The following is a 60,955-nucleotide window of genomic DNA, read 5'->3' on the forward strand; positions in this document are numbered from 1 at the left end:
AAAAAAAAGAAAAAAAGAAAAAAAATCACACAAAAGAAATAAATAAAACAAAAGTAATGCAAACTCACAACCAACTAAGAAATGAGAGAAAATAGATAAATGCGTTAATAAATAAATAAATCAGTCAATAAGTATATATATGAAATGAAATAAATGATGATAGCTGCAGTAGTGACATTGACTATGGTTGGAATGCAATTAAGTATGAGAGTAATACAAATGATAGTAAAGGTAGCAGTGACTATTATAATAATAATGAAATATAATTTAATATCAATAAACAAAAGTAATAATAATAATAATGTAACTAATAATTCTGTTGGAAGAAAGAAAAAAGGAAAATAAGCATAAATACACATGATAATGATAGCTAAAACAGTGAAATTGACAATGGTTAGAGTGCTAGTAAGTAAGTCGTATAGTAGTATATGTGGGTAAAGGTGATGATAGCAATGGTAGCCGTGAACAGTAGTACCATAAGGTCAGTGACAATAACGATAATAATAAAAAAGAGAAAAGAAAAATACAAAAAGATAAAGAATGAAAAAATGAAAAATAATACTGCCAATTAATGATATTATAAACCCAATAATAACAATGATAGCAATAACAAAAGACAAAAATAACGAGTAGTGGTGTGTATGTGTGTGTGTGCGCCAGTGAGTGAGTGTATTATATAGTATGACTCATCATTCTGCGGGAGAGAGGAAAGGGAAAGAAAAAAACACACACACACTGAAAAAGATAATAATAAGGTAACAGCCTAAGTACAAAATTCACAGCAAAAAAAAAACCCATAACATAATGCCATGAATGGTCGGAGTAATAAGTAAGTAGTGTATGTAGGTAATAATAATGAAAGCAATGGTAGCAGTGAACAGTAGTACAATACAGATAATAACAATAATGACAATAATGATAATGATATTGAAAATGGTAGTAAAGAAAACATAACAATATAAAAGAATAAGAAAAAATAATAATATTAATAATGATATGAATAATTAGTCATTATAATAAAAGTAATGATAACAATAATAATAATAATCATAGTAATAAAATGAAAAAATTGACAAAAATACAAAGATGAAAGATAATACTGACATCGTAATGTTATTATAGAAATAATTATAATTATAATTATAATTGTAATTATAATTATAGTAGTAGTAACAAAGAGCAGAAATAACAGGAATAGTGGTGTGTGAATGTGTGTATTATAACAATAATAATAATAATAACAATAACAATAAAATAATAATAGTGATAATAGTAAAAAAAAAATAATAGTAAGAAGAGAGAAGGAGTAAGCAAAAAAAAAGAAACATCAATGGGTAGAAACCAGAGGTGTAGGTGTGTGTTGTGCAGTGTATGTCATTAGGAAAGTAATGCAGTGAGGATTGGCTCCCATGCTTTCTGGAACTGATGTATTTTATGGTTAATAGGTGCAGTTAGTTTTTCCATGGTTATGTGCTCTATGAAGACGTCTATCCATACTGAGATATTTAGTTTTTTTCTGCTTTTCCAGTTAAGGAGGATGGTCTTCTTGGCGACAGTGAGGGCAATGAGTATTGTTTTTATGCTGTGGTTGGGGAGAGTAGCTGAAGATACATCACCTAATAACAGTGATGGGGAGAGTGGAATCCAGCAGTTCAATATAAGGGACAGTTTGTCTGTGTTTTCTTTCCAGAAGTGTTGTACGGGTGGACAGTGCCATATTGTGTGGATGTAGTTGTGTAGGGAAAAAATACTGGTTTCTGATGTCTACTGGTGTCTTTTAAATAATCTTTAACTTGACTGCTGGCAATTCTCAAATCTGATCGGCTGTCAGACTAAACAGTTGTCTAGTTGTATGAAATTAATGGACGGTTCAACTAGACAACTGTGTTAACTGTTTTGAATTTGCCAAAAAAAAAGCACAGACACACTACTGTAATCTTTCAAAATGTCCTAATTTTTCCAAAATATCCACTTTACTGTACAGACATGTCCTCACATCCCTTCAGTTACTGATTCTGGACATACAGCCAAACTTGGCAAAAACAACACAGTCACTCCAATAAATCAGCCTGAAGTTTATCAGCAAATGAAACTTTTGAACAAGATGAAAGAAACTAAATGTTATCACTGACTTTAAGCTATAAAACAAACATGTATAATGCACCTTTATTGTTGTCAAAGTAAATGAAAGTAAAAACTGCACACAGGTAACAACAGCTCACCTGGGAAAACCTTTTGCTTCTGTTTTAATCTGACAGGAATTCAGTCAATGATATTAAACATTAACTCTGACCAGGATGTTGGTTGATCTGCACTGATTATCATTAACCAATAAACCAAACATCTGACCTGCAGTTTGACTTTGTGAATCTGGGCAGCCATTTCTCCTCAGTGAGCAGCTCTCTTGGCTGCTGTAGTAACTGAATTTATCCAGATATTAATATTTATCATTAAACCAAAGACATGAAGAACATTTATAATCCATGTTTCTTGATTTCAACATATGTAAGATAACAAACAATTGAATTTGAATTGAATTTCTCTTTGGTTGGCAAAATATCAAGTTTCCACACAGTAACTTTAGTGAAACAGCAGATCAAAGGTCTGATTTATTGAAGTGTGACTGTGCGTTGCTGCCAAGTTTGGGTGGATCATCATCTGAAGGGAAAACTGGCTCAAGATTTACCTGCATGTTAGTTTTCATATTAATTTGACTACTATTACTTTTTACTACATTTTCTGATTCTCATTAGGATCAGACCTTTAGACAGTTTACATTATTTCCAACCATTTTTCTATGCCAGGCAGTCACTTCCTTCCTTCTCTTCTACTTGAAACTAGCTGCTAATTTATATTATATAACAATCAACAGTCAACTTTTTTCTTTTGTTTAAATTATACTATTGTTAATGCAGATAGAATAAAAATGTGTTAAAAATGTGTTTCAATTTCATTGCTCAAATTCTGCAAAAATGACAACAGTCAACATTACTGACAGTTGTCTCCTTCACTCAGACATCAACATGAACTCTTCATAAACCTGATTGGACAAACCAACCACATGTTGTTACTGTCTTACAAAATGACCCTTATATCCATTATAAAAACTACAATTATGAGAATAAAGAAAATAATGATCAGACTAACAGATACAGTGTAAAACAGTTTGATTCAACAGTCCTGCACCTAAATGTTCATCTTTTGTTGAGATGACTCCTTTACTTGTTTGTGTGTTGACTTAATTTCTATAACTGAACTTTATGGTTCTGGTCAGTTATCAGAAACACAGATTACATTACAGTTCTGTCTCATAGGACAAAGACACAAACTACAGAGTGAGAAATGACGAAAATTTTTAATCATCACTTCAAGTTTTACATGTTCAACTTTTCATTTTACAGACTATTGAATCACTTTACAGTGTACGTGAATTTCTAGTTTTTCTTCTCCCTGTATTTCTTTTTTTAAAATGGTATATTTACATTATCATTGTTAACTGAGAACAACTGATTATAACTGTCACAGTGACTCCAACAGCTGAAAACTATCTGCTGTAAAAAGCACAAGTTCAGGTAGGTGAAGCATTCCCAGCAGGTGCTTGAAGAGGACATATATATATGTACATAGTTAGTTTGACGTGTAAAATTTGATCCATTTCTGACTTTGTGTCAACCATGTTTATTCTGTGGTTTTCTGGCTTTGTGGCTTCTACTTACTCATCACATCTGTTTTATTCTGTTATTTGTTTTAATACTGTTCATATAAGTCCAAAATACACATTTAAATTACATTAAATCCAGTATGTCAGTGTAAACAGACAAACTGGATTGAAGGCACAGCTGGGAGGTCTGATTCATTTAAAGTCACTTTGTGAATAACTTGATTTCTCCTTTTACTTTGGCGCCATCTGGTGGTACTTTTAGCTCAAGAAATAGTTTAATGATTATTTTGTTTTTTACTGAACAGTGACTGTTGATTGATTGTAAATGTTATTAAAGCTTAATATGTAAAATAATTTGAATGTTTATTTCTTGCCACAAAATAATTCTGTTTTCAGGTGCAGAAAGCTCAACAGTGAAAACTTCAAACAGGGATAATAATCAACATGGAAAGTTTTAGTTTTACAGCTGTGGATCACATTCCTGTTAACTGTTGCAGTGAGATGCTGTTGAGGTTTCATGAGTTAAAGCATCATGTGAAGATCTACAGCTGAAAAAAGAGCAAATTAATTATTCAGTGTAAAAATATACTAGTGTTGTTTTGCTGACTGTCCAATAAGAGTGAGCAGAATTTCCATCAACTAACTAATTCCAAGAAGAAGAGTACAATAATACATTAGGCTCATTCCCTGCCCAGGACTGATTTCTACTTTCATTCAGTTTTACATTTTATTTCTAACACGAGTTTTCCCTGGTTTACACACACACACACACACACACACACACACACACACACACACACACACACACACACACACACAATTCAGTTATGAGCTTCTGTTGTACTGAGTCCTAAAAAAACTAAAAAGAAAGAGAGAGAGAGAAAGAGAGAGAAAGAGAGAGAGAGAGAGAGAGAGAGAGCGAGCTCTTCTCAAACTCAATTTAACTCGGAGATTAGCCCACTGCTGCTGCTGCTGCTCTATGTGGAAGTTACCTTAACATTGTTATTTTCATGTTTCACTATATTCTGCCATTATGCTATCAACTACTCTCTCTTCTTTATGCTGTAATATTTATTAATAATAAATGGCTTGTTCTCATCAGATGTCCATTTTGTGCCACCGGCGCCATCTTGTGGAACCCCTGCGAACTTGAGTGGTGCACCCCAAAAAGCCGTTGGCACATGCATGTAGTATAAGAGCTCTTTTAATACATCCATGGTGCCCTGCTGTAATCTGAACACAGGTGGTAGCCTTTATGTTAATTCGTAATCCCCCCCAACCCCCACATTAACTCTGGATCATTTAATTTACAACTTAAATGTAAGGGAACCATAGTTTATATTCTAGACGAGGTAAACTAATGTGCATGATGAATGACTATATATACACTGTACAAGCGTGCACCCTTGTTTTGGCTGTCAGACCCCTGCTATGCCTTTTATGGTGTGGATGGCACCACCTGCCCCATCTTACCTCAGCTAGATAGAAGACTTTTGTCCCCATCCTCTTGGAAGTAGCCACCCTACACCGCCATGGCACCAGAGCAGTCTGATACAGAGAAGGTATCTTTACAACAGGTCTATAGTTTTGTGTATTATTGTTGTATGGAGGCAGAATAATTAAATTAACAATTGTCAAATGCTACTTTTTATAATGATTGATATATGATCATATCTCTAGCAAAATTATTTCTATCAGGTTTACATACTTACACTGTGTTTCATACTATGAGTGTACACAGGCTGAGATATATACAGCTCTGAGCCCCCTGTATGAGGTCATCAGCAACAACAGCAGTCCTGCAATAAGATTCATAACCAGCAGGTAAACTCTACCAAGCGTCATTTAGTTTATTTTCTGGATTTTCAGGGCACTGGCTAAAATGGCATATTCACAAAAACACATTTTTACAAACATGATGACTGTTAAGGTGTTTTTTGTTGCTTTTGGGTGATACTATGTAAATACTAAACTCTAATATTTTAGTATTAAAATGTTCAGGGTCTCTCCAGATTTATTTTTCGGAACTTTAAAGAATATAGTTTATTATATTGTACTTTTAAGAACTTTCTATCATAGTGTACAGGATCTTGAATTTAAGAAAGCAAAGACAGTTCAGGAATGGCAATCTGCTCCTCTTTAGACCTGCTGTGTTTAACTGGCTACATCCTAAAAAGATGGATTTAGGACTTTTAAAATCTCCAACCTCTAGGTGCTGCTTTATCCCGGTGCCCTGACTGGGATTGCTGGCCAGTGTTTTGAAGCCATGGTAGAGAGAGGAGGGTCCTCAAGGGGAGCTGGTCCAATGGACGGACCTCAGTGCGTAGCTGACCATCCTGGGCAACAACCTGACTCGCAGCACCACTTCCACATGTTAGCACCTGTTGTGTCAGATTGATGGAAGATAGTTGAAGGAAAAAAATACCAGATCAAAAACTACCTTTTGAAGATAAAAAATCAGGAGTCAGAGGTCCAAGCAGCAAAGCGTTCTTTAATGCCAGCAATAAAGGAGAGCAAATTAGCGTATATATGATGAACCAAATTGCTCCAAAGGTTTTTTCCTTCAGGGCGTAGTTTTTATACCCTTGGGTCTGCATAGGTCACACCTATCGTCCACCCTCCTTAATTTTTGGCCAATTATTCTGTTATCTTTATCTCCGTCACTCTTTGTTGGTCAAAACTCTTCAAGACAGGTTTTGAGCTGTTGTGGATATGTACTGGCATATTCAATTCTACCTGGTTATGTCCAATTTTTTAATATAAGTATTGGGGATCATTTTACACCATTATTGCCAAGTTGTCTTCTGGCTTTTATTTTTTTATAAGTTATTCTAGTCATTTTACACCCTTATTTCTTGATCTCCTCCAGAGAGTATTTTTTTAAAAAGGTGAAGACTTTAATGCAGACCCAAGCAAAGTGACATGTAATACAAACACACTCAAATTTCTCCAGTGTATGATTATGATTCTTTTACCGTGCCTCTATACATACATTGTGATTAAATGTGGTTCATGAGATTACAAATACATCAATATAAATTTTATCACACTAGCCCTTATTGCTTGTAAACTTATAAAATCAATCTGCATAGCTTAATATTGTCTTTAAGCACACCAATGACATTTAATGAAAATACACCACACACCACTGTTGAATACCACTAGTGTATTTCATTGAATTAAAAATGTATATGTTTGTTTTGGAAAGTAATGTCTTTGTACAGAAGCAAAAGTATTTGGATAACTTGGTTTGGATCATTTCATGTGTATCAGCCTGGCTTGTCTGTGATCACTTTATATTAAAGGGACAAGAAGGGTTAAAAGAACAATACTGGAAGATGCTCAACAATTACTAGTGTCCTTTCTTGAACCTGACATGTTGTCAGGTTCCAGCTTGATATGTGTTGCTCCAGGCCGACGTAGATGTCTGATCCAGAGGCTCCTGACCTTTGATAAATAAAAATAAAGTTAAGTAAATAAAGTAAAAAAGAATAGAAAACCTATTTCATGATAAAACTTTTACTCATGTCTAAAACATGTTTTGTTTTCATCTATTTCAGATCCACATAGGGTGTCGTGTGTGGCCTCTTTGTCAAGGAGTTAGTTGTGGCCATTTGGGGACAGCTATCCTGAAAACAAGGAGCCCAACTACCAAGGGGGAGGCCAAACACCCCCTGACCTCGACAGAATTGAAGTCACTGAGAGGTATTTGAAAAAATTTGGATTATCCTTTTGTATATTATAGGAATTATGTTCCGTCAGTGGACCAATCACATTATGAGTGATAGAGATAATTATTCATTGATCCCACATGTCTAAACTTCATACTGATTTTTTTTTTAATTTAAACTGAGATTACACATTATGTACAGTAAACATTTCAGTGCAAGAGCTGCTCTAACAAACTGACAGCTGTTTTACATGTGCACAGAGTCACACTGTTATAACAGAAGGACATGCAGAGGTGTTATTGTGAGCTGAGGCTGAATTCACGCTGTGTAATATTTGAATGTGAGAGAAAAAAATGCTGTTCAGAGAAATGATTGATGTGGATGAAAGTAGTAACTCTAGAAAGTCCTGAGTAACAAACTGTTATCCAACCAGGTTTTAGATTCTGACTTTACAGTAAACCTCCACTAATGAATGAGCTTTGATATGGACTGAATGAATGAAGGAAACAGAGAGAAACTCAGGGTTTGTTGAAGAAAATCTGCCAGTGTTCGCTTCACAGTCAGTGTTACCATGGTAACTGATCCAGAGTTTAAGTTAGCTCTCTTGTTGAACAGATATCATCATCAATTGAGATGTTTCACTGTGGACATTGCTATATGCCAATTTTGTAGACATCGCCCGACCCTATTCTCCATAATCAACCTGATCTAAAAATATAATCTGGTCTCGTGTGTTAAACTAAATTATTATTATTATCGTTAGTGGCTTGTTGTTGCTGTTACAGTTTTTACTGATATTGTTTCATATTGTGGTACAGTAATTGTAGTTATTGTTTTAACTAAATAAAATATATGAATGGTCAAACTCAAATTACTTATTCTTTAATGGATTCAGTTCACTTTAATATAGTTAGCTTCATTGTAGTTAATTGTTTATCTTGGCTGAAATTCACCATGATCATCCTCTCCAGGCAACCTGGTCCCTGAATAAATACCAGCATACACCAGCCAAAAACAGCAAAATCAGCAAGTTGACCAGCAAAGCTGGTCTGTGCTGGTCACCAGCAAAACCAGCTTTGCTGGCCTATGCTGTTTTTTTCAGCAGGGATATTCCCTGTCTTGGCTGTAACTTCAAGTATACTGTCACAAAAGGGTAACGTGACTAGTCAGTAATGTAAATGTTTACTGTAAACGTCACTTGTCATGTAATCCCTTTATGTTGTTATCGGTGTCTATATACAACAGTGTGTTGTAAATCCCTGGATGCAGTCAAGAGAGACTCCTTGTGGACATTTGAAGTACTGCATATACTATGGTTAAGCTGACTGTTTCCAACAGAATTAGCTATCATGGTAGTTACTTCTTGATTATTCAGAACAGTTAGACTCAATTCTTTATTTGTTGTTGCTTGTGCTCCTTCAGATAATCAATGTTTTGGAAATTTTCTCTCGAGAAAGAGGCACATGGAGACATAAAAAAAGCATTCAAAATTGTTACTTGTTGAAGCAGTTGTAAACACTGTACAATCCATCACATCATCAATAACAATTATACAAATGTCCACACACAAACAAAAATACAATCATCTTGTATTTTTGGAGAGAAAGCATGTTGTTCAGCTGGCCCTTTCCCTAAAGCCAGCCCTTTCTCTAAAGATTGTGAACCCAAACTAGACAGCTTTATACCTCTCCAGGAGCAAAGCTAAAAATAGTCTGGTCCCTAAATGGACAGTTCCACAAACCGTTACACCTTCTTACAAACAAGTATGGTCTCTAAAACAGTAGGCTTAAGACAAAGATATCTCTAGCTAACCCCAGAGGTCAGCAAGCAACTCTCAGATAGAAACAGGTTCAAGAGTTCAACTAGCCTAGGAGTAGGATTTCTTCACCAACATGTGTCCCCAAAATGACAATGACATTACATCACATTCAGTTGATAACAAACATTGACTCCTTAGTTTGAAAAGATTTGAAACATATATACTATAAAATGATAACCTACTATTCAATTTTCTTCACAACTTCACAACTTGATGATTGGCTGTTTATCCTTATTGGATACAGGACTGAATGTACACATCTACCTTTACTCCTGTGGGACATTATTAAAGATTGTTGACTGAACTCCTGGATTGCTGCAGTTTTTCTGACAGAAGACTTAGGCCAGACTTGTATATGCCAGCATTCAATCTACAAATATAATTAACACTGTTCTTTTTTAATTCACCATAGGCCCCGTCCTCTAGCAACCACCTGCTCCCACTTGTTGAGTCTTCTGCCTTATTATTGCGCAATTTGCACATAGGAGAGGTAACTATTGATATGTTAGCCTAAGTTATGCATTTGTTTGGCAGTGTGTTAATTAATTTAACCCGTTTTCTTTTGTAGATACTGACTGCCACTGCTGTTTTGTTTTGCTTCATTTTTGTTGTTTTGATTAGTTTGGTTTGGTTTAGCTTAGTCTTTTTTCTACATTTTGTTTTCATGGTTGCTTTGATAATACAATTGGTTAGTTTGCTATTGTTTGGTATTAGCCTTTAGTTTCATTAGGTGTTCTCTGTTATTATTAGGTTCTTTTGTTACATTTTTCCCACCCCTCGTGGCATTGATATTTTTCCCCCAAAAACTAGTAACGTAGTGTGCTGTCACATGGCTCTACTATTGCAAATTTAACCTGTGTTTCTTTGTGTTTGCGCCATAGGACCTATGGCAAGCATGGCCACCTGGGTGGTGGAGGGTTTGGTGATAGAGTTGCTCACCGTTGCTGCTCACCCCCATTAAAGCGTGTTTGGTAGTCATTTTTGCACTTCCTTCACAATTTAGTTGTTTTTTCCTTTTTGTTTTGCCTTGCTGTGTGTGTGGGTGTGTAGGGCACAACGGCATGGTGGGCGCTCTGTGCCAGCGTAACTTGCCCTCCTCTCACTGTCAGCGACTACAGCTGACCACACCTTAGCGCTCCTATTTTCTTATAGTTTATTGCTATTGCAATATCTTTTGTACTTTTTGCAACATTTTAAAGTAGTTAGTATTAGTTAGTTACTAGTATTAGTTAGCTAATTAGTTAGTACATTTCCTGTTTTAACCTCTTAAACTATTACTGTTATTATATTAAAAAAAATTGTAATCTTGGGGGAACTCCCTATCTCAGTCCATCATTTACCATCATCTGTATCATTATAAGGGATCTGTGGCCTTTTATCTGGTGGTGAGTTGAATATTAAAGGGTCAGTGCAACCTAAAATTCTAACAGAACCAAATTTGGGCCTTGCCTGTCTGGGCCCGGCCACATGTTTCTGACCAAGCTGTCAGAAACACACTCCATGAGGGTAGCATGAGGGCCTGATGTCCTCTAGTGGAACCTGTGCTCACAGCCCAGCACCATGCAGCTTGATTGGCATTCACTAGAGAACACCAGAATTGGCAGGTCCACCACTGGCACCCCGTTCTCTCCACAGATGAGAGCAGGTTCACACTGAGCACGTAACAGGCGTGAAAGAGTCTGGAGAGGCCACAGTGAACGTTATGCTGCCTGTATTATCATTCAGCATGACTGGTTTGGCGGTGGGTCATTGATGTTCTGGGGAGGCATATCCTTAGAGGGTAGCACAGACCTCCACAGTGCTGGGCAGTGAGCACAGGTCCCACTAGAGGACATCGGGCCCTCATGCCGCCCTCATGGAGTCTGTTTCTGACAGGTTGGGCAGAAACATGCACACCAGTAGCCTGCTTGATTTTTACTCCTCAAGGACAGACAGTTAAGGTGAGCACAGACTTTAAGTCTTTCTCATCAGCCCCAAAAACAATGACTTCAGTTTTGTTCTCATTTAACTGGAGCAAATTTTGGATCATCCAGCTATTAATTTGTTGAATGCACTGTCCCATTGACTCTATTGAACTGTATTCGTCAGGTGGCAAAGGTACATATATTTGTGTCATCTGCGTATGTGTAGTAAGAAACCTTAAAGTTATGAATAATTTCAACTAACGAGAGCATGTAAAGATTAAATAACAGAGGTCTGAGAATCAACCCTTGTGGCACTCCACACATTGGGGAAACACTCTGCTGTACAGCTACCAATAGACACAAAATAGTCTCTGTCTTGAAGGCAGGACTTGAACCAATTCAGAACTGTTAGAGAGACCAACTAGTGTTCGGTCTGTCTATTAATATATTTTCATCAACCATATCTCACATGGAATAGTGCATTGTGATGGACAATTGGTGGGATAAACTCTGGGATTATTGGTACTTTTGTAAACAGTGAATGAAAACAAAGGTTGAATTCTTTCAAACAGGAACCTCAGAGTCAGGAGATTTTATTTGATTGTATAGTAATGTTCATGGAAAGCAGAGAAGACCTGTAATTTGAGTGAAGGTGGTCACATTAAAAAAGCTCAGTTCTACTATGAAAAGAAATAAAACTGGCCACATAAATAACATTTTTGGTATTGTATTAAGCTTACAGCCAGATATGGAGCTGGCGTAAATGGCTGAACTTAACATCACCAAAGCCTGGGGGAGAGAGGGCCAGAGATGACGTATTGTTTACCTGTCACTTGTAGTACAGATAGTAGTAGTTTACAGTGAAACAGCAGATCAAAGGTCTGATTTATTGGAGTGTGACTGTGTGTTGCTGCCAAGTTTGGTTGGATCATCATCTGAAGGGGAATCTTTAGTTTAAGATTATCCTGCATGTTAGTATTAATATTAATTTGACATCTTCACATTCTGATTTAGATCAGACTTTAAATCAGTTCACATTATTTTCCTTTTTTCCTTTTTTTGAAACTTTTTTTCTCTTCCAGGTGATCACTTCCTTCCTTTTCTTTTATTTGAAACTAGCTTCAACTTTATACATTATAACAATCAACAGTCAACTTTTTTCTTTTGTCTAAATGATGTTATTTGTAATGCAAAGCAGAATTAAAAAATGTGTTTGACATGTGTTCAGATTTTGTGCTTAAATTATGCAAAAGTGATTCAAATTTAGGCAAAAACAAAAGCAGAAATTAAAGTTACTATACTGATAGTTCTCTCCTTCACTCAGACGTCAACATGAACTCTCCCTAAACCTAGAGAGTGGCAACCTCAGTGTTTATCATAGGTGGGACTTTTAGTTCATTGTTACTGTTGTGACAATCGAAAAAAAAGGCCACTTGAGGGAATTTGAAGGCATCTCCAATGCAAAGTAGTGCAAAAAATGAGGTCTGCCATATATATGTGTGACACTTAATTTTTACATAGATTTAAAAACACCTAACCAGGTGCACTGAATGAATGATATAAAAATGAGCTCATAAGTATGAAACAAAACAAAAAAGCACACTAACAACATGACACGACTAAAAACACCCACACACAGTTGAAAAATTGTGTGGTTTCCTCAGTTCCTAATTCCCTCCAGCTCTTCATCTGTGACTCCCCTATGTAGGCTAAGTAACTGGTGTGATTACCTATCTATGCCCTCGGGTGCGCAGGGGAAGTAGCAAAAGCAATATTTACTACTTAACACACATAGACACACACACAACATATAGCACACATCAAAATTGGCTACAACAGTTAATATCAGTCATAGTTGATTGTTAGTAACCAGAATTTCTGGTGCCAAAAACAGAAAAGTCAGAGATTTCATTCATCCAACCATCCACCCTGAACTATCCACTAAATTCAGTTTCATCTAAACTTTCTCTGATAGTTTCAGCAGATCTGTGACTTGTTTAGATTTAACCAGATTTGTCATTCATGGACAGATCTGTTTATCATTATGTCGCCTGATGATGTCAGAACTGAATGTTAAATTAACTCTGTCCTTCCTGTTGTGTTAACATGTCCACGGGGACGGCCATCTTGAAATACGAGGATGTTTGATTCAAGTATGGTTAGAGTTCAGATCAAAGTCCAGTTTTTCTGTCCAATCAGGTTCCTCGTTTGCTCCTGACACACCTTTTGTTCACTCTCAGTGAGTCAGTTATCACTGTGAAGTCTGTACTTTTCTTTATGAGCTTGAAGGTGAAATGTTGCAGTAACAACTTCAGGTGAGTAGATTTAACCAAAGAAATATGAGAATAAAGACAATATGAACTTAATGACCAGAATAATAGACACAGTGTAATGCAGGTTGATTCAACAGTCCTGCATCTTACCTAAATGTTCAGTTTCTGTTGAGATGACTACTTTTATAAAACGGATAGTTCCGGTCATTGATTATGATTGGCTGAGCTGCATTCGAAACCGCTGTAAAATACTATATAAACACACCTGTGACTGCATTATAATTTCAGTATGACTGTGCCAATTAGTTCCTATAAAAATTGTTTCAAAATGTAAGATTTTGTTGTGAATTTTGATTTACTGGCTGGGCGAAGCGATGAGCGGTAGAAAGAGATGGACAAGATAGAGGAGGAAGATAAAAAAGAAAGGAGAAATTAATGAAAGTTCACTAACTGAGACCACACCGAGAACATTAGATTTCAAAAGTTTAATTGAGATAATGAAAGAGAGCTGCTATGTTGATGGATGGGTTGGAGAACCTGATGAAGGATTAGGGATGGAGGGATGAAGTGATGGGGGGAGGAAAGGGGTGAGGTGTGAGAGTTGAGGAACATAGAATGGAGGGTTGAGGGACGATGATGGATGTATGGTATGTCGACTGGACGATGACTGCCGACAGTAGGGAGGTAGGAGGGAACCGGGGGGAGAGGTTGAGACTCTGAGTGGAGGAACTGTCTCTCCAGTCCATCGCCTGGATAGAGCCCCCAAAAGAACTTCATGCGGAGATGTTCAAGAACGTGGCTGGAGTACGGTTCTGGAGAAATTGCAGACTTGTGCAAAACTTGCGGGTTTGCGACCAGGAACATGTAGCAACTCGCCTGGTTTGGCGGTGGAGAGCGGGTCTAGCCTCTGGTTTATGTAGGTTTGAATTGTTCTGAAGGCTCGAATAAGAATTTACGTGAAAAGAAAAGTGGGGCAAGAGAAGCCAAGCTGGTTGGTTTGCTTGCTTAAGGTTAAATACGAGGGTGTCTGGGAGTGGCGTCTTTGTCTCCGACGAATGAATGGGAGTATCAGACGTCGTTGCATGCTGTAGAACATCTGTAGAGACATGGATTCTCCAACTTTGTCAGGGTAGGGAGACAGGTGGCCTGTACAGGGAATTCTGGCGTAGCAGGCCAGATGATGATGATGATGATGATGATGATGATGAAGTCGGGGGCAAGCGCTTCGGCTTAAGGCTGGATTCGGCCTTACTGACCTTTGGATAACATGCCGAAGTGCTGTATGTGGGTATCAACAGGCATGATGCACCTGGATGGGGTACGATGGCCGTCGGAAGCGAGAAGAGAAGTGCATGGCCTGCGATGAGCTTTAGCTGTCAAGACTTTAGTAGCCTGTGATGGGGCTTGAGACTGTCAGGACCTGCTGCATGAAGGGAGTCGAAGAAAGGGGGAACAAAGGGGGAGATGGTTGACGGTGGGGGCTGAGTGTGAACTGTGGGATGACCATTTACGGGAAAACTGATGGTCTGAATGGCTCTTTGGAGTTGACCAAATGGAGTGGGTCGGAAGAAGGAAGCTCCGTGGCCCACTGATGTCATGAACTACTGGTGAGGGAATAGGATTGGAGCACTGAATTGATGATGAATGGTTGTATTGAAGATGATTCGTTGTGTTGAAGCATTTTATATAGTCGGTTGATGGCAATGAAAGAGTGAGGGCGCACCCTCCATGATGCCTTGAGATTCAGATGAAGGTAGAATGGATGAAAGAAAATGGACAGATTTGAGTGAGCCATGTCAGCTGTGGCTAGAAAGCGAAGAACGAAAAGATGCTGTTTTATGGATAATATGGGAGGATGAAATCCAAGATGATATAGGAGGAAAAGATAGAAAGTCTGGAGGGAGGCATGGGGGATGAAGGGGTGAGGGTTGGAGGGATGAAGGATGGGGAGCTCAATTCAATTCTATAATATAGCACCGAATGACGACGAGGTTGTCACATGGCACTTTAACGTAAAGCAGGTCTAGACCATTCTCTTTAATTAACAGAGACCCAACAATTCCCCCGTGAGCAAGCACTTGGCGATGGCCCCTTTAACGGAAAGAAACCTCAAGCAGAACCTGGCTCTAGGTGGGCTGCCATCTGCTTTGACCGGTTGGGTTAGAAAAAAAACAAAAACAAAACAAAAAACAAGGGGGGGGGGGGGTGAAGGAGGTAAGGATGAAAAATGAAAGGGTGAGGGTAAATGTAGGGTCGAAAAGGAGGAAGGATAGAGTTAGAGGGATGAGGGGAGGGGGAAGGGAGAGGGTTGGGAGGTGTGAGGATGGGGGGGGTCGAGGTCATGGGATGCGGGATGAGGGTCGAGGGATGAAGGGATGGGGGAAGAAGGAAATATTTAGCATACTGGTTGAGAGAGAAAGGGAGGAAAAGAAGAGAGAGAAAGGGAGGAAAGGAAGGGAAAGGAGAGAGAGATGATAGTGATGGGGGTTGAAGGATGAAGGGTCGAGGGATGAAGGATGAGGGGATGTATGTATGGCTGTGGGCATGAGGTCGCTTGACCTAGCCCTCTACCGTGGGCTAGGTCACGGTAGAGGGTGTGGTGTGGTGCCGTGGGTGTGCCCCGTATCAGAGACGTTGGGCAGGAAACCCGGAGGTGAGCAGCTGGATACATCGGTGATGAGCTGGCGGCTGTGTGGAGCGGGAAAAGCACAGCTTTTGAGACGAGGAAGTGGCGTCTGAGTCGGGTAGAATGCATGTATGATACGCTGGGGATGATCGATGGTCCGTTGTTTGGAGAGAAGAGGACGAGAGTTCCTGAAGAGGAGTAGAAGCGTTAACGAAGAAACATAACAGAAAAGTGAGTTAGTATGAACCATGGAATTACACGAGCACTTAATAAATAAGCAGGAAAATGGGATGAAGGGTTAATTCGGAAAATAAAATTTTAAAAAGGGGGGAAGAAAAGAAAGTGGAGTGTGCCCTGGCCGGGGCTGGAGAGTCAGGGCTCCGTTGTAGCGGGCAGCGTGGTGACGACATCGGTGTGCGTCGGGTTAGCGTTAGGCGGTGAACCCGGAAGAGCGGGACGATTTGAGCTGCCGGCCGGAGAGGTGAGGAAAAAGTTTCCGTAGAGTTGGAAAAGTTTGGCAACGCTATTGTTTCACTGGAATGGTATGTTCGTCTGTCTGAGAGCACTCTGTAGGTGAGTGAGTGTCCGGTTGAAGATGTCGATTGAAGGAAAACGATCCGCGTCGGAATCGGCTATAGCGTGGGTGTGTATGGGTCCCAGCTGATCAGCAGTGTGGCGTCTGAGGGAGTGGCTTTTCCTCCAAGGAGCAGCAGTGTAAACGGCCTCTGCGTGGATGTGGTGGTGAAGGAGGTATCTTGTTGGTACTGCGGGATTGAGTCATGGATGGTATTGCTGGGGAACGTGGTCCATGGAGCACGGGCGAGAGGTAAGCGTTTATGATGCGACCCTGTCACGGATCACTTGCAACTGAGACGAGGGGAGAAGAACGGATGGGGTGTGCCTAAATACTTTGTAGTGTGGAAGTGGGATGTGTACTCGGCGTGGTCTCTGTTCCCGAACCTTGTTCATAAATCTGTAAACTTCATAAACTGTAGAGCCGGAAAAGTCAAGAAACGAAGCAGAGGCCGTTAAACAGACAGTGTGGTCTGTTTTCTATTTTCAGATCTGAGGCACTGATTGTGTGACTTTTTTTTGCATTTACTCAGTGATTTTTAAAATGCCAATCAAAGGCACATAGGGGAGACCAGGGATGGTTGTAACACTTTCAATTTCTCATCTCATGGATTTTAGAAAGAAGGAAACTTTTTTTTTTACTTAATTTATTTTTGTGATAGCGTTACCTGCTTTGTAGATAAACTCATTAAACTTAAATCATGTTAATTATGTGTCTGTGTAGACATCTTAAGAGTCTGGGTTAGTTGTAACAACATGTGAAAACATGTTACAATCTACCCCAAGCAAAGATGTCATTGTATTTATATGTTTACTGTCCTGGAAGGTCCTGGAAGAGTAAGACTGACAGGGGGATGTCTCTCAACATTTTAAAGAGAGCATCAAATGATGTCAAAGAGCAGAGAAAGAAGATTGGGTTTGGTGTATGACTTATAGTCTGTTGGCCCACGAAGCCTGCACTCCAGGAGTGCAATACATCTGTCACCACTGTGATTCTAACAGTGACTAACATACTTGGCACACACACACACGCACACATGCAAACGCATCCCAATTATGTTAAAAAAGTAATTTAAGTGTTGAATAAAAAGTTTTCAGTATCTTATTTGTCATAATCCTTATTTCATAATGTTACATTTCACCCCAGGGTATGTTATTATACAACTAATCTGGACTATGGGGTCAATTGTAACATTTCACTCCTTATGTTTGAGACTAAACCATGCATTTCCTGTTTGTGTTGCAGAGATAACAGCTGCACCATTGAACAGCAGACACATGTCACTAGTTTGCATCACATTTTGAAAAATGTTACGACCATCCCCGGTCTCCCCTAAATGTAACATTGAATAATTACTTTTGTGTGATTAATTTTTTTATCATTCTTTTAATTAACACAGGAGTCAACATTTATTTTGCTGTTAAGAGTCTTATTTTATCCTCACTTGTGTCACACCTTGTAAAGTTGGTTTAGATATGAACGCTACAATCTAATCATTGATTACATTTCTGAGATATCGCTGCCGACATTGGTTTATAGGTCCATGTGATGAATGATAAGGACGGTATGAAGAGCCACACAGCCGTGCGTAGGTCTGTTGGAGACCCTCACCGGTGCAACACAATCAGTGAAACAGCACTTCATCTTTCCCATTTGTTTCATTGACAGGTGTACAGACTGGTGGAGCAGGCAGTGAATTGATATGAAAACAGCTGATTAAGGATGTGTCTCAATTTATGGCAAGTTTTGGGAATGGAAATGAGGCTCATGCATGTGAGCCCAGTTCCCCAATGACTGAGATTTATTATTATTAACAGAACTATGCGTACGCACAGCTTTATAAATCTGATGGAAAGAATTCATCTGCATATTTCTGTCTAACTAGGCTCTCCATCAACATTTCTATTTAGCCTGATTAGCATACTTTCCACTGCATCTGTGTGTTGCTTGGCTACCATTCTACTAAATGTCGCTGAAGAACTACAAGAATGATTATTTGTTGCTCAAATCAAGCTGTTGAACCAGTTTGTACAATTAAATATGGAATTACAGGTTAATAGATGAAACGAACCTCAAAGAATACAGATAAGAGTGAATAAAGTCCAATAAATAAACATATGAAAACTAATCAGGTACAGAATCAATTATTGTAAATTAGCCACTTAAAGAACGAGGCATCACAAAACATGTCTGCCTAAGAGACACAGGATTAGTGAACAATGTCACCTGAATGTTTGTGAAACTGAGCAGCAGCAGTATGTGTCAAATATGAGAGAAAACTTTTTGTAAATTTTAAAGCACTTAAAGTTTCCTCAATAAACTTCAGACACTTGCTAATTAAATTAATCTGAATTCAAAAATGGGTCTGTTTTGTTCTAATTTAGTGTTTTTCATCATGTTTTTATCAGTCAGCAGCACCAGTTGAATTTCTGTCTTGTGGGTTTCCAGCAGAGTGACAGTATGGCTGCAGATTCTGGTGAGTCCAGTCAGACTTTACCTCACAGATATGTACTGATTAAAGAATGTTTTTATAATTAATATATTTGATTTTTATTATAGTTTGACAGAAAAGCAAAGTTTCAGGGAACAAGAATTTCTTCTATGAGATTAAACCTGTAATGTCTGTACTTTATGCCTAAATGTGAACACTGTGTTTCCTGTATTTCAGCTTCTCTTTACTGGCTGCAGTAATACAATGTCAGGATTTATGTTTTTACCTGCCAAGAAAGTTTTGTTTTCACTCCTGCATGTTTGTTTATTTGCCTTTTTGTTTGTTAGTCGGATGAAAAAGAATTTAGTGAAATAAGGGAGAAACTTAGAATATGTGATAACTGAATACAGTGATAGTTGTTAATGCAGCAAAGAAGCAGAACACTAAAATGATGCAACATTATAATGATACCACTGTTACTGTCATCAGCATATTTATTACAGAATACATGAAAAAGAATAAAGTGTTGAATAAATGAATGAGTTTGTATATTACAGATGATCTGTGAGTCAAACTGACCTCAGTCAGAAATATTCTTTTACACCAGTACTGTCTCAAAAAAAAAAATAATATGAACACATAAATATCTAGTCCTCAAATATATACATATACAAATATAATTTCCAGAATAAAATATCTGTAATAGCCATTTGTCAGAAAGATTTTTCTTCAAAAAATAAAAACTTACAAACAAGGCCACTGATGCAACATTTCAGTTGGGTTGTACTCAGGCAATTAAGAAGTCTGTTGTCCATGTTTTAAGTTTATTTTCCAGTTCAAAAGCAAACATACATGTTCAACATGCCGCCTCTCTCTCACTCTGGTGAAAAATCACGTTCCCTCCCAGTGCAATACCTTTATTCTTGATCCTGCCATTCAACTACGTGCATGATCTGGTCCTTAGTGCCTCTAGTCTCAACTAAATAAAATACAAACCAATAACAAATGAAATAATCCAACTACTGACATAGCTCCTACAATATTGTCTTATTATATTTGTGCACACTCCACCACTGATAATATAGGCAACCAGCCACTTACATAAACTGAGAATTCCATCTTGCTGACACAGCAGATTTTTAATTACTCAAAGAGACAGGGGTTGTAGATTTGCACGAACATCTACTGCTTTACAAATAATCAGACTGTATAAACTTGAAATATGTGTGAAACACCTCGTAACTGTGAAGGTCAATTACTGTTAGATTCTGGTACCATGACATGAGATTTAAATAACTGTGCCATCTGTGTGTAAAAATACACACAAATCTTGGTGGGGAAAGTGAAAATCATTGCTTCCCTCAATACCACCACCGAGGTGCCTTTGAGCAAGGTCCTTAATCCCAACAGCTCCAGTGGAGCTGCTCAGTGGCAGCAGGTCAGACTGTGGTTGGACTGGGCAGCTTCCAGGTGTGAATGTGATCAGGGTTCCTCTCAGTGAAACTTCCCTGAATAAATAAAGGTTAAAAAATAGTAAAAAGGCAGCAAAACACCACTGACAGGGCGGTTTTCAGATTCAGAGAGGTCTGTGTGAGTCTCAACCAACAACCTTTGAAAATTACTCAGTAGGTGGTTGTAGTAAATGAAAACACAAGTAAACATAATCTATTGACAACATGATGGATAATTTCACTCTACCTATGCCTGCATCCAGTTCTGAGATTGGCTCTAAAGTTTGTCTGTTAAACTCAGGCAAGTGTTGACTCTGGTACAGGTATTACTAAACCACAGATTATCAGTGTAGCTCATGTTCCAATGATAGAAAAAAAACAATCAAAATAGATACAAAACAAGTGCCAAACTGAACACGAACGAATGTACTTCAAATCAAATAACTACAGCACGCTATCTTAAAATACAAGCAAAGTAAAGAATGACAGGCAATAAACACACAAATATAATTCAAAAATTACTGTCAGAAGTATGACATCCCCCAGCATTTTAGAATTGGCAGTACCTAAATTAGTCCTTGTAAGGTGCGCACACAAGGGAGGGGGACATATTCAACATGGTCTGATTGAATCAGTTTCCACAAATGTTACATGCTGGCGTTGTGTGAAGTTGAAGAGGTGCAAAATGTTTATCATTCTCCTTGAGGAAGGTTTTCTTTCTTTGAGCTTTTGCTTTGCACTTTAGGTGGGTGTGGCTGGTTTTGAAATTCTGTAATTCATACAGTTAGCAGGGATAATTGCCCAGAGCTAATCTTAACACTAGAGTATAATGTGGGATCTCATAAGTCTAAAAGAAGGAATTTCATGTCATATAAATGATTCATATCTATTTAGATAGTAGATAAAGAGGCAGAGAAGTTTTAGAGCTGCAGGAAAAAGAGAGCTAGATGAAGTAAAGAGTAAACAACCTCGTTCTCGGAGTTACTAACAACCACAAAACATTGAGCCTCATGCAAGAACATTTTCGTAATTTTATCCTAAAATCTTTGAGGTTTGCTCGTATGAGTGTTAAAAGTCAGATTCAACAAACTCTCTTAACTGCCTGAACTTATTGTAAATGGTTTGTTTCAGCCTGATGAATGCCAGCTGTACATGAGGAGGTGTATGTTTGTGATATGTGATCATTAGCAAAAACCTCCCTCCTAACATTACTATATAATGCCACATGTTTCATTCCATTTGTACACAAGTTTCACTCACAAAAAGTTCTCAAAGATTAAATGGCATGCTGACAATTTGGCTGATAAAGGGAACTACAGAGATAAAAGGCCAGACCATGTGGTGTCTTGAACCACATGTGCTGCCTGAACCAAAGTTTGCCAAACTAGGTTTTAACCTCTTAACTGTGTGGTTCTCTGTTCAAGGCCAATTGGTGTAGGCTAAAGGTGCTAGGTTAAAATGAGGTTAGTTGCGTGCAAGGCCTAGTTACTGGATGTAACATGTGTTAAGCATGCTTACATTAACCTAGCGGTGTGGCTATGCAGTAACCTGACTATAGGCAACAAGGACATCACAACAACAGTTCAATGTATAACCTTAACCAAATCAATACACGTACAGTACATTGATTAAGTTAAACATTCTTGCTTAGCCATACTATGCTTCACTGTGTTGCTAGGCTATGCCCAGTTGTTACCACTTCATGAAGGAAGAGATGCTTTGTGGTGTGCTGCCTCTTAGCTGGTGAATCCATGGATGTGTCAGGCTGAGAAGGGTTTGGCTCCAAAGCTGAAAGGATGCAGGATTTGCTGTGTAGGTCTGGTGCCCCAGTCATGCAGGTCAGAGGGCCCAGGTCCAGTTCTTTGTGTAGAGTTAGCGGCAAGCTAACTCTGTTTCGCAACTCCTGTACTTGTTAAACTGGCCAGCAGACTTGTGTGTTAGCTGCTGGCACAAGGAAACTTAGTTTCTGAGTCTTAGGCAGGCCCTCACATCTTCTGCCGTAAAGAAGACTGTGTGCGTCTGCTGTGAGCAGGCCACACAAGAGAGCAGAGAGCTGCTCTAGCAGCTGCAGGAGGTGTGAAAGACCAAGCAGCTGCTCCTGCAGCTGAAGGAGAAAGAGAGCAAGGAGCTGCTCCTGCTGCAGCTCGGGGAGAAAAGAGAAAGATAAGAGAGGAATCTCTAGTTTTGATAACCTGGATCCATGGGTGGAGCTTCACACTTTGGGGGCGAACCCCCAGGGCTCAGGTTTCTTGGAGTCTTGAAACATGTGGTAAACTGTGGTCCACATGTAGTCCCAACATTACATATTACTCATTGTAAACATAATTACATTACTTTATTACCATGTTACAGTACTTTTGTTACTCAGCTGTCAGTTCTGTCAAAGTTTCCATTTAAACTACACACACACTGCATCTTCTGTATTGATCAAATATAGAAACAGGAAATGAGACGTTTGTGGTTTAACAATCAGGCAGGAAACAGTTTGGAAGGATTTACTGACCATCCAACAGCTAGCATTAGCGTAGCCTCAGTGATGCAGAACTGCAGAAGACTCAACCTCAGCTGCAAGGTTTAAAAACACACACCTGAACTCTGAACTAAACCAGCATCAGGTGACTCCTGAATGTAGACGTACCTGTGGCTAACGTTAGCAAGCATGCTAAATACACATGTGAATAAGAGAACTTTGAAATTACTGCAAGTCGCATTTCTGTCTGTCAGCTGATTGCAGAAACCAAACTGATATCAACCCTCCATTAATCCCAGTAAGACAGCGAACCTCCGAGTGTAAAAGTGTTACTGGGATTAGTGACTGATATATAATTACTCAATTTCATATTGTAATCCCTACACAACTGTTACTGAAAGAAGTAATAATATTACTATAACATGTTACAAAGTAATGTGTTTCTACCCAACGCTGGTCATAAAACATGTTGTATACAAGACTCTTGAGCTTTAGCAACTGTCACCATTTAACTCCTTCTTCTTATTTCACAGGTGATGATGAGAATCAGAGCTCAGAGAGTCTCAGGATTGTGCTGATGGGGAAGACTGGCTGTGGAAAGAGCTCTTCAGGAAACACCATTCTGGGAAAAGAAAAGTTTAAAGCTGAAGCAAGTCAAATATCAGTCACCAAGCTTTGTCAGAAAGCAAAGAGTGACATAGACGGTCGTCCTGTCGTTGTGGTCGACACTCCTGGTCTGTTTGACTCCACTTTGTCCCATGAAGAGGTTAATGAGGAGATGTTGAAATGCATCAGTCTTCTGGCTCCAGGACCACATGTCTTCCTGTTGGTGTTACAGATTGGCAGATTCACGTCAGAAGAGAAGGAGACATTAGAACTCATCAAGGAAGGTTTTGGAAAAAATTCTGAAAAATACACCATCATTCTTTTGACTGGAGGAGATTCACTGGAACAAGATGAGATGTCCATTGAGGATTACATAGAGGAGGAATGTGATGATTCCTTTAAGAAGCTGATTGATGACTGTGGAGGAAGATACCATGTGTTTAATAACTATGATGAAGGGAACCGCACACAAGTCAGTGAACTGATAAACAAGATTGACTCCATGGTGAAGAAAAATGACGGCAGCTGCTACACCAATGAGATGCTGCAAGAGGCCGAGGCAGCAATAAAGAAGGAAGTGGAGAAGATCCTGAAGGAGAAGGAAGAAGAGATAAAGAGAGAGAGAGAATCAGATGTTCAAAACACAACAAAACAGGAGGAAGAGGGAAGAAAGGCGGATATCAATAAGAAACATAAAGAGGAGGCGAGAAAACAAGCAGAAGAATCCAATGAATTCATATATAAATACAATAATCTATATAAGCGTGGAAAGTATTCTTTACAAAAGAAAGACACAAAAACATGTATCATCCTCTCAAAATGCTCCCCCCTCCATAAACCATAATTATAATGAATTACAGCAAAACCCAAATACACACTGACACACAAATGAAATATTTTTAAATGTTATCATCAGGTACAATATTATCTCATTCTAATGATCTACTGTATATGCAGCTTTGACACACCAGGAATGTGTGTTTGTGTTTGTGGGCTGAACTCATTTATATCTGTGTAATTTGAGCTTAAATACTGACTGCTGTGGTTTCAGTCTGTCTTCACACATCATAAAAGCTGCATGTTTTATGTTTCTGAAGTACTGATATTTTATTTGAAAGAGATGAAAAGAAGAATAAAAGAACAGCAGAAATTGAGCAGGAGAGAAAACAGTCAAACAACTTATGGAAAAGGAAGAAAACTAAAGAGAGTAAACAGAGAAAGAAAGAACAAGAAGAGGATCGAATCAGAAAACAACAAGAGGAAAAAGAGAGAAAAGTAAAATTATAAGAAAAAATTTGGATTATAATGAAGATAAACTATGAAGAGGAAACCAGAAAGAAGCTGAATGTTGAGTTCAGACATAAATACAGCAAAGACTTTGAAGCTGTGATGGAGACAAAAGCAACAGACAGAAGAGAAGCTTCAGAGTTTCAACTATGACATCATCTGTCGAACAAAGAAAAACAACTAATGGAAGAAGTTGAGAGAAAAGAAATAAAACTTGATAAATGCATCATTACCTGAGAATGTGAAGCACTGCCTACATTCTTCATCATCATCATCATCATCATCATCATCACACACCTGTATATCCTCACTGACATAATCCATTCTGCCCACAACCTCAACCTAAACATAATTATTACTTTAACCCTAAAATCAAACATTGTTGATGAGGCAAAGACTTGACTAAATACACACACACACACACACACACACACACACACACACACACACACATACACTGTAAATATGAAGGAATGAAGCCTGACAGATGATCTGTGAACTTGTTTTAGAGAAGAAATGTGAAGTGATGACATCACATGTTCCAGCTGTGAGGAACATCATAACAGGCGAAACAACCAGAGACTGAATGAAGACCAGAAACAGACATCAGCTGTCTGGGAACATCACACCAAACCCACTCACAGCATCCACTGGGCAGAGGTCAAAGGTCATCCAGCAGGAGAGAAAGGTGAAGGACATTTACATCTGACATCAGAGACCTTTTTTGAACAGATGTAATGACATGATGACACTGAACAAATCTAACAAGTTGACCTTTAAGTTTTTTTCAATTTATTGGAGCCATTTGCAGTTTTATGTATAAATACTTTGTATTTACACATCAAACAACCAGATGAAGCTTTATTGCTTTGAGGTGAAACTAAAACTCTTTAAGTGAAGCAAATAGTCACTTTTTTTCTGCCTGTTTCATACCTGAAATTTAACATGATCATCCTAGAAAGAGATATATTCTTATTTTGTAAATTACGGTGTGACTGTGATGTTTTGTGTTTAAATCTCAAATATGGGAATGGATAACTGTACATATGAAATAATTATAAATACATAATTGTGTTTCCAGGTGATCTCTATGTAAAACAGTAGTATTGATGTATCTGTGTCTCCAGAGGGAGCTGATGATGTCACTGATGATGTCACTGATGATGTCACTACAAGTTTGAAAAGTAAAGATGTGATGATGTGAAGTTAGAAAGCAGTGATGTTATCAGACCTCTGTAGCTCCTCTTCTCTGCTGGAGGCTAACAGCTGCAGGCTACATTAGCTGCTACTAGCATCACAACACACCACAATCTGTACAGTCAAGTGAATAGAGTCGAGTTGCATTGTGGGTAATGTAGGCACCAGGTTTTGACAAACAAGAGTGTTTAATATAAAGGATGATATCTCTGGTTCTGCTGCATCACTTTTGATCCTTTTATATGTTCAGAAGTACTGAACAGTTCTGCATGTTTTATATCTTTATATGTTTTATTGACCAAAGACTGATAAACAGTTTGAATATCAACAATAAGTTATGTTAATAACTTACTTTAGTGTGTTTACAGGGTCAGAGTCTCTGTTTAAAGTCTCTGGTCATTTTTCTTGTTAGGAAGAAAGAAACCAAATCCGATATTTGTCTGTTGTCTCCTGATCTGTTCATCAGCAGGTCTGTGAAGGAGATTATTGTTTATGAACTCTGGAACAGCTGATTATGACATCATGGTTGAACAGCTGATTTTATTGATATTCTTAAAGACTTAAAGATTCTGTTAAAGACTCACTTGTAACTTGTGCTTTCACACTGTAATTTTTATTTACTGCCTCCATCTTTTTTAATGGTTTTAACTGATGTTATTGTCTACTTGCTCTGTTTTTTGTTCATTTTTTACTAAACAATCTCAAACTAAGATCCATTTACTAGTTTTGGGGCTTTGGACCACCACCACTCATCAACAGATGGAGTTCAGCTCAGTTGTCATGGAGATGAATCTGTTGACATGTGAGCTCAGTAGCTGTTATTATCTTTTTAAATTTGTCCATGTTAACAGATCCATCATGACCACTGAGCAAACTGCATCCAAAACAAAAAGGTAATAAATGGTATATATTAAATCTGTGTTTTCTATGGTTTACTCATTAAAAAGTTAAAAGTTGACAAGTTAGACAGACTTATTGCTGATCATTTTACTAAACATATTACACATGTTTTACATTTCTGAATGGATTGTTCTGTCAGTTTATTAAATGTCCGTGTCTGAATTTCATTTGATCATTTGATCATCATCTTGGCAGCAGGACAGAAGAAAACATGCAAACGATATGAAGGTTATTTATGTATTTATTGAAAAGCTTCTGTACATGTTAATAATATTATGTGGAAATAAACTACTATAACACTACAGTCACAAGAATCATGCTTCTCAGTTCTTATTGATAAAATAGTTTTAAATAAAAATAGATTTTTTTATGACTTTTGAAATGCTTTATTTTCTATGTAATTATAAAATGATCACTAGCTGTAATCGTGTTATAAATAACCAGGCCTGTAAAGATCTGAGATCAATCAATAAACAATAGATCTATGCAGAAGTTCAGTCAGAAAGACTGAAGATCTTTGTTGCATTTATCTTCTTTTTGTATTTCAGTAAAGCAGTAATGTGACCAGTGATGGAAAATAACTAAATACATTTACTCAAGTTTGTTATTGTGTGATTGAGATTATTCAGATTCTGTTTCCTTTAGATTCAAACTCAACATTCACAGTTTAGTCTCTGAAAGTGAAGACGTTTTAGGCAAATTCACTGTTTTACCAGAGTGACTTGTTGATGTTTTTCTCCTCTCAGATTGAATAAACTGCAACAAGATCTGAAACTGAATCAACTAAATTCTTTTGTTGGTCTGACTTCATGTGTACCTGCTGTGTTCAGATCAGTGAAGTGCAGATCTCACAGTTTGGTTTTTATCCCTTATTGTTGGATTCAAATGTATTAACTATTGAATTACTCTTGTTCTTATCATTTATCACTGTATCACCGTCTCTTACTTGCCTTCTATATTTTAATGTTTGTTATTGTTTTTATATTCCTGTTTTTGTGCTAAAGACAGTGTTTCTGCTCTCATTGGACCTTTCTGTAGAAATACAATTTCAACAAATACATGAAGAAATCATTATATAGTATATTTTACCAAAACAAATATTGATATTCATATAGGTTATCATTATTATTTGTATTTTTTAATATTGATGTGAAACATTAAGTTTGATTAAATGTCCTTGTGGTTTTAATAAATGTTGTTATACAATGTAAAAGAGTAAATTCTGGTTTCTCATGTCTACTGGTGTCTTTTAAAATAATCTTTAACTTGACTGCTGACAATCTCAAATCTGATTGGCTGGCAGACTAAACAGTTGTATGAAATTAATGGACGGTTCAACTAGACGACTGTATTAACTGTTTGCCAAAAAGGCACACAAACACTACTGTCATTTTTCCAAAATATCCACTTTACTGTACAGACGTGTCCTCACATCCCTTCAGTTAATGATTCTGGACATGCAGCCAAACTTGGCAAAAACAACACAGTCACTCCAATAATTCAGACCTTTGGCCTGAAGTTAATCAGTAAATTAAACCTTTGAACAGGATGAAAGAAACTCATCACACATCATCATCATCATCACACTGACTTTAAGCTATAAAACAAACACTCTGACACTGAGATACAGGCTTAAATGTTGTTCAGATCTGAAATGTTTTTTCTAAATTTGTTTTTGCACCTTCTCTGTCATTCAAGTACATGAAAGTAAAAACTTCACACAGGTAACAACAGCTCACCTGAGAAAACCTTTTGCTTCTGTTTTAATCTGACAGGAATTCAGTCAATGATATTAAACATTAACTCTGACCAGGTTGTTGGTTGATCTGCAGCGATTATCATTAACCAATAAAACAAACATCTGACCTGCAGTTTAATTTAGACAGACAGACGAGTGGAGCAGGTGGACCCAAATGCAGAGACGGCAGGCAGGCAACATCCGATGCAGAAATATTTAATGAAAATGCAAAAGTCACAGGAACATACCAGAAACACAGGAGACACAGGAACACTAAACAGGAACATGGAATAAACATGAAACAAAAGCAGTACGAAAGCAGACGACTCGACAAAGACTGAACTGAAAACTGGACTATAAACACACAGGGTGTGATTGCAAACTAAACACAGATAGATAAACTATAGATAGATAGATAGATAGATAGATAGATAGATAGATTCTTTAAATTTGTTGCCACAGTCTATACGGAGCCTCATATAAATACATAAATACAGCACATATCCACAACATAACTATATGAAAGATATCCATGTGGGATACATCCCAATTCATACACACATACATAGCACATAAACAAAAGTAACAGTCATCGGGGTATTTTGTTAAGCAATGCTGTGGCAGAGGGGACAAAACTCCTGCCATAGCAGCATATTTCCAGGCCAGAGATCTGTATCTTTGACCAGATGGAAGCAGTGTGAAGAATGGGTAGAGGGGGTGTCTGGGGTCATGTACTATGTTGTGTACTCTGCGTGTAAAAGCTTTGCTGTTGAGGTCTGATAGGCTGGGGGTGGAGAGGCCAGTAATTTTGGAGCCATTCTGTGTGATGCGCTTGAGTTTGTTCCTATTAGAGGCAGTTTACTATGGAATCAAATAATGGTCATAAATATTTTGAGCTTGTGAAATGGTTTGTGAATGTGTAATAAAGTTTTATGTAAGTGTAATTAAAATTTGTGCAGGATTGTTTTCAACAGTGAGGTTTCACAGAGTCTCAGAGACAGACACACACATTTCCCCCCTGTGTGCAACACTGAAGTTACAAAATACAAGTTCAATAGTATGAATTTTGACCCTGTTTTGATGTGTGAATCCCTATTGGTCAAACCTTGATTCGATCTGTCCAATCAGAGGGAACATGGTTCCGTTGCTTTCATCCCCCTGCAGGTCTTGAAGATGGATGATGGTGCGGCTCTCCTGCAACCCAGGTGGGTTTAACTGTACTTGAAGATGCTGTAGATATTAATGGTAAACATTTAATGTGTTGTGTATTTAGCTTGTAGTTAGTTATTGTGAGGCAACACAGTTGTCCAAGTGCATGTTTTCAAGTTCAAGAAGGCTGCTTTATGTACTCAGAATAGAACAGTAATGTAGCTTTCTGTTAGCAGATGTCCACTAACGTTACTGAAGTAGCAGCATCAACGCTGGCAGGAACTTCAAGTTGAAAGCAAACCAATTACACAGCTGTATAGGCTCTGTGCACAAGATGGCATCTATCAACTTCCGGGATGTGAGGGTGCGTATGAATACTTCCAGTTTGAGCATTTTCACACTGCTGCTAACAAAAGAGTTTTGACATCAACACCAAGAGCTAGCTAGTAAGTAAGGATGAGTAGTTTTAAAATTAAAGAAAGGCGATTAGCCTTCCAACAGGTGAGAAAGGATGTTGTGTGCCCCTTTGTGCCAATTTGTTGTGGTATAACTCAGAGATAAGTTTTTATTTATTTCCCATAGATACTGTAGTATGAGCTCAGTGGCTAATCAAGATCTGTAGGGACAATTTCAGCCCTACGAAAAACACTTGAGTGTGTAGCAAGCATTTTCAGACAGGAGACTTAGTAGTGACTGCTGGGGGACTGAGGAAATTACAGAAAGAAGCTATACCGGTTTTCTTTGCCTGTAATCAATTTGTGCTGCCCACACCAAGACCTAATGTTTGGCAGCATCAGCCGAGGGCAGAGATCCCTAGGTATCCAGAATGCAGCTGCACGTGTTCTGACTAAAACTAGAAAAAGAGACCACATTTCTCCCATTTTAGCTTCGCTACATTGGCTTCCTGTAAAATCTAGAATAGAATTTAAAATCCCTCTCCTAACTTACAAAGCCCTTTATGGTCAGGCACCATCATATCTTGAAGAGCTCATAGTACCGTATTATCCCACTAGAACACTGCGCTCCCAGTATGCAGGCTTACTGGTGGTTCCTACAGTCTTTAAAAGTAGAATGGGAGGCAGAGCCTTCAGCTATCAGGCTCCTCTTCTATGGAACCATCTACCAGATTGGGTCCGGGGTGCAGACACCCTCTCTATGTTTAAGAGTAGGCTTAAAACTTTCCTTTTTGATAAAGCTTATAGTTAGGGCCGACCAGGCTCGCCTTGGATCAGCCCTTAGTTATGCTGCTATAGGCCTAGACTGCTGGGGGACTTCCCATGATGCACTGAGCTCCTCTCTCCTCCTCCTCCTCTCCATCTGTATGCATTCATGTAACATCAATGCATGTCAATAACTTTGCTTCTTCTCCGGAGTTTTTTGTGCTTTCTCATCTCGCAGGAATCTTCAGGATCCGAGCTGCAGTCCTGTTGGTATTGGGCCCTGAAGTCTTCTATTACTAGAAGCTATTACTATTATTATTATTACTAATCATATCTCTAAATTTATTATTGTTGTTATGCTTCTCTGTGTCTCCCTCCCTCTTTGTTTCTCTCTCAACCCAACCTGTCAAAGCAGATGGCTGCTCACCTAGAGTCCAGTTCTGCTTGAGGTTTCTTCCCGTTAAAGGGAAGTTTTTCCTTATCGCTGTCACCAAGTGCTGCTCATGGAGGAATTCTTGGGTCCCTCTGAATCTAAGTATACGGTCTAGACCTGCTCTATGTGAAAAGTGCCCTGAGATAACTTCTCTTGTGATTTTGCACAGACAATGATTAACTTATGGAACACAGAACTAAACCAATAAACAATCACTAGACTTAACAATACTTGTCTGTGTTTTACTTTAACTAAACATGTTGCTGGTATGTAAACTGTAACCAAACATAAAACCCGGGACAGTATGTGTCTGCAAGTTACAGATTAATGATGAAACAACAATTCATATGAATGGTTGAATTAGTAAATGTAACGGGGGACTATATTAGCCTCACAGTTTATAATGCCCCTGTTAAGTTTCCTTGATATCACTGATAATAAAGACAGCCTGCAGTCTCTGCGTTGTGTTGTGATGATGATGATGATGGTGGACTAACGGCTGACAATTAGTAACATCAGTTGACTCCAACGAAGACACCCAGACAGCTCCGATGTCGATTCAATGATGTCTGTTTATTGCTTACAAGCACTTCGGGATCTGAGGGATACAAGCCCGGTCTCAGTAAAACTATTTAATATAAATAAAATCATAATCAAAGGAAACTTACAAAACTAATAAATGATTTCTGTGACGAAGCTTAATAACCGTTAAATAACAAATTACAGGGCCAACGGTCTAACCTTGACCAGGATCAAAAACTCACTATATCACAGATTATTGATACAGATGAATCAGTTCACATAGATAATCACTCTGAATGTCAATATAATTATAATTAGTAATAAAGTCTATCTCAGGTCAGCTATACATTATTATTTACAGGTTTCCATTTAACAGTCACACATTCACCTGGTCTGACTTGTTCCCCCAGTAATGGGCTTTATAGCTGCATCGTTACCTTGGATACTATGTAGCCAAGTATCACAGTCACATATGCCAAACAGTTAAATATATATGTTCACAGTAGATCCAACACAGACTGAAAGACAATTAATGTCAGAAGTATTGACCTGACAACACCTCTGACAGGGAGCTCCACAAAACAAACACCTTGTTCAGGTGAATGATTTCCACCCTTAATGAACTGGTAGAGAAACTAGTTTATTTATTGTGCTTTAATCAAACGCACTTTACAGTTTGCTTGTCAGTCACACACTGATGGCAGCAAGCAACCATGCAGGGTGCTGACCAGTTCAGCGTATTGCTCAAGGACACTTATAAACAGGACTTGGGAATCGAACCACCCACCTCTATGATTAATGGATGACATGCTCTGCCTGCTGAGCAGCTAGATGTATATGATATATGTATATGTATATGCTATATGTTGCCTCCCTCCTGTAATGATTTTGGTCTTTTGTTCTGTGCACATATTTTATACATCTTGTCCAACTAGTCCTACACTGCTGCATATTTTGTAAAACAAAACTAATCCATTAATTGTACTTTCTAGGCTCAATGATGAGTAGTAAGAAAGCTAGTGCCCAGACCAGATGAACTTATAAGACACCAAAATACAGTTAAAGTGGTGAAATATTGTCAAATATAGACAAGAACAAACTTACATTACTATTTCAAAATCATCTGTGATGTCACAATCTTGGTCAACAGCTCACAGTCTTGTGTGCAGTTTGTCTGATTGTTATTGAAGACATCGTATCTCCCTCCATACTCTTCAATTGTTCAATTGTATGACAAAACTATCACAGTCTTCTACTATGCAACTTTAGTAACTCTTTATTTGTACAGGAGATTTTTTTTAAATACTAATTTCCTGGAAATTTCGGAGTAATTTGCAGGTGTTCAACGGTTTCAGACGAAACTCCCCAGCCTTAACTAATCACACTAATTCATCTGAACCTTGGTCTTTGTACCGATTCATATGTGCTTATTCAACTGGAACCAAAAGACAACCAGAAATTGGCAACCCTCTGGGAAACAGGGAAATGCCTCATCCTCATTCTCCATCACACTAACGGGAAAACAATTAACTGGTTGTCTCCTGTTGAGATCAAATACTTCAGCCTGGAAAGCATAAAATATAACACGTGGCTGTAATGACTGATTGAAATGCAGTAGTACTTACCTCAAATCTTAGAATTAGACAAAACTGAAATGGGTCTGAAAACCAAACAAATTAAGGACTAATGCTGCTCCCTTCCAACATCCACTTAAACTCAACAAAAGTAACCAGTCTAAACAGAACAAATATCTTAAGTGATACTCCCAAAAATCTTTGGGAGTATCAGGCAAGGCAAAGCAAGGCAAATTTGTTTATAGCACATTTCATACCCAAAATGCTTTACAGAGTACACAAGCAAAAGCACAAAAAACAAAAAAACCCAAATGATAAAAACAACAAAACAAACAAGCAATTAAATTTGATTTAAAAGAAAATTAATTAAAAACAATGGTAAACAGGTAGGTCTTTGGCTTGGATTTCAAAGTAATCAGCATTGTCTCAAGTCTTAGTTCTTCTGGGAAATTTGTTCCATGTTTGAGCAGCATAGAAGCTAAAAGTGGTTTCATTATATTTAGTTTTGATGCTGGGAACAGCCAGTTGTCCAGAACCAGCCAACCTGAGAGGTCTGCAGGGTTCGTACTGGGTCAGAAGATCTGATATGTATCTTGGACCTAAATCGTTCAGAGATTTATGGATAAGCAGTAGTATTTTGATGTCAATTTTCTGAGAACTGGTGTAGGGTTCTGAGAACTGGAGGTATATGCAGAGCTTTTTGGTCCATGTTACAACCCTGGCTTCAGCATTCTGGATCAGCTGAATCTGTCTGATGGTTGTCTTAGACAGACCTGTGAACAGTCCAGTACTCCAGCCTGCTAGAGATAAAAGCATGTGCACGTTTCTCTAAATCTTGTTTTGACATCAAGTCTCTCATCCTTGTGATATTTTTAAGGTGGTAGAAGGCTGATTTTGTAATTGATTTGATGTGACTACTGAAATTTAGGCCTGAATCCAGGATAACACCAAGGCTTCTAGCTTGATTTTTACTCCTCAAGGACAGACTGTTAAGGTGAGCACAGACTTTAAGTCTTTCTTCATCAGCCCCAAAAACAATGACTTCAGTTTTGTTCTCATTTAACTGGAGAAAATTTTGGATCATCCAGCTATTATTTGTTTAAATGCACTGTCCCATTGAGTCTATTGAACTGTACTCATCTGATGACAAAGGTATATATATTTGCGTGTCATCTGCGTATGTGTGATAAGAAACATTAAAGTTTGAAATAATTTCAGCTAATGAGAGCATGTAAAGATTAAATAACAAAGGTCTGAGAATCGACCTTGCGGCACTCTGCACGTTGTTGGGAAACGCTCTGATGTACAGCTACTGATGGACACAAAATAGTCTCTGTCTTGAAGGTAGGACTTGAACCAATTCAGAACTGTTAGAGAGACCAACCAGTGTTCAAGTCTGTCTGTTAATATATTGTGATCAACTGATTGTAGCAGGGTTAACCTCTCGTTCACCTCACTTTTACCTGGCTGGTCACGGTCACCTATGTCACTTCCTTTTTTAGTTAGCGTGTCACTTTCCATATAAGGAAAACGCCGACATCACAAACACATACCATTCAATTGTCATCCGAGCACACCATAAATGACTCACAAGACGCACACACGAAGAGAAGTTGTTTTCCAATAGCGTAAGGCAGATCGCTATAGAGTTTCCAACACGGTGGTCAGCTGGCAGACGGGGAGTTTTGACTTCAGGCTTTCTTCATTGTATTAATGGCAGCAATTGTAAATACCAGGTGCAGGCAACCACAGCTTGAGCATCCAGATCTATGGGAGACGGTAAATCTCACCTGTAGAGGTAGGCGCTACTAGTTGTGTTATTGTCCGTTAGTATTGAATTGAGCCTTATCAAAAAAGACGAGTTTCTTTGTGATATAGGGGTCCAGTGATGAGGGGCATTTGAGCTGCACCATAATTGGCAGGTGTTACTATAGTGGAGGTATGATGAAACAATTAAACATATATCATATTGAGGGCCACGTCTGGATATTTGGGATTTTTCTTTTAATTTTCCTCTTTCTTTTTTTTCTGGGTAGTTTGTTACTGTTTTGCCTTTTTGGGTTTTTTTTTCTTTTCTTTTCTTTTCTTTTTTTTGTTTCGTTTAGTTCTATTTAGTGTTTTATTTTGACTCTTATGGTTCAGTATATTTTTAATTGATTTGTGATATTGGTGATTTTGTTTTGTGAGACGAACCCACTGTGCCCACATGATTTTTTTGCATTTGCTCAGAAACAGCATGACATGTGAGGGTGTGTGTGGTATTTTAAAATCTTAAATACCTACTTGTCAGATATTAACCTGTTTTATATTAATAAATTGGTCTCTGGTTGTATTATAACATTACTGTTTTTTTTAAATGTGTCTTTTTAAATGCATTTTGATACAATTGTGCTTGAAGCCATGTCTCTGTTTAATTTTCTTTACGCTTATCTGTGTGTTGACCTGTACAGAGTAGGTGGTCTTGGGTGGACCCAGGTTAAGGTGTGGTTAGCAGTGCCTTACCCTCCAGTTGGGCAGGTCACACATATCTCACATGGAATAGTGCATTGTGATGGACAATTGGATTCTTAATGCTCATTTCTGAAGATGAAAAATAGAGACTTAAGTTTAGTGTGATGAGTCCTCACCCAGACTGAGTTACATATTATACATATATATGATAAACCAGGGATTAGTATAAAGAGCAGCAACCTCAGTGTTTATCATGGGTCGGACTTTTCCCAAAATTCCGACACTTTTTGCAGTTTTAGTTAATTGTTACTATCAGTCATAGTTGATAGTTAGTAACCACAATTTCTGGTGTCAAAAAAGAAAAATCAGACATTTCATTCATCTAACCATCCACCCTGAACTATCCACTAAATTCAGTTTCATCTAAACTTTCTCTGACAGGTCAGCAGATCTGTGACTCGGCTGAAACCTGTTTTCAGTGTTTGGAGAATCCTAAAGATTCACCCATAACTGTCATTCATGGACAGATCTGTATATCAGTATGTCACCTGATAATGTCAGCACTGGATGTTAAATTAACTCTGTCCTTGTTTTATTAACATGTCCACAGGGACGGCCATCTTGAAATACGAGGTTGTTTGATTCAAGTATGGTTAGAGTTCGGATCAAAGTCCAGTTTTTCTGTCCAATCAGGTTCCTCGTTTGCTCCTGACACACCTTTAGTTCACTCTCAGTGAGTCATTTAACACTGTGAAGTCTGTACTTTCCTTGATGAGCTTGAAGGTGAAATGTTGCAGTAACAACTTCAGGTGAGTAGATTTAACCAAAGAAATATGAGAAGAAAGAAAATATGAACTTAATGACTTAATAGAGACAGTGAAACAGTGTAATGTAAACTGCATCAAATGTTCATTTTTTGTTGAGATGACTACTTTTATAAAACAGATAGTTACAATCTTGGATTATGATTGGCTGAGCCGTGTTCAAAACCGCTGTAAAATAATGTATAAACACACACCTGTGACTGCATTACAATTTCAGTATTACTGTGCCAAAAAGAAAGGAGACACACTGAAATTAATGAAGAGAAAATGAAGAGCTGGAAAAGTCAAGAAACGAATCAGTTAAACAGACAGTGTGGTCCGTTCACTGTTTTAAGACCTGAGGCTGGATGCATTAACAGTGCGTACACAAAAAAAAAACATGCATACCATTTTCTGTGCATAAACTGGTATTTTTAAACACAGAATATTCAGAGAGAATGTGAACACCTCATGCAGTCTTCAGACCAGGCGTACAAATGTTTTTCTAAAGCAATCTGAGGGTGATGTGATGAGGTGGAGATGAAATATAAGCTGAGAGACAGAATCTTTTAGTAAAACATTGTTTACGCTGATAACCAGCTGCACTGATTTTGTGACTTTTTTTGCGTTTACATAGTGATTTTTAAAATGTCAATCAAAGACACATAGCTAAATGTAACATTGAATAATTACTTTTGTGTGATTAATTTTTCATCATTCTTTTAATTTACACAGGAGTCAACATTTTTGTTGTTAAGAGTCTTATTTTATCCTTACTTGTGTCACACCTTGTAAAGTTGGTTTAGATATGAGCGCTACAATCTAATCATTGATTACATTTCTGAGATATCACTGCCGACATTGGTTTATAGGTCCATGTGATAAATGAATAATAAGGACGGTATGGAGAGCCGCACAGCCGTGCGTAGGTCTGGTCACGTGTAATAACAGCTGTTCTACTGTTGGAGAATCAACACAATCGGTGAAACAGCACTTCATCTTTACCGTTTGTTTCACTGACAGGTGCACAAACTGGTGGAGCAGGCAGTGAATTGATATGAAAACAGCTGATTACGGGTGTGTCTTCATCAATTTATGCGCCAATTCAGGAAACAAGAACCTCTATGTGTTTAAACTTATATACACCATATTTCCTGTATATGTTCAGCTTCTCTTTACTTGATGCAGTAATATAGTTTCTCTACAGGATTTTTTTTTTTTTACCTCTGCCAAAGAAATTGTTTTCACTCCTGCATGTTTGTCTTTTTGTTTGTTAGTTGAAGAAGATTTTAGAGAAATTAGTTGGAAAGTTGGACTATGTGATAACCAAATGGTCACTTCAACTTATACAAGTTTAACATTTCATTTTACAGGACTGTTGAATCACTTTACAGTGTACTTGGGTTTATATTTATTCCTCTCACTGTACTTCTTTTTTTAAATGGTCTACTTACATTATCGTTGTTAACTGAGAACTGATTTTTATTTTGTGCTGACTGTTCAGGTCTGATGATGTCAGTTCAGGTGGACCAGAGTGGACCTAAAAGGCCACCTAGGAGAGGAGGAGAAGCCTAGGACTCACGTATGTTCGTCTTAACAGGTGTGAGCAGTAAAAATTACCCAAGGGAGACAGACTCAAATTGAATAATTTATTCACAAATTATCCAATAAATTACGATGCACAATGCAGTATTACTAGTAATATAAAACCGAGGCCTTGTAAAATGGAAAAAGTAAAAAGATAAAAGTCCAATAAATGTGACATTAAGAAATTAAGTCTTTTTTCACAGCACAGAGTCCCTTGCCAGTTTGTCGCTGCGTCCTCATGTCCACACCGCCATTGTCTCTCGTTTTAATTCCAGCTCTGTAGATGACACGTCCATCCCACTGCTGCTCCACACTCACACACCACTGCTGTCACCTGAAAAGCAGAGAGAACAAGCCACCAGTGGAGAGCCCAATGCTAGCCTTTACTCCAGTCCTCACCCGCCCTTTACTTCACTCTACTTACACTTTGTCTGGACAGCCTTCCCCAGACCGTGTGTAGCTCACCTGGGTGAGTATGACTTGTGGCCTCACTGTCCCGTCTGAGTCAGCTCTGCAGCTGCGTCTGCCTGCTGCACTTTCTCTGTCACTCTGTGTCTCGCTCCATCTTCTGTGTTTTTCGGGCAGCCGTGATGGCTTCTCTCTGTGCTCCCTCCCCTGTCGATTACCTCCAAACAGGTGTGTCCCATTTTACTGATAGATGTCATCAAGTCAAAGTCACAATAGAATTCAACACAATAATACATGCAAGAATTTAGCAATGAAACAAACTTATATAAATAATCATAACTACACCCAAGACAAAATAAGCAAACATAGGATATAATTCACACAACTCAAAACATGGCAACCACAAAATATAACTGCAATAAAAACAAACAAAGGCAATAAAAGGCCACAACCTCGCACCAGAGTTAAAGGTTATAACTGTCACAGTAAATCCAATAGCTGAAAACAATCTGTAATAAAGCACTATGACCAACCTACAACTGGTGACAACAGCAGTTCACATATCTGCAGCATTTCAACCCAGTTTCACATCAAAATGTGTAATAGCTGCGTTGGTCCACCGCACAAAACATATTAGTTTCACAGTAACAGCTCTTCTTCAGTCCGGTAGTTGGACTAGAGGACCTGCTGCTGGGAAGTGAATTTAAGAATCCTAGACCCAATCTTAATGTCCTGCCTAAACCCTAAGCCCTGAACCAAAACAAACCTGGAAGCTAGAGACTTTTTTTGGCGTATGCGCCAGCCGAGCAATTCTTATGGTACTGAATGGACGCCATTTTTAGTCCAGTATCCAGCTTGCACTTATAATACATCCATGGTTTGGGACTTAGTGCTGCTGGGAAATAGCCCATTTTCCTAACTGTTGATTTTAATGATATCCTCAATATCTCTTAACACAAAAAAATACAAAAGTGTCCTTCATAACTCAACAATGCAATGGGTTAATGTTAAGACAATCCATTTTAATTATTTCACCTTCAATTCTGAGAAATCAAGTTTTTTTTGTCAGTTTTTAATAGCCGAAGCTGTTTCATTTCCCATGAGCCTCATCGACCATTACTATGGAGACTTTGATTTATGTGACAAAACTTTTATTTACTATTATATCTGCTATTTACTTTTAATATATGTATATATATTTTATATATATATAGCTTTTGGTCTGAAGTACAAAAAACACCGACATCGCAAACACATACCATTCAATTGTCATCCGAGCACACTATAAATAACTCACAAGACGCACACACAAAGAGAAGTTGTTTTCCAATAGCGTAAGTTAGCGGGAGTTTTGACTTCTGTTCAAGGTATGTGTAGTAGTTTCCGTGTTACACTGCCAGGCTTTCTTCATTGTATTAATGGCAGCAATTGTAAATACCAGGTGCAGGCAACCACAGCTTGAGCATCCAGATCTATGGGAGACGGTAAATCTCACCTGTAGAGGTAGGCGCTACTAGTTGTGTTATTGTCCGTTAGTATTGAATTGAGCCTTATCAAAAAAGACGAGTTTCTTTGTGATATAGGGGTCCAATGATGAGGGGCATTTGAGCTGCGCCATAATTGGCAGGTGTTACTATAGTGGAGGTATGATGAAACAATTAAACATATATCATATTGAGGGCCACGTCTGGATATTTGGGATTTTTCCTTTAATTTTCCTCTTTCTTTTTTTTTCTGGGTAGATTGTTACTGTTTTGCCTTTTTGTTTTCTTTCTTTTCTTTTCTTTTCTTTTTTTTGTTTCGTTTAGTTCTATTTAGTGTTTTATTTTGACTCTTATGGTTCAGTATATTTTTAATTGATTTGTGATATTGGTGATTTTGTTTTATGAGACGAACCCACTGTGCCCACATGATTTTTTTTGCATTTGCTCAGAAACAGCATGACATGTGAGGGTGTGTGTGGTATTTTAAAATCTTAAATACCTACTTGTCAGATATTAACCTGTTTTATATTAATAAATTGGTCTCTGGTTGTATTATAACATTACTGTTTTTTTAAATGTGTCTTTTTAAATATATTTTGATACAATTGTGCTTGAAGCCATGTCTCTGTTTAATTTTCTTTACGCTTATCTGTGTGTTGACCTGTACAGAGTAGGTGGTCTTGGGTGGACCCAGGTTAAGGTGTGGTTAGCAGTGCCTTACCCTCCAGTTGGGCAGGTCACACATATCTCACATGGAATAGTGCATTGTGATGGACAATTGGATTCTTAATGCTCATTTCTGAAGATGAAAAATAGAGACTTAAGTTTAGTGTGATGAGTCCTCACCCAGACTGAGTTACATATTATACATATATATGATAAACCAGGGATTAGTATAAAGAGCAGCAACCTCAGTGTTTATCATGGATCGGACTTTTCCCAAAATTCCGACACTTTTTGCAGTTTTAGTTAATTGTTACTATCAGTCATAGTTGATAGTTAGTAACCACAATTTCTGGTGTCAAAAAAGAAAAATCAGACATTTCATTCATCTAACCATCCACCCTGAACTATCCACTAAATTCAGTTTCATCTAAACTTTCTCTGACAGGTCAGCAGATCTGTGACTCGGCTGAAACCTGTTTTCAGTGTTTGGAGAATCCTAAAGATTCACCCATAACTGTCATTCATGGACAGATCTGTATATCAGTATGTCACCTGATAATGTCAGCACTGGATTTCTTCAATTATACTATTTAGAAAAGGGCGTAACTTTGGTTAGAGAAGAGGGGGGAACACAATAAGACCGGGGGGCATTTAAATGCGAATGCCATTTCCTGCATTTCTACAAACATTTAGGGGCCACAGCAACCAATATGATTATTCATCCACAGATGCCATGACAGTTTTTTGGAGTATATCAGGCCTTACAATCAGCAGCTCAATTCACATTCTCTTCACAATTTTGAAAAGAGGAGGGGACCTGCGCCCCCTGTCCCCAGTGGAAATTGCACCCCAGAATTTAGAATTCCCTTTAAAATGTAGCTGTTTCTAGTCTTTACTGGTGTTATTCATGCTTCTATCAGTTTTATAGATACCAAATAAATCAATCCTTATCCCAGAGTCCAAAGTGCAAAATAAAGTTGAACAAGGAAATGATTAAGATTACAGTGTCATGAACACAAATAAAACTACATTCTCTGCTTCTCCTAATAAAACTGTTATATCAACCATTTTACATTTGTATTGTTCAGAATGCAAAGCTGCCAAACAGTTGTTCAAATCAAGCTCTTGAACCAGTTCATCTGTTAAATATGAAATTACAGATTAATGGATGAAACAAACTTCAATGATCTCTGCATACAGAACCTGAGGGATCAGATGTGAAAATACTATAAAATTAAATAAACTGAGGAGTTATTTGACTTTATACAAAGAATAAACAGTGGAAAATGACCCGATCACTTAAATAAATAAACATATGAAAACTAATCAGGTACAGAATCAATGATTGTAAATTAGCCACTTAAAGAACGAGACATCACAAAACATGTCTGCCTAAGAGACACAGGATTAGTGAACAATGTAACCTGAATGTTTGTGAAAGTGAGCAGCAGCAGTATGTGTCAAATATGAGAGAAAACGTTTTGCAAAATTAAGAAGTACGTCGAGCTTATTGAATAAATTTCAGATAAAGCCATAACAAAGACATTTGCTGTTACATTTGTGCCATTAAGTTCATAAAACCATATACATTTATAGATCTAATTATAAAGTCATCCTGTCAATTCTAATTAAAGTGAATTCAAAAAGAGTTTTGTTCTAATTTAGTGTTTTTCGTTGTGTTTTTATCAACCAGCAGCACCAGTTGAATTTCTGTCTTGTGGGTTTCCAGCAGAGTGACAGTATGGCTGCAGATTCTGGTGAGTCCAGTCAGACTTTACCTCACAGATATGCACTGATTAATAATGTGTTTCTAATTAATATACTTCATTTTAATTATAGTTTGACAGAATAGCAAAGTTGCAGGGAACAAGAATTTCCTCTATGAGATTAAACACAGGATGTATTTTATGTTTTTTACTTTTGACACAAAAGTTTTGTTTTCACTCCTGTATGTTTATTTATTTGTCTTTTTGTTTGTTAGTTGGCTGAAAAAGAATTTAGTGAAATAAGGGAGAAAGTTAGAACATGTGATAACTTAATACAGTGATAGTTGTTAATGCAGCAAAGAAGCAGAACACTAAAATGATGCAACATTATAATGATACTACTGTTACTGTCATCAGCATATTTATTACAGAATACATGAGAAAGAATCAAGTATTGAATAAATGAATGAGTTTGTATATTACAGATGATCTGCAACCACTGATGCGTGACAGCAGCTTTCGATTCCTGCGACCTGACAGTGAGTCAAACTGACCTTAGTCAGAAATATTGTGGTGTTTAATGAGATCTGAATTTACAGTGTTTCATAAGAGATGGGTACAAAATGTCTGGTTTAAAGAAATATACAAAAATAATATCTGACAGAGTTTCTCCAAATCTGCCTTTAAACTGCTGTGATTCTCTCTGGTTGATCATTTTAACTGCTGACCTTGGAGATAGATGGATGGATGGATAGATAGATAGATAGATAGATAGATAGATAGATAGATAGATAGATAGATAGATAGATAGATAGATAGATGCCTATGTTTTGTTTCTAACCTATTCTCTCCTATTGACCGGTGACCAAATCACGTGATTGTCATGTTTCTGTCTACTCAAACAAACAAGATGGCTGCCATTCCTTTTATTCTCTGTGGAAGATGCAATGTTTTAAGATAGTTACGGCATTAAAATACGTTTTGATAACATTTCTAGTGAGAAATATGCAATTTATTTTCACAATATTCGTTCAGTGAATGTATATGATATTTAGTTTGTCACCTACGACGGAGATTCCTGAAGGCTTTCTATTGTTACTATGGTGGTTGCTATGGACGCTGCTATCACTGAATCCATGTACTTGCATGTTTTTTGAATAATTGTCTTGGCGTTGTGTAGTTATCTGAGCTCAGTGTTTCCCCTATAGTAGTACAAAAAATGATTTTGACATTTTGTCAAAAAAAAACACCAAATATCCATTCATTCAGACATCAATAGCGTTTGGGAACCTCTGAGCAGCGCTGTTTCAAAACGCGAGTCAACTTCATATTGAAATCTATTAGGTTGAAATTCGTGCAGAGTAGCACGAAAAAAATGGGAGATACGTGTCCATGGACACGAATCAATTGATTAAATTTTGTGATTATTTCACGAATTGCTGTGAGACACGGTTGGACTGTCACATGACCACCTCCCATCACATCTAATTGTTTTGGGTCTCTGATTACTGACACTCCTAAATTTGTGATGTTTCTGTGTAAAGAGTAAAGAGTACAGTCTAGACCTGCTCTGTGTGAAAACTGCCTTGAAATAACTTCTGTTATGATTTGGTGCTCTATATATAAAATTGAATTGAATACTGATTTCTGACAGCAGGACTTGAAGCTGCACGATGTTTTTAATCTTTGAGAACTTTTTGTGAATGAAACTTGCCCACAAATGGAGCGAAACATGTGGCATTATATAGTAATGTCAGGAGGGAGGTTTATGCTAATGATCACATATCACAAACATACACCTCCTCATGTACAGCTGGCATTCATCATGCTGAAACAAACCATTTACAATAAGTTCAGGTAGTTAAGAAAATTTTCATATGAGCAATTCTCAAAGAAGAAAGTCAGAGATTTTAGGATAAAAATACGAAAATGTTCTTGCATGAGGCTCAATGTCACAGAGATATTAGAGGAGAGAATATTACAGCCTACAGGTTAACATGATCAACATGATACTGGACAGAGACCTGCAGAGAGACACTGAGGCAGCTGTCGGAGTGAAAGAAGTTTCTGATCAACAACTGAAATGTATATGCTGCTGTGACAAAATACACCAATAAAAATCATAAAATCTAAAAAGCCTTTCAGTAAATTGGCAGCCATGAACTCTGACAGACATCAAGGACAAGCAGCAGATCTGTAAGACGTTGGATATTGTGGATGAAATGAGACGACACAGGGATAAAACTTGCTGCTATACATCAAAAACATTTACACATGTCCAAACGGATCTTTACAACAAGAGAAAAACATGTTACAGGCTGAACTTAGAGACCTAAAAACAAAGACCAGCTGTGAGTATAGTACTTCAATGATCTGCAGCTCTGTCATAAACTGTGTTGAGAAAGTTACGCAAAAATTATAATTAATTACTTATTACTCATTGTAAAAGTAATGACATTACTTTATTGACATGTTAAAGTGCTTTTGTTACTCAGCTGTCAGTTCTGTCAAAGTCTCTCAAACTACTCAGAATCCTCCACACACACACACACACTGCATCTACTGTTCTTTCAAATTGTAATCTGGTCATTAAATATGTTGTATACAAGGCTTTGAGCTTTAGCAACTGTCACCATTGAACTCCTTCTTCTTATTTCACAGGTGATGATGAGAATCAGAGCTCAGAGAGTCTCAGGATTGTGCTGCTGGGGAAGTCTGGCTGTGGAAAGAGCTCTTCAGGAAACACCATTCTGGGAAGAGAAAAGTTTGAAGCCAAATCAAGTCAAACATCAGTCACCAAACGTTGTCAGAAAGCACAGAGTGAAGTGGACGGTCGTCATGTCGTTGTGGTCGACACTCCTGGTCTGTTTCACACACATTTGTCACATGAAGATGTTAATAATCAGATGGTGAAATGCATCAGTCTTCTGGCTCCAGGACCACATGTCTTCCTGTTGGTGGTACAGATTGACAGATTAACACCAGAAGAGAAGGAGACATTAAAACTCATCAAGAAAGTCTTTGGAAAGAATTCAGAGAAGTTCACCATCATTCTTTTCACAAGAGGAGATTCACTGGAGGATGATGAGATATCCATTGAAGAATACATCAAAGATGAATGTGATGATTCCTTTAAGAAGCTGATTGATGACTGTGGAGGAAGATACCATGTGTTTAATAACTATGATGAAGGGAACCGCACACAAGTCAGTGAACTGATAAACAAGATTGACTCCATGGTGAAGAAAAATGACGGCAGCTGCTACACCAATGAGAAGAGAATCCTGAAAGAGACGAAAGAGATGAAGAGAGAGAGAGAGAAACCTAAAAGACAAAAAGAAGAAGACATGAAAGGGACGAGAAAAAGAAAAGAACAGAGAGCAGGAAGTAAACAGAAGAGAGAATCGTCAGATGTTGAAAACAGAACAAAACAAGAGAAAGAGGGAAGAAAGGTGTTAGAGGAGAAAGATAAGGAAAAAAAGGATGGGATGAAGAAATATGTGGAGGATAGAAGGAAAACAGAAAACTTCAATCAATCCAACTGTAAACACCATAAAAGGCGTAAGCGAGGAAAGTATTCTTTACAAAAGAAAGACACAAAAACATGTATCATCCTCTGAAAATGCTCCCCCCTCCATAAACCATAATTATAATGAATTACAGCAAAACCCAAATACACACTGACACACAAATGAAATATTTTTAAATGTTATCATCAGGTACAATATTATCTCATTCTAATGATCTACTGTATATGCAGCTTTGACACACCAGGAATGTGTGTTTGTGTTTGTGGGCTGAACTCATTTATATCTGTGTAATTTGAGCTTAAATACTGACTGCTGTGGTTTCAGTCTGTCTTCACACATCATAAAAGCTGCATGTTTTATGTTTCTGAAGTACTGATATTTTATTTGAAAGAGATGAAAAGAAGTCAAACAACTTCAGGATAAGGAAGAAAACTAAAGAGTGTGAACAGAGAAAGAAAGAACAAGAAAAGAGAGAAGAAGACGACAGAAAGAGGCTTCAGCAGGCAGAAATTCAGCAACAGGAGTGGAAACAAAAACTTGCTGCTTTGGAGAGAAAAATCAAATCAGAATCAGAGAAAAAATAACGATTGATAAAGATGTGGAACAAAGTAGAGAAGAGATGAGAAAAGAACGAGAGGCCTGAGAGAAAAAACAAAAAGAAATGTTGGACAAACGATGTTGAGAAGATGAACAGAAACAAAAGGAAGAACAAAAAAGACTGAAAAAGCTCCAAGAAGAACACAAGATCTGTACTTACACATCAAACAACCAGGTGGAGCTTTATTGCTTTGAGAGAACTATATTATTTTTTGTAAATTACGGCGTCACTGTGATGTTTTGTGTTTAAAGCTCTAATATGGGAATGGATAACTGTACATATGAAATAATTATAAATACATAATTGTGTTTCCAGGTGATCTCTGTGTAAAACAGTAGTATTAATGTATCTGTGTCTCAGAGGGAGCTGATGATGTCACTGATGATGTCACCGAACTACAAGTTTGAAAAGTAAAGATGTGATGATGTGAAGTTAGAAAGCAGTGATGTTATCAGACCTCTGTAGCTCCTCTTCTCTGCTGGAGGCTAACAGCTGCAGGCTACATTAGCTGCTACTAGCATCACAACACACCACAATCTGTACAGTCAAGTGAATAGAGTCGAGTTGCATTGTGGGTAATGTAGGCACCAGGTTTTGACAAACAAGAGTGTTTAATATAAAGGATGATATCTCTGGTTCTGCTGCATCACTTTTGATCCTTTTATATGTTCAGAAGTACTGAACAGTTCTGCATGTTTTATATCTTTATATGTTTTATTGACCAAAGACTGATAAACAGTTTGAATATCAACAATAAGTTATGTTAATAACTTACTTTAGTGTGTTTACAGGGTCAGAGTCTCTGTTTAAAGTCACTGGTCATTTTTCTTGTTAGGAAGAAAGAAACCAAATCCGATATTTGTCTGTTGTCTCCTGATCTGTTCATCAGCAGGTCTGTGAAGGAGATTATTGTTTATGAACTCTGGAACAGCTGATTATGACATCATGGTTGAACAGCTGATTTTATTGATATTCTTAAAGACTTAAAGATTCTGTTAAAGACTCACTTGTAACTTGTGCTTTCACACTGTAATTTTTATTTACTGCCTCCATCTTTTTTAATGGTTTTAACTGATGTTATTGTCTACTTGCTCTGTTTTTTGTTCATTTTTTACTAAACAATCTCAAACTAAGATCCATTTACTAGTTTTGGGGCTTTGGACCACCACCACTCATCAACAGATGGAGTTCAGCTCAGTTGTCATGGAGATGAATCTGTTGACATGTGAGCTCAGTAGCTGTTATTATCTTTTTAAATTTGTCCATGTTAACAGATCCATCATGACCACTGAGCAAACTGCATCCAAAACAAAAAGGTAATAAATGGTATATATTAAATCTGTGTTTTCTATGGTTTACTCATTAAAAAGTTAAAAGTTGACATGTTAAACAGACTTATTGCTGATCATTTTACTAAACATATTACACATGTTTTACATTTCTGAATGGATTGTTCTGTCAGTTTATTAAATATAAATCAGCTTGTAGAAACTTCAGACCTGTTTCAGTCATTTAATCTCTGCAGTCAACAAGATTTAATTTCCGATTGTTCACTTTTTAATGAACTGCTGCAAATTCATAAAAATTATACAATTATCAATTTTCGTATCAGCAATGGTTTAAATTATACTGATGTAGGGCTGCAACTGAAATTTATTTTTGTTATCAATTAATCTGTTGATTGTTTTCTCAATTAATCAATTAGTTGTTTGATCCATAAAATATCAGAAAATGATGACTCAAACTTTAGTTTCTCACTACAGTTGTGAACTTTCACTTCAGTCTGGACTGATGTGGCTCCAGAAAATCTCACCTGGTGACTAATGTAAAATACTGACAATTACAGTAAATGTAGTTTATCAATACTAGACAGAAAAGAACTGATTATTTAGCTGATCAGTTTATTACAGGAGGCAACAAAGAGGCATCAGGAACTTAAAGTGATCATCAGGTGAGTTGTACAGATCAGACTGACAGCTTGTTATTATCAATAACTGAGCTGTTCAGTGGAAACAGCTTTCTGTTCACTCACACATTAAACTTACAGAAATACAGAAACACACTCGGACACACTGTCAGCTTTAGATAAATGATTATATATATAAATGCACAGGTTAGTTCAGGTGTTGGAGGCAGAAACAGACGACGGCTGTCAAACAGTCTGCAAGAAAACTTAATTATAAATGATCATTTTGTACACTGTAGCCTGTAGGCTACTTCCTCAACTGGAAGATATTATCTCTGTATGTAACTCATTTCTGCTGGACTCTGACAAAATTAGTGTTTATTGATTGATCTCAGATCGTTACAGTTATCAACTGTAAAGCCGCCATATTGGTTGGATTTCAGTAAAGCAGTAATGTAACCAGTGGTGGAAAGTAACTAAATACATTTACTCAAGTTTGTTATTGTGTGAATATGATTATTCAGATTCTATTTCCTTTAGATTCAAACTCAGCATTCAGTTTAATCTCTGAAAGTGAAGAAATTTTGGCAAATTTACTACTTCACTGCTTCACTGCTTTTAGAAACTCCCGAATTCAAAACAGAGCTTGATGAAAAAAAAAAAAAAAACCCTTCAAATGTTTTTCTCCCCTCAGATTGAATAAACTGCAACAGGATTTAAAACTGAATCAACTGAAGTCTTTTGTTAATCTGACTTCATGTGTACCTGCTGTATTCAGATAGAATGAAGTGTAGATCTCACAGTTTGGTTTTTATCCCTAATTGTTGATGTACAGCGGTAACAGCAGAAAAGAAAAATTCAGATGTTAGTATTTAAGATATGAAATGTGTGTAGGTGTGAGTGTGTATGTAAGTGTAGAAGAGCATCTGGGGCGAGTGGTTAAGGGAAGAGAGGGGAAAAAAGGGAAAAACATGGAGAGGGGGAATAAATAGGGAAAGCAAGAAAGATATCTCAGGTACAGCCAATTCATAATATTTTCTTTGTGTGTTTAATGTTTTGAGTTTGCTCAAAACATTAAACAAAATATATGTGTATTAGTCTTATAATTGATAAAAGTATTAAAAAACAGTAGCAGTTGTAGTGGGAGTAATAACCAGGATAAATAGTGATGGTACTAATAGCAGTGGAAGCAATGATAATAATAATATTGATAATAACCATAGGTGAGGCTGATAATGATATAATTAATATAATGATATAATTAAAAATAATATCATTATTCTGAAGAAAGAAAGAAAAGAAAAAAAGAAAAAAAATCACACAAAAGAAATAAATAAAATAAAAGTAATGCAAACTCACAACCAACTAAGAAATGAGAGAGAATAGATAAATGTGTTAATAAATAAATAAATCAGTCAATAAGTATATATATGAAATGAAATAAAATAAGTGCATGAATACACATGTTGATGATAGCTGCAGTAGTGAAATTCACTATGGTTGGAATGCAATTAAGTAAGTATGAGAGTAATACAAATGATATTAAAGGTAGCAGTGACTATTATAATAATAATGAAATATAATTTAATATCAATAAACAAAAGTAATAATAATAATAATGTAACTAATAATTCTGTTGGAAGAAAGAAAAAAGGAAAATAAGCATAAATACACATGATAATGATAGCTAAAACAGTGAAATTGACAATGGTTAGAGTGCTAGTAAGTAAGTCGTATAGTAGTATATGTGGGTAAAGGTGATGATAGCAATGGTAGCCGTGAACAGTAGTACCATAAGGTCAGTGACAATAACGATAATACAACTAATAATAAAAAAGAGAAAAGATATAATATAATAATAACAATGACAGCAATAACAAAAGATGAAAATAACAAGAGTAGTGGTGTGTATGTGTGTGTGTGTGTGTGCCAGTGAGTGAGTGTATTATATAGTATGACTCATCATTCTGCGGGAGAGAGGAAAGGGAAAGAAAAACACACACACACTGAAAAAGATAATAATAAGGTAACAGCCTAAGTACAAAATTCACAGCAAAAAAAACCATAACATAATGCCATGAATGGTCGGAGTAATAAGTAAGTAGTGTATGTAGGTAATAATAATGAAAGCAATGGTAGCAGTGAACAGTAGTACAATACAGATAATAACAATGACAATAATGATAATGATATTGAAAATGGTAGTAAAGAAAACATAACAACAATATGAAAGAAGAAGAAAAAATCATAATATTAATAATAATAATAATAAATAGTAATTATACTAAAAGTAATGATAACAATAATAATAATAATCATAGTAATAAAATGAAAAAATTGAAAAAAATACAAAGATGAAAGACATTGTAATGTTATTATAGAGACAATAATAATAATAATAATAATAATAATAATAATAGTAACAAAAAGCAGAAATAACAATAGTGGTGTGTGAGTGTGTGTATTAAACAGGAGGCTTGTTATTGTGGTGATGGTGATAATAAGAACAATAATAATAATAATAACAATAACAATAAAATAATAATAGTGATAATAGTAAAAAAAAATAAATGTAAGCAGAGAGAAGGAGTAAGCAAAAAACAAAAAAAGAAACATCAAGGGGTAGAAACCAGAGGTGTAGGTGTGTGTTGTGCTGTGTATGTCATTAGGAAAGTAATGCAGTGAGGATTGGCTCCCATGCTTTCTGGAACTGATGTATTTTATGGTTAATAGGTGCAGTTAGTTTTTCCATGGTTATGTGCTCTATGAAGACGTCTATCCATACTGAGATATTTAGTTTTTTTCTGCTTTTCCAGTTGAGGAGGATGGTCTTCTTGGCGACAGTGAGGGCAATGAGTATTGTTTTTATGCAGTGGTTGGGGAGAGTAGCCGAAGATACATCACCTAATAACAGTGATGGGGAGAGTGGAATCCAGCAGTTCAATATAAGGGACAGTTTGCCTGTGTTTTCTTTCCAGAAGTGTTGTACGGGTGGACAGTGGCAAATTGTGTGGATGTAGTCGTGTAGGGAAAAAATACTGGTTTCTGATGTCTACTGGTGTCTTTTAAAATAATCTGTAACTTGACTGCTGGCAATTCTCAAATCTGATGTCTAGTTGTATGAAATTAATGGACGGTTCAACTAGACAACTGTGTTAACTGATTGAAATTTGCTAAAAAAAAAAAAGCACAGGCACGCTACTGTAATCTTTCAAAAATGTCCTAATTTCAGCCTGAAGTTTATCAGTAAATTAAACTTTTGAACAAGATGAAAGAAACTAAATGTTATCACTGACTTTAAGCTATAAAACAAACATGTGTGATGCACCTTTATTGTTGTCAAAGTAAATGAAAGTAAAAACTTCACACAGGTAACAACAGCTCACCTGAGAAAACCTTTTGCTTCTGTTTTAATCTGACAGGAATTCAGTCAATGATATTAAACATTAACTGTGACCAGGATGTTGGTTGATCTGCAGCGATTATTATAAACCAATAAAACAAACATCTGACCTGCAGTTCAACTTTGTGAATCTGAGCAGCCATTTCTCCTCAGTAAGCAGCTCTCTTGGCTGCTGTAGTAACTGAATGTATCCAGATGTTAATATTTACCATTAAACCAAAGACATGAAGAACATTTATAATCCATGTTTCTTGATTTCAACATATGTAAGATAACAAACAATTGAATTTGAATTGAATTTCTCTTTGGTTGGCAAAATATCAAGTTTCCACACAGTAACTTTAATTTTACAGTCAAACAGCAGATCAAAGGTCTGATTCATTGGAGTGTGACTGTGTGTTGCTGCCAAGTTTGGGTGGATCATCATCTGAAGGGAAAACTCAAGATTTACCTGCATGTTAGTTTTCATATTAATTTGACCACTATTACTTTTTACTACATTTTCTGATTCTCATTAGGATCAGACCTTTAGCCAGTTTACATTATTTCCAACCATTTTTCTATGCCTGCAGTCACTTCCTTCCTTTTCTTCTACTTGAAACTAGCTGCTAATTTATACTATATAACAATCACCAGTCAACTTTTTTCTTTTGTTTAAATTATACTATTGTTAATGCAAAGTAGAATAAAAAATGTGTTAAAAATGTGTTTCAATTTCATTGCTCAAATTATGTAAAAATGATACAACAGTCAACACTACTGACAGTTGTCCCCTTCACTCAGACATCAACATGAACTCTTCATAAACCTGATTGGACAAACCAACCACATGTTGTTACTGTCTTACAAAATGACCCTTATATCCATTATAAAAACTACAATTATGAGAATAAAGAAAATAATGATCAGACTAACAGATACAGTGTAAAACAGTTTGATTCAATAGTTCTGCACCTAAATGTTCAGTTTTTGTTGAGATGACTCCTTTACTTGTTTGTGTGTTGACTTCATTTCTATAACTGAACTTTATGGTTGTGGTCAGTTATCAGAAACACAGATTACATTACAGTTCTGTCTCATAGGACAAAGACACAAACTACAGAGCAAGAAATGACAAAAAATTTTAATCATCACTTCAAGTTTTACATGTTCAACTTTTCATTTTACAGACTTGAATCACTTTACAGCGTACGTGAATTTCTAGTTTTTCTTCTCCCTGTATTTCTTTTTTTAAAATGGTATATTTACATTATCATTGTTATCTGAGAACAACTGATCATAACTGTCACAGTGACTCCAACAGCTGAAAACTATCTGCTGTAAAAAGCACAATGACGACGTACAACTGGTGACAACAGCAACAAGTTCAGGTAGGTGAAGCATTTCCAGCAGGTGCTTGAAGAGGACATATATATACGTACATAGTTAGTTTGACAAGTAAAATTTGATCCATTTCTGACTTTGCGTCAACCATGTTTATTCTGTGTCTCCTGATTTGTTTATATTTATGTGCTTTTTTATTTGACCAATTTAGTGTTTTTTTTTATTCTACATTTTGGATCCACTGTATAAAACCAAAGGCTTTGTGGCTTCTACTTACTCATCACATCTGTTTTATTCTGTTATTTGTTTTAATGCTGTTCATATAAGTCCAAAATACACATTTAAATTATATTAAATCCAGTAAGTCAGTGTAAACAGACAACAGGCTTGTTAATGAAGGCACAGCTGGGAGGTCTGATTCATTGAAAGTCACTTTGTGAATGACTTGATTTCTCCTTTTACTTTGGCGCCATCTGGTGGTACTTTTAGCTCGAGGAATAGTTTAATGATTATTTTGTTTTTTACTGAACAGTGACTGTTGATTGATTGTAAATGTTATTAAAGCTTAATATGTAAAATAATTTGAATGTTTATTTCTTGCCACAAAATAATTCTGTTTTCAGGTGCAGAAAGCTCAACAGTGAAAACTTCAAACAGGGATAATAATCAACATGGAAAGTTTTAGTTTTACAGCTGTGGATCACATTCCTGTTGACTGTTGCAGTGAGATGCTGTTGAGGTTTCATGAGTTCAAGCATCATGTGAAGATCTACAGCTGAAAAAAGAGCAAAGTAATTATTCAGTGTAAAAATATACTAGTGTTGTTTGCTGACTGTCCAGTAAGAGTGAGCAGAATTTCCATCAACTAATAAATATATTCTACCCTGGCCTGTTTATACCTTTTCTCATGAGAATAGAATGCAAGAAGCGATGCAATCCTCTTTTTTCTTTCTGTTCCCAAAGTTTAGTACTGTAAAAATAGCAATTCAAGACTGTGAACACCTGCTGGTGCTGAAGTGAGGCTGTAAGAAATCAGTGACTCAAGCTGAAAAACTAACCCATGACTGAATTCCAACCCTGGTTTATGTTAAATCATCAGATTTCTTCTAATTTCTGGTATCATCACACTGGTAGCATACTGAACTGGATAATGGAGTCATATACCAGTTGAAGTGCTTGTGTGGCACTGACATACTGACATACAGCATGTACTTTTATGTTCATGAAGAGGTCAAGAGACCAATGTTAAACTTCAGTACTCAAATGATTGTAATTACTTGATGAACTCTGTTAACATCAAATATCTACAGCAGTGGAGTAAGTCAACGTCTCCTCCCAATATAGTACAGTCCTACCTTGACCTGACGTCTGGATGGTGGGTCTCCTGGTCAAGTTTAGAAGTTTTCCACACACCCCTGCCAATATATCACCTCACCTTCTCCTCGACCACCCTGAATCGGTAACATTGGGTCTCACAGCCAGTTTGTACCAAGGTTCATACATCTGGACACAATACAGCAGACTGGCTATCAAGGTAAAAATAAACGACAATATACCTGTTTACAACAGAGTTGATCTCTCACAGCCAGCTTCTTTCATTATTTATTAGGATCCCCATTAGCACCAGTATAAGCATTGGCTATTCTTCCTGGGGTCCACCACACATACAGTTATACACACTTACACACACATTATAACCACATAAACTTAACAAACAAACCAGCTCATCTCATTTAAATAACAATTAAGTTCATACAAAAGAGAAGCAAATTTGTCATTCTTTCAACAGGACATTAAGCCAAACACAAATTATAAAATCAATCACAATTCCTCAATAACTCATAGAAAACTTGATTTATTATTTTTCTCCTTCATACAAATAAATTGTCATATTATATATATATTTATATTTATATATTTATCCATCATGTGCTTCCACACATTTAATTTCAAGAAGAAGAGTACAATAATACATTAGGCTCATTCCCTGCCTGGGACTGATTTCTACTTTCACTCAGTTTTACATTTTATTTCTTACACAAGTTTTCCCTGGTTTACACACACACACACACACACACACACACACACACACACACACACACACACACACACACACACACACACAATTCGGTTATGAGCTTCTATGGTACTGAGTCCTAAAAATACTAAAGAAGAGAGAGAGAAAGAAAGAGCAAATTACTAATTAACATAAAGGCTACCACGTGTGTTCAGATTACAGCAGGGCATCATGGATGTATTAAAAGAGCTCTTATACTACATCCATGCATGTGCCAACGGCTTTTTGGGGTGCATCACTCAAGTTCGCAGGGGTTCCACAAGATGGCACTGGTGGCACAAAATGGACACCTGACAAGAACAAACCAAACCCCAGAGTTATTAATAAATATTACAGCATAAAGAAGAGAGAGTAGTTGATAGCATAACAGCAGAATACAGTGAAACATGAAAATAACAATGTTAAAGTAACTTCCTCATCCACACATAGAGCAGCAGCAGCAGCAGTAGGCTAATCCTTGATTTAAGTTGAGTGTGGGAAGAGATTTACCAATGATATATTTGTTTTTTGCATGTGAAATGATGACCATGGTTATTGCCTTGCAATGGGTAGAGGACTTCAGGCCAGAGAGAGCAGTAATTGCATCAGATTTGTATGCAGCATTAATGAGTGTAAAATTTTGCAACTCCAGGTGTAGTGAGGATATATTGTCTGAAAAAATATAATCATTATTCAGAATTCACCAAATGTGATTGTCTGTTTGTTTTGTGTGGGTCTTTGCTCATGTTGGAATTGATGGGAAGGAGAAGACTGATAAAATAGAAAAAAAGGGCTTTGAAGAGAGGGACTCATCACATTCATGTAGATATTAGTAAGTTAGAAGCTAAAGTGGTGATTAAGGGACAAAAGGAGGTGGCAGAATGGATGGAACAAAGAGAGTAAAGGAAGATATATTTTTAAAAATTAACCATTAGTTGGAAGTGCAGAGGGCGAAATAGGAGAGAGTTATAACAAGATTAAGGAATGGTCATACTGGTTCTCTCTACGAGATAGGAAACTATAATAATGGAAAGTGTGAATATTGGGGAGAGGACAGAAACAGTGGACCATGTTTTATTGTATTGCCAGCAGTATGTTTCAGAGCAAGAGTTTTTAAAGAATGCACTAACAAAGATTGGAGAGAAAAATATCTAATTAAAGCTGCAAGCAGCGATGGACGGGCCCGCGCACCTCCACACATGTCAGGCCGCAACGCAATCGAAGGGCCTCTGTCACGGGCATGTAGATGTCTTCAGACAGCTGTTTTCAGACAGTGCAAGAGGGAGAGATAAACATCACTTCCTTTGTCCACTATTTTGCCTGCTGCTGAGGCTGCTTCGCTGAAATTTCCTAGGGGGCGCTATTCAGCCAGTTTGCATCACTGATGGAATATTGTCATGAGGTAGTATTCAGGCCAGGAGACTTGTCAAACATGTAGGCTAAAGTTTGGTAAAGACTGGAGCATTTACAATAAAGTTATAACAACTACCTCTGTCATGGCAAAATATCAAATCTCAACAGTGTGGGAATTTCCCGCCGATCCCGTGTTTAATTGAGTGGTTGTTCAGTCACCTGTTGATGTTGCATGATTAACGTTAGTGTGCAGGAGGTCTGGCTGCTTGCTTCTGACAGTTTCTTTAGTTCGTTTTTAAGCTGAACTGTATATTGAGTAATAAGCTTAAAGTAACTAGGATAACAAGTGTTAACTAGTGGTGTAACTGATTGTAGTTGATCCATGATCCGTACGGATCGCCCCCCACGGTTCAGCAGGCATATGAACTGCGGATTAATTTCAAAATTTAATGTCTCATTTAAGACAAAGTTGAGAGACTGCTGTAAGTACAAGTCATGGACAGACAGCGTGTCGCTAACAGGGATTTTGAAGGGTAACGATCAAACCAGCATCTAACGGGTCTGAAGTGACATCTGTAAGTATGTTTACCTGCTGTTTAATGTGCTGCAGCTGAGCAGCTAATTAGCATCTAGCTGCTAACTGATGTTAGCGGTGAATGTTTGTTTGGTGGCTCGTTCAACAAGCTGCAGGACAAGACGTGTGTTCATGTTTCTAAGTTATCATCAAGTTTTGATGATGTGGACAGAGGCTATTTAATTTACTGCCATGTTCAAAAGAGGAAGGTTTCATGCCTCATATTCATGCCTCTGTTCCTGTATCACATTATAAGCTTTGGGGTACTTTACATATTTCTGTATACTAAGAAAATACACAGGAAACACGTGTAAATCATGTGATATCTTGTCTGTTTTTGATGAGAACATAAATCTGTTGTCACAATAGAACAATACTGTAAATTTGAATTTCACTTTGTTGGTAAAATCAAACATCTGAACCAGTCCATGGCTAAAATGAGCTCTTCTTTGTTTAGAAACAATATGTATATGCTAAATGTCTTTAAAGAAGCAGCCTTTACACCACTCAGGGGTTTTTGTTTTTAAAAGCAAATTGTTTTATTGGCATATAAAATTCTTTTTTTTATGGGGGGGGGGCGACAGTGATATAGTTTGATGCGGTATGTTGGTTTTCCTCCCGTCCTCCCCAATTTTTGAGTCAGCAGCCATCACTGGTGTGGGGGTTGAATGCAGCTCATTTCTGTAGGATACAGCAGAAAGGCCTATATACATACAATACATTATATACAAACTTTGTATGAAGTTTGGTGTTACTATCATTTATTTTACAATAATTATAGGTCTTATATGTATAATTCAGTAGTGGGGATGACCTATGACGGGAAGGGAAAAAATGGAGTGAGGATGACAGTTTAGTGATAAAGTGCTGCAGAAAAATACCATCAAAACTAAAATTTGTAGCTCTGTACTGCAGTTTTTCCTTTATTAGGGCCTGAGCACCTAGTGGTTCACTCACACTCTCCATTCAAATATATGAGTATTTTTCTGTGTCCAGCTGCAGTTACTTATTGTCTCTACACAACTGACAGTACACATGTCAATCAAACTTTGACCAGGTCATGTGGGTCAAAAGTCTTTACTTTTCTAAAAATAGACTTGATGAAAATTAGGAAATTGATTTGTTTTACACACAAACTCATCAAGAGTTTTCAATTTACTAATTGAAATTCAAGTGAATGGACCCAAAACTTGCATGATTTTGATGACACAGGTGTGAGCAAGACAGACATGTCTCACCCTGCAGAAAATTCTCATCCTCGCACTGTTGAGATTTGATGTTTCGCCATGACAGAGGAAGTTGCTATAACTTTATTGTAAATGCTTCAGTCTGCACCAAACTTCTCCAGGCCTGAACATGTCTACGTGACAATATTCCATCAGTGATGCAAACTGGCTGAATAGCGCCCCCTACGAAATTTCAGCGAAGCAGCCCCAATAGCAGGCAAAATAGTGGACAAAGGAAGTGATGTTTATCTCCTTCTTGCACTGTATGAAAACAGCCGGGTCTGAAGACATCTACATGCCCGTAACAGAAGCCCTTCGACTGCGCTGCAGCCCGATGTGTGCGGAGGCGCGAGGGCCCGTTTTAATGCTGCTTACAGCTTTAATTAATTCTCTTATTATACCAGGTTAGAACAGTGGAATCAGAGGAGGCTGAAGGAAAGTTGTGGTTTCCTCAGATAGGGAAGTATAACAAGGTCATACTTACATCAAAATGTTTTTTAAATTGCCTCCAGATCTGCTTGACTGACAAACAATAAGATTTAACCACCTATCTGAAATCCTGCAGCACTCAGTTCAATCTGACTGGAGTGTGTGTGTGTGTGTGTGTGTGTGTGTGTGTCTGTGTATATATGTGTGTGTGTGTGTGTGTGTGTGTGTGTGTGTGTGTGTGTGTGTGTGTTTAAATATACTGTTTTTATATGTATCTGTAACAAAAAAAATGTAAATGATTACTACTAAGTGAACACAGGAACGACCACATAAACAGGCAGGAACAATATTTATCTGAATAACGAATTAACACCATGAGTAACACAAATATTAAAACACAAAATACATACAATACAATAAAAAACAGACAAACTCGCGTGTCAAATCTTAATTTTCATCAACTCGAGTCAGTCTCTGTTCTTGAGTCTTAACTCAACATCATCAAAGCCAAAACAAGTTAAAATGTGAAATGTTTAGGAAGCTGCTGTCATTTCTGTAAGATCATAGTGACGTTGGCGTCCTGTTGCTGAGTTATGACCTGCTGCAGTGGACTCTGGTATTTATGAGTCTCAGGCGGCCATCTGGACTCCTTCAACAAGCTGCTGATGCATGTTGGGACATTTTCTGAGTTTTTGGTGTCTTTGGGGGTCCTGTGTAGTCTACAGTGGAGGATTTTTAACAATATTAATCTGTCAACATTTTATTTCATAATAGAGAAAAAACAATACATTTTTTGTTTTTGGCTTCTTCAAAAAATGAAACTCAGTAACTTTGTTGTGTTAAAATTTTCTCCCATCACACTTTAAAGCTCATCAGTGAACTTTGCTGGGTTTGAAAGGAGGTTTTCTGTTGGTTTACACATTTCAGCACTTTGAGAAACATCATTTTGATCTGCTGTTTACACTCTGGTCACAAACTCTGGTCATTTTGATGCAGTTGTTTGGTGTGATTTCGTATTGTTGTGCATTTCTAATATTTTGCCCTACGTATGTAAATGAGGTGGACAAAATATTAAAAACACTTTAAGTAAAACAGTCCCACCTTTAAAAGTTATTAACATGTGAAGAAGACCAGCAGATTTAACCTGATCAATGTGGCTCATGCTGGATAAAAGAAGACGCCTCTCAGGACACTTTTCATTATTTTTTCACATTTTCTATTCCAGCTAGTCAAAATTTTATCTATTAATCAAGAAAATAATCAAAAGTTTACTTGACAATGAAAATAATTGTGATTTGGGTTCCAGTGTTTCCCTGTTGAGCTGCAGGTGGAAGTATAGTAACAAAAAGAGGAACTTTGACACTAAAAAGACTGTAACGTTGAAAGATATCTACTTGATTTGACTCATTTGGAAGCTTCATATTAGCTTCAGATAAACTTTTAAATACATTTTTGCACAGAAGGAGGACTGTGGATTTTGTCCTCCATCACTTCCATTGTAAGGTCATTATGAAGGGATCTTCTAATGGTCAGTATGAACAGGAGGAATGATTACAGCAAGAAAAACAGGTTTCACTGTTCATTTGGGCTCCTGACTGTTAACTTGAAAAATTGTGAACCCGTCTTTTAGGAGCAGTTAATGTTTTTAATGAATATTAAAGATAAACAACAACAATCTGTACAGCAGCAAACATCTCATCCACACTCGTCACTATTTTTCTGCTTCTGGTAAAAGAAGACGACCAACTCATTCTGAATCCCGCCTGCTAAACTCTGATTGGCTCGTTGTTTTTCCATCTGAGGACAGCCGTCATAGATCAGCAGACCTGTCTGAACTGTTGAAAAATTAGATGATAGATGTGGACGGAGAGTCAGGTTACTGTGAGAACTTTACATCATCAATAGTTAGTTAAGATTTGAGGAATAAGGGTTCAGTATTTGTGTGCTGTAAAGAAAAATCGCTGTCTGTTTTTAAGCTAATTGTCACAAAGATTAAAGTCCCCGTA

At 37.2% G+C, this 60,955-nt stretch overlaps 3 protein-coding genes and 2 long non-coding RNA genes across 6 annotated transcripts in view; all 5 read left to right on the forward strand.

Annotated features, from left to right (window-relative positions):
- Positions 1-5,093: 5,093 nt before the first annotated feature.
- LOC137170285 (uncharacterized) lies at positions 5,094-7,360 on the forward strand. Of its 2 annotated transcripts, none has more exons than XR_010924587.1 (3): positions 5,094-5,223; positions 5,403-5,485; positions 7,222-7,360. It is a non-coding gene; the product is annotated as an uncharacterized lncRNA (long non-coding RNA). The 2 variants fall into 2 exon arrangements; XR_010924586.1 differs by lacking the exon at positions 7,222-7,360 and adding an exon at positions 5,874-5,972 and having other exon boundaries at positions 5,095-5,223.
- An 11,571-nt stretch (positions 7,361-18,931) lies between these two features.
- LOC137170272 (GTPase IMAP family member 7-like) lies at positions 18,932-25,225 on the forward strand. Its single transcript, XM_067573507.1, has 2 exons — positions 18,932-19,004; positions 23,414-25,225. The coding sequence occupies exons 1-2, from the start codon at positions 18,989-18,991 to the stop codon at positions 24,328-24,330; spliced, it is 933 nt and encodes a 310-aa protein (XP_067429608.1). The 5' UTR covers positions 18,932-18,988; the 3' UTR covers positions 24,331-25,225.
- An 11,424-nt stretch (positions 25,226-36,649) lies between these two features.
- Positions 36,650-42,638, forward strand: LOC137170278 (uncharacterized). Its single transcript, XR_010924585.1, has 4 exons — positions 36,650-36,706; positions 38,205-38,300; positions 38,563-38,756; positions 42,539-42,638. It is a non-coding gene; the product is annotated as an uncharacterized lncRNA (long non-coding RNA).
- A 1,919-nt stretch (positions 42,639-44,557) lies between these two features.
- On the forward strand, positions 44,558-48,055 carry LOC137171853 (GTPase IMAP family member 7-like). The gene is made up of 2 exons (XM_067576028.1): positions 44,558-44,636; positions 45,213-48,055. Exons 1-2 carry the CDS (start codon positions 44,558-44,560, stop codon positions 46,169-46,171), a joined length of 1,038 nt encoding a protein of 345 aa, XP_067432129.1. The 3' UTR covers positions 46,172-48,055.
- A 12,254-nt stretch (positions 48,056-60,309) lies between these two features.
- Positions 60,310-60,955, forward strand: part of LOC137170310 (L-rhamnose-binding lectin ELEL-1-like) — a 5,232-nt gene continuing 4,586 nt past the window's right edge. The window contains exon 1 of the mRNA XM_067573576.1: positions 60,310-60,955. This exon is cut by the window's right edge and continues 432 nt beyond it. The gene's annotated coding sequence lies outside the window, so the exon portion shown is untranslated.

This window comes from Thunnus thynnus, chromosome 2 (assembly GCF_963924715.1).
Source record: "Thunnus thynnus chromosome 2, fThuThy2.1, whole genome shotgun sequence".
Classification (NCBI taxonomy): Eukaryota; Metazoa; Chordata; class Actinopteri; order Scombriformes; family Scombridae; genus Thunnus; species Thunnus thynnus.

What these genes read in the sequence shown, in the direction of transcription:
- LOC137171853 (XM_067576028.1), top strand. Translation starts at nt 44,558, where the DNA reads ATGATACTGGACAGAGACCTGCAGAGAGACACTGAGGCAGCTGTCGGA. An exon ending in TTCTGATCAACAACTGAAAT is followed by an intron (nt 44,637 to 45,212) that starts GTATATGCTGCT and finishes CTTATTTCACAG; the next exon opens with GTGATGATGAGAATCAGAGC.